The 72,089-nt window shown below is 33.1% G+C and overlaps 1 protein-coding gene and 1 long non-coding RNA gene across 4 annotated transcripts; both read left to right on the plus strand.

Annotated features, from left to right (window-relative positions):
- Positions 1–3,400: 3,400 nt before the first annotated feature.
- On the plus strand, positions 3,401–53,908 carry LOC127718007 (NEDD8 ultimate buster 1-like). Of its 3 annotated transcripts, none has more exons than XR_007989521.1 (18): positions 3,401–3,445; positions 5,418–5,551; positions 8,293–8,460; positions 10,166–10,336; positions 11,209–11,338; positions 13,604–13,680; positions 14,812–14,918; positions 16,921–17,030; positions 18,537–18,613; positions 20,429–20,536; positions 35,009–35,060; positions 42,890–42,990; positions 44,042–44,130; positions 45,408–45,513; positions 45,813–45,896; positions 47,913–48,069; positions 49,856–52,678; positions 52,826–53,908. XR_007989521.1 is itself a non-coding variant. In XM_052223902.1 (17 exons), exons 2-17 carry the CDS (start codon positions 5,426–5,428, stop codon positions 50,053–50,055), a joined length of 1,863 nt encoding a protein of 620 aa, XP_052079862.1. In that variant the 5' UTR covers positions 3,401–3,445; positions 5,418–5,425; the 3' UTR covers positions 50,056–53,908. The 3 variants fall into 3 exon arrangements, 1 of the variants encoding a protein (XP_052079862.1); XR_007989522.1 differs by having other exon boundaries at positions 49,856–52,528; XM_052223902.1 differs by having other exon boundaries at positions 49,856–53,908.
- LOC127718016 (uncharacterized) lies at positions 26,769–32,344 on the plus strand. The gene is made up of 3 exons (XR_007989529.1): positions 26,769–27,252; positions 29,641–30,304; positions 31,302–32,344. It is a non-coding gene; the product is annotated as an uncharacterized LOC127718016 (long non-coding RNA).
- Positions 53,909–72,089: the final 18,181 nt, after the last annotated feature.

The raw sequence follows: 72,089 nt of genomic DNA on the forward strand, positions 1-72,089 counted from the left end.
GATACATCTAAGCCTGCCTCATACCTTAACTAGAAATTGACAATGAGTGTCGGTTGAGAACAGATTTTTTCGACAAAGATGATTTTAGCTTCCGAATTGTGAACTTTCCGTTTATATGTAGCACATTTCAGCAGCGCCTTCTTATGGGGGTATATATCTCCCAGTTGATACGAAATTCCAGAGCTTGCACTCCTATTATGCCTTCCCTGAAAGATGTTTGCTACTCACAAGGAAGCTTTTAAACCAAGAGTTCCAAGTGATGAAGTTGAAATTATAACTTCGAAAATTATACGCACGCCATCACAAATTGGCTAATCGTTATGGAATATCTGTTTCAAATATGTTCCAATTGTCGTAATCACAATCCCGTCCTCTTTTCCTCGAATGTTACCTACCGAATTAGAGATATTACCGGGTTCGTACTTACATGAGCAACACGACGGGTGCCACGAGTGGAGCAGGATATGTTTACCTGTTCGGAGCACCTGAGATAATCATCCCAGATTTTGGTGGGGTTCGTGTTGCTCAGTCTTTAGTTTTTTGTGTTGTGTTTTGTATGATGTTGTTTCAAATTGTCTTCTGGTAGTTTATCGGTTTTTTGCCATGGCGTTGTCAGTTTGTTTTCGACTGGATAGTTTGAATGTCCATGTTGTATTTTTCGCCTATCTCTTTATGATCAATTTTTTGAAAATTGAATCATTGAAATGTTATTCCTTCAAATCGCTGTAAACAATGAATCATTTAAAAAGAAAAATATATATTTTGATCATAACTTAAGTTTCCCAAAGTAGAATCCACACTTGAAAAGTAAAATAATGTACACAAGAATAATATATTATAGTACACAAAAATGTGTCGTTAGCCTATACCAGCGTTTAGTGTAGTGTCCACAACTGGCCTTTGTACATATCAATTGAATATGCATATCGTATTTAATAGATGAGAATAATTCATGATGATTTGTTTTTTATTTCTATAGATATCAAGTTGTATAATGCAAATGTTCTTTTTATGATTATAGTAACCTCATTTTTTGACTACATTGTTAGACTTTGGTCAACATGAATTAATTTTGAAAAAGGCGAAAGGAAACTCTTTCAAAAATTCAGAGGGACAATGTTTTTCCTTGTTCTTAATTTTCCGGTTTTAGACGATGACTTCTAATTTAAAGTTGTCTATATTTCCCAACTAGTTCCCTATGTCCGTGTCTGTTGTGACGTTTTAGAATTCAATGTTGGAAAACAAGCTAATTTAGACTATAATCCATGACATTACAGGCAAAATGTCATCGTTGTGATGTGCCATGGTGTATCAAATTCGTACTTTAGCAGTCGCATTTCCTGTATTCTTGCAGCGAAACCAAATAATTGTAAGGCTCTGTTTTTGGTGTTCTAAATTATCATTTCGAAGCATGTAGACATGATCGATGTTGAATAAATTGAATAGGGCGATTAAATAAATGTAATGAGAATATTACAGATCACATTGGGCCAAATTTTGATTTTGAAGTTGTGATATGTGGAACAGGATCTGCTTACCCTGAGATCAACCCCGGTTTTTGATTTGGTTCGTTTTGCTCAGCCTCTTGTTTTTCATGTAGTGTATTGTGGTCTTGTTTGTTTTGTCGTCGTTTTATTGTTTTCTGCCATGCCATGGCGTTGTCAGTTTCTTTTTGACGTTTTGAATGTTCGCTTGGTATATTTGCCCCTTTTTTTTATCATTTGGTCAGTTTTAAAAAACTTTAAAAAAAAAAAAGAACAATAATTTTATGGATAAAACCATAAAATGTAAACGAAAGGTTTTACTGTATTTTTAACGACCACTTGTATCCAGATGTTGCATATACAAAACGTACAAGATGTTATCTTTCACGGTGAGAACCTGTCGTGAGTAACAGTTGTTTAAGTTTGTATGTTGTTAAAATAATTTCTAAGCTAATGATAAAGAAATGTGTGTTTTTTTTAAATATTGTTGATAATAGTTATAATAATATATAAATTGTTAAGTAATTAGAAAAACATAATTGGCATCAAAGCATTGTTACTAAATCAACATCTTAGCAAAAAAAAAAACATATTTCCGCCGATAAATTACTAAAACTTACAATTATGTGTTATGAAACTTGAAAAGATAGATAATTGATTTGCCGAATTTTTCGAATAGGTATTCTTTCTTTCGTCCACGAATGATTTTTTTTTATTTTCTATTCTCTGTTAAAAAATATATATTAATCAAGCACCAAAGAAAAAGGGAAAGGGAAACGTAATTATAATGTCTTCGTCGAGTCAAGCATGCCGATAAGAGCGGACGTGAAAATTTTTGCAGAGAGAATCCTTCAACATCATTACAATCTTTTTGTCAATGTGGTTTCATGGAAAAAAATTAGTATCCTTACTGCGTATATTTTATGTTTTGGATTATATTATTTTGTTGAGGAAAGTTTCTGCAGATATTTTCAGGTTTGTTTGAGACATGTGGTCAGATGGGATCATTAGTAGTTTCATGTAGGAAACTATCAGACCAATCTATCTGATGTCTGAGGATTTACGCTGTTCTCATAATGAATTGGTAGTTTCTTTCCGGGATCTTTTATGGTAGAATTTTCAGCTTTCCTCTACCGGGAATACAGCTGGACATTAAGCGGTATCGGTTTGGAATCCAAGTAACTGTTTTTACCGGTTTCCCATTCCGACGTCAGTTTGCCATGGCATTTGTGCGACATCCAGGAATGACATTTTCTTTTATTTTGTATATATTTTGCACTTTTATTTTATACTTTTGATATCTTGAGCATGAGCGAGCCGGTGATTGGGTGTTTTCGTATGTCAGTTTATTGCATTGTATTTATTCATGTTTTTGAGGAAGGTTAACTTTCCCGAAGTAAGTCCCGTCACGTCCAGGCTGGGGAACTGGGTAGGCAAATACTCATATTAACTATGTGCCCGATACAGTGTGCTAAATGTCCTCCTTTACTCCATAACTCATGTTGGGGGCTCCTAATGAAAGGAGGACCTACGAAGCATACATACGTGTTTAGACCAGATGCACACTTTGTGACAAACTAACTTTTTGTTAAATAATATTCCTTTTCAAAACAAACTTTTGTAAAACAATTAATGTATATACATGCATGTGGAAAAGTGTGGCCGAATCGACTATGACCGAAACGACTGTTCGAAACAGCACTACAAGACAAGCTTTTTAAAAAAGCTACTGATTGTTGTATAATCTTCACCACGGTAGTTTCGGATGAACAAAAATATTGCATTCTTTGAAATCTAAAAAGTCTTTTTTTGTTACTAGAAACAGAATAGAATGAATAAGTTTGACCAAAATATATTAATCGTGGATTTTTTTCCAAATAGCGAAAACCTTGTACGAAAATTCGGTTCTCCTGACCAAAACATTAGGAAACCCCGAAAAAACGTTACGAGCATAAACCAAAGTGAGATCATTTCTATAAACTAAAACAGCAATATCATTTATGTAATTCATTGGAAAAGGTAACATAATCACAAATTCATATTCAAATTGTAAATAGCCTTTGAAAATTGTAGACTTTTCAAGACGCCGTTATCAGGTATTGTACAAAATAAACTTCAAAAATTAAGAATTTAAGTGTTTGTTTCGAAATTCATGAAACATTTTCTTGAAGGGAAGAATTATTTTTCATATCTGAAACGAAATCGGGATAGGAATACATACTTGAATGGTCTAGTGTCATACTACCACGTGCACATACACATAACATTCTGGCCTTCTCTTAGTCTTACTGACACACTTCTGTTTAAGGTTCATCATAACAAACGGACAAAAACGGCTGTCTGCTCTATGGTCGGGTTGTTGTCTCTTTGACACATTCCCCATTTCCATTCTCAATTTTATGTATTTACACCTCAAAAACTACTCTGAGTACAGACTTACCTGTCCCGTTGGAAAAGTTTTAAGGCCTGGCATCCACTAGATATATAAACATGATAAAAGTTAAATGCTTTTTGTGTTTCAGAAAGATTTGGATTTTGATGGGCATTTTTTTTTTCGTTCATGCAGAAGGTGAAAAAATAAACTAAGTTGGGATACAACTTTGAGATGCTCCCTCTCAGGTAAAAACTCTATTGTATTGTATTGATTGTCCTTGATTGACAGGGACAATAGGTATCTTCACATCTATAGGTGAGTTAAACTGTTAAAGGGTTTAACTGAGTGGACAGTATCAAAGCAATTCAGGTGTTTGTTTATTTTTACACCTTCTGCAGAAAGGAAAAAAAAATGCCCATCAAAATCAAAAAAAGATTATATCTTTCTGAAACACAAAATGCATTTAACTTTTATATATCTAGTGGATGCCAGGCCTTAAAACTTTTACAGCTGGACAGGTAAGTCTGTACTCAGAGTAGTTTTTGAGGTGTACATGTAAATATAGCCATTTTTGTCCATTTGTTATGATGAACCTTCAGGTTCATATGGACCCTTTGGCTAAAATGGCTGCGTTTTCACCTCAAAATTTACTCTGAGTACAGACACACCTGTTCATCTGGAAAAGTTTTAAGGCATAGCATGCTTTAGATAAATAAAATTCAAATGCATTGTATGTTTTATAAAATTGAGGAATGAAAAAAAAGTGCATTGCAAAATCCTGTTAAGTTTTTAATTTTCTAAAACAAAAGATATATTTGAATTTTATTCATTTAGGGCATGTTTTTCCTTAAAACTTTTCCAGATACACGGGTTTGTCTGTACTCGGAGTTAATTTTGAGGTGAAAATGCAGCCATTTTAGCCAAAGGGTCTACATGAATGTTAATGAAGCTCACAATCTGATTTTGAAACAGATGATTAATAATGTAGTTCTCAATTCATTGACAACTTGACACACACATTTCTATGTCATAATAGAGTGAAAATTATTTAGTAACCTCAGTAAGTGTTAGATATTTTTTCATATACAGACAAATTTTCTGTCAGTTGCCATGATCCTTGCTTAAGTATTTTTTTCATAGACATGATAGAGGACTTTTTCATTCTAGTAGATTTTTACATTGCAAGGACTTTGAAGTGCAATATATCATGATATATAGTAATATACATATATCTAGTGGGGTCACCAATATTCATGCATTAATCCCTGTATCATGTGTATTGTTATGGTTGTATGGAAAAGCTTATAAAACTGTTTAAAATATATTTTTGTCGACATTGATTGCATCACTAATTTGAAACTTTATTTGTAATTATCATGACTATTGCAATATGATAGAATATTGCACACTATCATTTGGTTATCTTTTGCCCGCAATATGTTATTTTTATACAATAATAATAAATATACGCAATGTATAAATAGTGTTTATTTTTATTATTGCATCCTTTTTTAGCCCTATTTAAAAAAAATAGTTTCAAAAACATGTTATATTTTTAGAACATTAGATGGCAGAAAATTATACAAAAGAGCTGAACCAGAAGAATGTTAGGGAAAAGTTAAATTCTGAGAAGATAAAGCTATGGCTACCACCTTATACAACAGAAAATGGTGAAAAAGGAGATATACCAAAAGTATGTCATAAAATTGAGAATGGAAATGGGGAATGTGTCAAAGAGACAACAACCCGACCATAGAGCAGACAACAGCCGAAGGCCACCAATGGGTCTTTAATGCAGCGAGAAACTCCCGCACCCGGAGGTGTCCTTCAGCTGGCCCCTAAACAAATATGTATACTAGTTCAGTGATAATGGACGTCATACTAAACTCCAAATTATACACAAGAAACTAAAATTAAAAATGATACAAGACTAACAAAGGCCAGAGGCTCCTGACTTGGGACAGGCGAAAAAATGCGGCGGGGTTAGACATGTATTTTGAGATCTCAACCCTCCCCCTATACCTCTAGCCAATGTAGAAAAAACAAACGTACAACAGTATGCACAGTAAAACTCAGTTTAAGAGAAGTCCGAGTCCGATGTCAGAATAGGAAACAAAAGAAAATAAACAAAATGACAATAATACATAAATAACAACAGACTACTATCAGTTACTGACATGCCAGCTCCAGACCTCAATTGAACTGATTGAAAGATTATGTCTTCATCATACATATGTATGTATGAATAAAAGGAGATACAGGTTATACATCATGAGACAACAGCCCAACAACATTAAAAAATAAAAACTTCTAGAAGTCAACTTAAGGTCTTCAACAGTAGACAGGTGTCAAGCTCGAAATGGCTCGAAAAAAGTTGTGTATAAAATTAACAGAGGCTATCAAAGATCTTCCTTGATCGTCCAATTCCACAAATGACAAAAAAACATTGAATAAAGTATACATGTGCATGTATGTAACTAAAGACAACTACTGACATGGTTTCTGATTTTGGAGAGATACCAAAAAAATGTGGCAGTGTTCATGGCTTTAAGCTACAGTAGCTTTTTTTTATACGACCGCAAAATCTTTGCGGTCGTATATTGGTCTGACGTTGGCGTCATCGTTGTCCGAAGACACATTGGTTTTCGCACTCTAACTTTAGTTTAAGTGAATGGATCTCTATGAAATTTTACCATAAGGTTCAATACCACAAAAGGAAGGTTGGGATTGATTTTGGGGGTTATGGTACCAACAGTTAAGGAATTAGGGGCCAAAAAGTAGCATTTTTGTAACTTCCAGACATAACTTGTGTGTTAGAGTATGAATCTCTCTGACATTGTACCACAAGGTTCCATATCACAAAGGGAATGCTGGGATTGATTTTGGGGATAATTGCCTAAAAATTTTAGGAATTAGAGGCCAAAAAAGGGGCAAAAAAAAAGCATTTTTCTAGTTTCATGACAATAACTGGTGTGTAAGTGTATGGATCTTTCTGAAATTGTACTACAAGGTTCCATATCATAAAGGAAAAGCTGGAATTGAGTTTGGGGTAATTGTCCAAAACGTTTAGGAATAAGGGGCCAAAAATAAGCATTTTTCTAGTTTCCAGACAATAACTTGTGTTCAAGTGTATGGATCTCTCTATAATTGTACTGCAAAGTACCATACCACAAAGGGAAGGCTGGGATTGATTTTGGGGGTAATTGCCTCAAAATTTTAGGAATTAGGGGCCAAAAAGGGGCAAAAAACAAGCATTTTTCTAGTTTTGGGACAATAACTTGTGTGTAAGGGTATGGATCTTTATGAAATTGTACTACAAGGTTCCATATCACAAAGGGAAAGCTGGGTTTGAGTTTGGGGGTAATTGCCCTTAACGTTTAGGAATTTGGGGCCAAAAAGGGGCCAAAAAAAAACAAGCATTTTTCTAGTTTCCAGACAATAACTTGTGTTCAAGTGTATGGATCTCTCTGAAATTGTACTGCAAGATACCATACCACAAAGGGAAGGCTGGGATTGAGTTTAGGGTAGATGAATCATAAGGGGGTTCAAAAAATTGGGGGGGGGGGGGGAGGGATTTGTTTTTCTTTAAAATTTTTCGTTTTAAATTGGTTATTTCTGATTTATATATAAAAGCAAATAATAATGATATGGTTTGAATAGGTAAATTAAAAAATTTTAAGTTCTTAGACCACATTCATTCTGTGTCAGAAACCTATGCTTTGTCAAATATTTAATCACAATCCAAATTCAGTGCTGTATCAAGCTTGAATGTTGTGTCCATACTTGCCCCAACTGTTCAGGGTTCAACCTCTGCGGTCATATCAAGCTGCGCCCAGCAGAGCATTTTATTATAAAATCTCAACCATCCCCCTTTCAGTCTTGATCATTGGAATAACTAAAGGTATACAGGAAAATGAGGAAAAGCATTCAACTCCATGATAACAATTTGATATATAGGTAGCAAAAACACAAGTACCTGTTTGACTTATTTTATATATACATGTATGTAGATTACAGCCTACAAGGGCTGCATTTACCACATTTACTGCAATGAAATCACTTTACAATGTTTGGCAGTAAAAAAAAAGAATGAAAAGAGATTCAGGATGAACATCAAAGAGACACTAGCAACCAAACAACAAAAGCTCAACATAAATAGATATCTTCACTAGTAAGAATAAACACTGATAGTGGGTATACTTGTATATAAGTGAGACTGTAACTCAACATGAATATAGGTTTGTGCAAAAATGAAAAATTATACATACATATTTTTATTTATTTCTTTGAAAGTCAGGATTACAATTTTCATCATTTTGCCATCAAATGTTTTCTGCTACTTCACAATCCAAAATGGTCGAAGACCCCCATACTACCTTAACCTGTTTAAACCACTAAAATTGAAAACAACCATATTTTGTATTGTTATTTTAGGATTTGATTGATAGATTTAGTAAAGATTTAAAACTACCACAAGATGAAATCACAGATATTCTTGAGTCGTTGAGAATCCATGCTATTCAGAAACTACAGGAAAGAAACAAATTCCAGGAATCTGGACTAGCCACAATCAAAGTCAAAATATCTGGACAAAAGTCAAAGGTACATACAATTAATAACTCAAAATGAGGTTGATTAAGGATGTTTCTCCCTTTGCATTTTCTATAATACCAAGGTGTTACTGGTATTAATATTAAAGGTAGGAATAATGTACTGTAAATTCAGAAATTATTGGGTGCATTTATTATTGCAATTTTTGAAGAATGGACTAAAATTTGAGATTAATTATTGCGAATTCTGGAAAATCTGCATACAGATATAAGTATCAGATATCAGAATGCGAGTTCTTATTATTGCGATCTTCATCCGCTCGCATTATTAGCATTAATAAAAACCTCGCAATAATTTCTGAATTTACAGTATATACAAGTACTGTGACAAACGAATTACAAATTTTCGATAGGCTTGTAAGCAAACTTTGGCAAAACCATGAAATCAAATATCTACGAAAATGCAAGATTTCCTCAATCCATGAAAACTGGTACCCACAAGAACATGAAGAATAAATGAATCAACAGTAATTCAGTTAATATCACTCTTGGTGGTGAATTTTCACAGTACACAGTCAATCTTAATGAATTTGGGTGCTTCAGATTCAGTTAATAATCACTCTTGCTGGTAATTTAGATCTTGAGTGATTTACTACCCTGTCGTGTAATATTTATTGAATATACAGAGAGAAATTTCAGAGTAAATCATCTACAATCATCATCATGTGAATATTCACCAGCAATAGTAATTTTGAACTAAATCACCTTGTGCATATATTTCATCAGATATGACAGGCCAGAGTTTGTAAACCAGAGAATTTCTACTTCTGTTACCCTGTTTCAGAGTGATTTAAAGGAGTAGTTCCAGTAAGACCTCTTTTTGGCCCCAAAATATAGCAGTTTTACAAAATCGTTAAAATGTAAATTTTAAGCTATTTATTGGAAAGAAGAATACTTCTGTTACATAAATATGGGCTGTTTTTGACAATACAATGCACATGTATCGGGTACTAGCATCATTAAGTCATGCTAAATTACTGAAATCTTCGAAATTTTAGCATTTTGGTTAATTTTTAGACGGTTTCCGTCTGAAATGGAAGTGGCCGCATTTGTGTTCATTCTTAATATTTAAATGTAAGTTGTATTTGATGATAATACATAACATATATAAAGGTTGAGAATGAACACGGATGCGGCCACTTTCATTTTTGACAAAAACCATCTGAAAAGTGACATATTATGGCATATTTGATAGATTTTTCATATTTAAGCTTGAATTTGAGCGTCTTTAATGACTAAATCAGTTCAAATCTTTCACATAAACTAATTGAATCGACTGAAGTAGACACTTAAGTGTTTAAAAAGTGTCCAAAATCTTTCATCAGATGAACCTGAATTTTGAGGCCAAAATCAGCCCTTACCGGACCTACTCCTTTATATAAATCACCTTTATTGTACTGCATTGCATTAGAAAAAAAAATAATTGTTTTAAATCATTCTTGATGGAGGATATTTTAATTGCTTAACGAACATCTCCTTATTTTTATATAACTGTGTCACATGGAGTAACTAGGTGTTTTGCTCTCTATTTTTTAACCTTTCTAGAATATGTACTAAAAGAATATGCATTCTCTCAAAATATAAGATTCATTTGTACAAGACTAAGAAACAGGTATTATATATGTAACATAGAATGATATATTTTAAACATTTTTTTTTATAAATTTATGAGTATTATAATGGTTTTTATGTTTCAGGAAGAAAAAATACCTGGTCTTACATCTGTAGAGATTTCATTAGACAGTAAAGGACAGAACTTTAGAAAGACAATCTCAGATAGAATAGGCATCCCGCAAGATCAGCTGAAAATCATTTGTCAGGGAAAAGTCGTTGGGAATGAGACAACATTGAAGGAACAAAATGTCAAAGTATAAAGTTAAATATTTAGAAAAAGGGGAAATGAATGAGTAAAATTAGAGTGTTATTTTACTTCAGGGCTTTTTCACTCACATGAATGTGGAAGGGTAGAAAGGAAAGTTTTATAAATGGACATGATTCGTGGGCCATTTATGGGAGTATGTCCTTTTAATGTATGAAAAAATACTCATTGAAAGTATGTTGGTTACTATAGTCATTTATGTACTGTGGATTCATTTATTTTCGTGTGTAGCATTTTTTAGTGGATATTTTATTTCATGGTTTTGCAAAAGTTGGTATACAAGCCTATAGGAAATTGTTGATTACTATTTTGATTTATAATTACTGACCACTGGACATTAAGCAAGCAACAATCAATCATCAATAGATAAAGCTTTATTTACAATGTAAGTGAGAAATAAGATACTATTTAATTGTATGCAATACATATTTCCGACTTATTTTTCATAATAGTTCACAGGTTTTGGTCCTGTGCTTATCTGTGTCAGAATCAGAGGCTGCTAAACAACAAGGGGAGATTACAAAGTTGATGTGTTTTCTACTTATTTTTAGGTTCACAAGTTTTAGTCCTGTGTTTATCTGTTTCAGAATCAGAGGCTGCCAAGAAACAGGGGAGATAACAAAGTTCATGTGTTTTCTACTTATTTTTCAGAATAGTTCACAAGTTTTATTCCTGTGTTTATCTGTGTCAGAATCAGAGGCTGCCAAGAATCAGGGAGAGGTAACAAAGTTCATGTGTTTTCTACTTATTTTTCAGAATAGTTCATAAGTGTTAGTTCTGTGTTTATCTGTGTCGGAATCAGAGGCCACCAAACAACAAGGGGATATAACAAAGTTCATGTGTTTTCTATTTATTTTTCAGAATAGTTCACAAGTTTTAGTCCTGTGTTTATCTGTGTCAGAATCAGAGGCCGCCAAACAACAAGGGGAGATAACAAAGTTTATGACAACAAAGAAAGCTGCTGAACTCTTGTCAACAAAGGCAGGAAAAGGTTAAACATTTTAATTCTAACAGTTCTTTTGGTTATTTTTGTTATTGGGTTGCTGTGTCATTGGTATATACCTCATGTCTTTTATGCATACTAACACTAAAAGATTCAAAGTTTTGATTAATCGATTGTTTTGGTTTTTGTCTCGCCTTGACAGAGTCAAAAAGCGAGACATACGTATGCTGTTTCAGGTGGCGGTGATGGCAGAGGCGTTAACAATGTATTAGTTTGTGATTAGGTCTAGTTTATGGTGAACCACTAGTGGTAGGTCAATGATATTTGGTATGCAGTTGTATTAGCATTGGCACATCTCATTACCATGGAGATTATTTGGCCCTGCCCTTTCAGTCATAGTCTATTGACTTTGAAACTTTTGCTTAGTTTACATGTATTAGTTTGTGATTAGATCAGTTTAAGATGAACTGTTAATGTTAAGTTAATGATATTTGGTATGCAAATTTAATGGCATTTGCAAGTATCATTTCCATGGAGATTATATAGCCCCACCCCCTCATCATGGTTCATTGACTTGAAACTTTTACATAGTTTACAAGTTAATGTCTGTGTTTAGGTTTAAAGGGAATGACTTATAATAAGTCAATGGTATTTGGTATGCAGTTTTATTAGCACTGGCAAATCTCATTTCCTTGGAGATTGTTTAGCCATGTACCTTCAGTTTGGTTCATCGACTTTGAATATTTGCATAACTTATATATATATATATAAATATATATATATATATATATACATGTTAAAGTATTGCTATTTTAATTTCAACATTTGCATTATCAAAATTACAAAAAGGCGAGACATATTTTTTTTAAGAAATTGACATTGTCAATCTTGTACATTTTGTTTTTTTACAAGTCATTGGAGTAAAATTGTTTTAATGAGTTTTCATAAATAATGGACCATTTTACAATATAAAATCGTAGCAGTATATGGTTAGTATAGATATATATAGTTTTACTATGTGTATTGCTGTGTGTTTGTTTATTCTACATTGTCTAGAGGTATAGAGGAGGGTTGAGATCTCACAAAACATGTTTCACCCCGCCGCATTTTTGCGCCTGTCCCAATTCAGGAACCTCTGGCCTTAGCTAGTCTTGTATGTTTGTTTAAACTTTGGTTCATTTATATGTTTCGGAGTTTAAGGTGACATCCATTTTCTCTGAACTAGTAAACATTTATGTTTAGGGGCCAGCTGAAGTCTGCCTCCAGGTGCAGGATTTTCTTGCTGTGTTGAAGACCCATTGGTGTCCTTGGGCTGTTTTCTGCTCTTTGGACGGGTTGTTGTCTCTTTGACACATTCCCCATTTTCATTCTCAGGTTTATATGTACAAATTTTATTGAAAATACATACATGTACAATTTTTTATTGGAAATTAATACATGTACAATTTTTTATTGGAAATTAATACATGTACAATTTTTTATTGGAAATTAATACATGTACAATTTTTTATTGGAAATTAATACATGTACAATTTTTTATTGGAAATTAATACATGTACAATTTTTTATTGGAAATTAATACATGTACAATGCTTTTTGAAAGTAAGTACATGTGCAATGTTTATTGAAAATGATGGAAGTTCCTTAAATGTAAATCATCTAACCTTGAACAATACAGAAAAAAAAATAACAGAAGCAGTTTTGGTTGATATTATTACCGTCTATTAGATATTATCTTATATGTCCAATTTTTGCTATTTTCTCAGTAGGCATTTAACTGTAAAATTTACCCATTGCAAGCTTAAGCATATCACTGTTATTTTAAATGCATTGTACAAGGCAATGAAACATGAATAATGAACACAGCATGAAACATGAATAATGAACACAGCATGAAACATGAATAATGAACACAGCATGAAACATGAATAATGAACACAGCATGACACATGAATAATGAACACAGCATGACACATGAATAATGAACACAGCATGAAACATGAATAATGAACACAGCATGAAACATGAATAATGAACACAGCATGAAACATGAATAATGAACACAGCATGAAACATGAATAATGAACACAGCATGAAACATGAATAATGAACACATCATGAAACATGAATAATGAACACAGCAAAGATTTAACTGACCCTTCTGAGGCTCCAAACTCTAACAAAACCTGAAGAGAGAAAATAACCTCATATATGGTACTTTGATATATAGGGCATATATGATGCTTATATTTTAAATGTATTTTGAAGATTATTTAATTATGTAACAAAAGACAAATATTTGTTTTTCGACAGATGAAGATGACGATTTTGAAATACAGATAGCAGACCAATCAGGCAGACCCCTGCAGTTGCCATCAGAAGAAAAGAAGGTATTGCATATCTACTTAAGTTACTCAACCTAGATCTTAATACCTAGGATTGCCAGTATTCCTGCTAAAGTTCTATGGTTTGCTCTGGGCACACAGGCTTCCTCCACCAATACAAATTAAACTGATTGCCAAAATATAGCCAAGAGTATTGAAAATGGCATTTAAAACCAACAATCAATCAATCTATTTTAGTTTCTGTTGTTTAATTTTTCTGCAAGAAAAGTAGAGATATAAGTAACACCATTTTCACATAAAAATCAAATGGATTGAACATGAAATTAGACATTAAGGTTCTTATACTGGGTAGTGAATTTTAATGTGTCTTATTGTCATTAATTCTTTCGTAAACTGCCGAAAGTATTAACAAAAGTTACATCCCTTCAATTGTAAAATTTCTTTCTGCAAAAAACTTGTAATACACCTGCTACCAAGTTCACATTTATTGCAAGTTCATGAAAGTATTGCTATAACATTTGATGTTTTTCCACATCCATGGCTGATTGACTGACACAAACCATAAAAGGATACACATTTTGGATATACAGTTTTTTTTGTTGTTTTTGGTCCTTTTTAGTAAAGTGCCACACCCCAGGGTTTGTAGTAGGATAACAATGATAATTTTTGAATTGTTTCTGGTGACAAGAGTTATTTCCCTTTGCCTGTAATTTTTTTTTTAGTTCCTTATACCTCAAAGCTAGCTTGCTTAACATTCTATGTTGTAGTAGGATAAAGAATTGCTTTTGTTGACAAGAGTTGTTTCTCTTTGCATGTTTGATTACAAATCTAGCTGGCTTATGAGTTAGGTAAGACTTTTCTGGTTACTTCTAGATCTGGTACTGATTGTAATTGGCCCTGACATTAGCCATGACTGTACATGAGAAAGGGATCAATGAAACACTGACTTTATTTATATGGGTCCTATCTGTTCAAGGCCTGGACATTAACCATGACTTTAAATGAGACTATTTATATGGGTCATATTTGGTTTTGGATCAGACATTAGCCATAATTTTACATGGAAAATGGATGAATGAAACACTGCCTTTATTTATAGGGGCCTTATTTGTTTAAGGCCCTGCCATTAACCATGACTTTAAATTAGATTATTTATATAGGTTATATTTATTTTAGGCTCTGACACTAGCCATGACCTTACATGAGAAAGGGAGAGTTGCTCTTAAGAAGAAAGAAATAGCACAAGCCTTGTTACTGTTATTAGAAGCAGATAAAGAGTTTAGGTAAACATGGTTCATATAAGAAAGGTTCATATTGAAGAAGTAGAATCAAAACGACCTGATAAGGCCAATAATTATAGCTGTGTAACCTTCCACTTCACCAGCCCTTAATTTTCATGCATATATACCTATCCTAACACATTTAATGGCCATTTTAGGTTAATGTAAAAATAAGAAGATGTGGTATGATTGCCAATGAGACAACTCTCTACCAGAGACTAAATGACATAGAAGTTAACAACTATAGGTCACTGTACAGCCTTCAACAATGAGCAAAACCCATACTGCATAGTTAGCTATAAAAGGCCCCGAAATGACAAATGTAAAACAATTCAAACCAAAAAAAACTTACAGCCTGATTTATGTACAAAACAATGAATGAAAAACAAATATGATATACAGCAACAAACAACAACCACTGAATTACAGGCTCCTGACTTGGGACAGGCAATTACAGAATGTGGAGGGGTTAAACATGTTTGCTGGCGCCCAACCCTCCCCTAAACTGGGACAGTGGTGTAACAGCACAACATATGAACAAACTATAAAGATTAGTTGAAAAGGGCTAAACTCATCAGGTAAGCACAGTAAAAGTCAAGAGTTGATTTTTTTTTATTAAGCATCGTTAAAGTCCAGAACATTTTCCTATATTGTCTATGGGAAAAAAATCCTTTTACCTACCTTTCTATCCTATTATATAAAAATAAGGAGATGTGGTATGAATGCCAATGAGACAACTATCCACCAAAGTTCAAATGAAGTGGATGTAAGCAATTAACAATGAGAAAAACCCATACAGTATAGTGGGCTATAAAAGGCCCCAACATGAAAAATAAGAAACAATTCAATTGAGAAAATAAACTTATTTATAAAAGAACAATTTACGAAAAACAAATATGACAGACATAAAAGAACGAAAATCACAGAACTACAGGCTCCTGACTTGGCTATCCTATTGTTTATTTTGCCATGAGACAGGAAACAGTATATATATTTTTTGGCTAACACTTCATGTTAAAGCTACATGTAACTAGGAAGAAAAAACTGTAGCCTTGTTAGGGTTTGATATTTTGTGTGTTAGTTTATTTCTGCATAGTGTCTATGTTTAAGTGGATATGAATACTGTAAATTCAGAAATTTTTGCGATGTTTTTATTATTGGGAAAATTGATATGGAATAGGTGTCACAAAATTAAATTTTATTTTTTTTAATTTTGATAGTATAATTGGTAATGCAGCATTTCCTGAATTCATCTTTCCTTTTTCAAGATTTTTCAACAATTGCAGAGATAAATGCATGCAAAAATTTCTGAATTAAAGTTCATCAATATCCAAGAAATATACAGTTTGTGCAACTATATATTGACTCATTGTTAGTGCACACCCTGCAAATGTGATACATGTTATGTATACTTGGCCAGGGTATTACAGGATATAAAACCCTTTTGATAATGCTACCTTTAAATTGTTTACATACTCAGGAAATAAAAATTGCATTGTTATATTTTTAAGTTTTGTAACATCTGAAGGATCTTTGAAAACCACATTAGAACAAGGCAAGACATTTTAAAATGCATTACAAAAATGATGATAGTTAATGTGTTTTCTGTCTTTTGATCAATAAGAGAAGACAGAAAATATAGAAAAATATGTCTGTGATTGTAGATCCAACACTTCCTTCTAATTAAGTCACTACTGTTTTAACAAATAGAGTGTTAAATTGAAAGGGCATTTAAATATAGACTTGGCACACACAGCAGTTACATACTGTGGATTTATTTATTTTCATGGGTAGCAATTTTCGTGGATTGAGGAAAACTTGCGCTTTCGTGGATATTTGATTTCGTGGTTTTTCCAAAAGTCTGCATATATTCATAAAGCAAATTTGTAATTCGTTGAATATTTCAATACGTGGTTTCCCTGTACCCATGAAATCCACAAAAATTGGTATCCAACGAACAATAATGAAATCCACAGTTTTTATATAATGATATTTTATTTTACAGTAAATGCAGAGCTGATATTTTGAATGCTGTAGACAATTATGCTGTTTTATGCTTGGATATTGTGTGGTGTTATTTATGTCTGAAGAATGTCGAAGATTTACCAGATGCAGGTTAGAATAGACCTTCCCTATGTTGTGCTGTTACACCTCAGTGTCCCAGGTGAGGGAAGGGTTGGAACAACCCATACCGTATAGTCGGCTATAAAAGGCCCCAACATGAAAAATATGAAACAATTCAATTGAGAAAATAAACTTATTTATAAAAGAACAATTTACGAAAAACAAATATGACAGACATGAACCAACAAAAACCACTGAACTACAGGCTCCTGACTTGGCTATCCTATTGTTTATTTTGCCATGAGACAGGAAACAGTATATATATTTTTTGGCAAACATGTTTAACCCTACCACATCTTTTATGTGACTGTCCCAAGTCAGGAGCCTGTAATTCAGTAGTTGTCATTAGTTGCTGTCAGCTACTTTATTTGTCATGCCAGGCCATTTTAAAGCTTACTATACAATATTGAGTTTGCTCATTGTTAAAGGCTTCCAATGCCCCATAGTTGTTTACATTCTCTACCTTTGGTCTCTGATTGATAGTTGTCCAGTAGCCCATCATACCACATATCTTTTTTTTCTTTCAACCATCAACTCAATCCTTTTGTAAGCTACTCTGATTCCCGTGTTATCCCAAGGTCATTTGGAATAGACTACTAGGTTCAAGTGATAATGAACAATGTTAAAGTTTGAACAATTGGGAACTACTGAACTAGGTTTCTCTTGTTTTAAAAAAAAAAGCATTAATTTTATGTTGTGGTTATCGGTAAAAGTATTTGTATAAAATTTACTGTTTGAGGAAGATTACATTATGTCATGAATTTGCTCAGATCAATAATTTTTTAAGATTAAGAATTCAGTGTTAATGGGATGAGGGTTGAGGAATCATGTAAGTACATTCCCTTAAGTAAAAAAAAGCCTGGATGACAAATCATAGCCTGGACTTCATTTTCACAATTGCAATCTGACTTCAGCTATCATGTTCAGTTAGGGCTGATCCTTAGTAAGTATCTGTATCAGGTCAACAATTTTTGGTATGTAGATACTGGTATGTTTTTATATATTATTGATGGTTTTTCAAACAAGAGGGTGTTTCTCGCCTACAATCTCATCGAAGAGCGACAGCCCTGAGATGAGAGGTGGCTGAGAAACATCCTCGAGTTTAAAAGACCAGTAATATCACCAAAAAAGATCAAAGGAAAAATGCACAAAATAGCAATAATAAGAATTGTCTATCTGACAAATGCCACAAATAGTTTCAAACTTATATGTAAGCTCTAATTATATTATACATCCAACCAAATACAATGCCAAGGAAAAATTATTTTGGCAATAAAGTTTAACGTCATCTAAAAAGGTTAATTTGTGGATCTTGAATTTTATGGCCACTCATTTCTTGTTATAAAGAAAATATGTGAGAATTTTCATTTTATGTGATAAGTGTAAATGTATATGAAATATTGGAATATTTGTCCCCTTCAAATCCAAAAAAATTTTGATTATCAATTTGTTTTAAAATAGCTTGAATTTTCATAGAAATGATTAATTTTTCTTTAGAAAAAAGACTGAACATGAGTGAAGATTGTTTTATCAGAAGTTATGGATCAAACTTTGAAAGACTAAATGCTGTAAAAGTAAGTTTTTAAGGGACACAAAATCAGAATCTGAAGGATTGTGGTTAATTTCATTGTTTGTACCCCCAAAGTGAAAAGAAATTCAGGTCATTGGTTGAATTCCCATTGTTAAGGATGTTGTTATCCAATCTCAATGTTTTGAAAATATTTCACATAATTCATTTGCTTCTGACATGACAATTATGTTTCTTCAGTCAAAGCACAGTGCATGGACAAAATTATTTGTCAGTTGCTATATTTTGACGAAATTGAAAAAAGTTTTCAGCAGCAGCCTAAGCTTCAACACTAATGTATTATTTTGTGATTAGGTCACTTTATCAGGAACTAATAGTGGAAGGTCAATTATTTTGGTGTGCAGTTGTATAAGCATTGCCACATCTCATTTCCATAGCGATTATTTGATCCTGCTGCTCTAAGTCATGGTCTATTGACTTTGAAACTTTTGCATAGTTTATAAGTTGTGATTAGGTCAGTTAAGGGAACCAATAGTTGGAGATCAATGATATTTGGTATGCAGTTGTATTAGCATTTACATGCCTCATTCCCATGGATATTATATGGCCCACCCCCTCATCATAGCTCATTGAATTTGAATGGTTTGCATACATGTACATGTTAAAATATTGCCATTTTAATTTCATCAAAATCACTTAAATGCTAGACATTATATTTTCTATTTCATATTAAACCATATTAGAAGCTTTTTCCTTTTCTGGTGATGAAAAAGCAAGTTTTATTTTTGGGAAAATTTGCACATTTTTCAGCTAAATTAAAATATTAAAAAATTATTATGTGAGTTTTCATCAGGAGAAAAGATACTTAAAGATGAAATTGATAAAAAAAAAACTATATCATTTAACATCTGGGCTGTTAAAATCACACAATAAACACCTGCAAAATATTTAGTTTTTTAATGTGTTATTTTAATAAAAAATATGGCAAAAAATTAGAGGTGACAAATGCAATATAGATCATTGTTTATCAGAAACCAGTGGTAACTTTTTTCAATACATTTATCGTCATATATATTAATTTGCTGAATGTCGCTTAATAATTTTTTTAGGAAGAAAAACATCAATTGGCAAATTTACATTTTTCCTTGATTAGCTCAGTTGACTCAAAGTACTTGTGTGAGTTGTTACCATTTCCTTTGAAGTAATCTTTGTCAGCCATACACATTTAGAAAATATGCTAATCTTTTGTTTTAGAGTTGGCAGGATTAAACATGGTGTGAAAGATTCTTAAAGCTTAAAAAATATCTCATTATTATATAAATGAAGAAAATTATATGGCTTCTCAATATCCCACCTGTATCAACCATTAACCAATATAGTCCCTCAAATAGAGATTGTATAGGTGTCTCCTGTTGATACGATGTGAGATATTGAAAAAGCCATATATCATATATACTTTATTATAAACATAAAACAGGTTTTTCTGTTGGTGTTTGATAAAGCTTTTTGCACAGTGACTGATCGATATAGATATCATCTCAGATGGCTGATACAGCAGAATTGCCATCGATTGTATTACACATACAATTCACTTATATTTACTATTAATTGTATAATAAATAGATTAATATGTTGTCATCCTGAATATGCATGTAATATTTGCCGCTAAATGTTAAGCAGTCATCCATTTTGCCTTTGCAGTCGTGACTGATATCGATATGATCAAAGATGTCAGATCCAGCAAGATTTTTATTGTTTATATTACACATTTATAAATTTTACTTATATTTATTGCTAAGTATATATAATAAATGAATTTTCATGTTATCATCCTGAATATGCATGTAAATATTTTTTATAGGGTGGATCTGGAACAGAACTAGCATTGTTTATGAGGCTACATTTACTTCAAGGAATTGTAGCCTTTCATCAGCACAGACTCCAAGATGCTAGAAGACTTTTATCAAAGGTCAGTGATAATATGTCTGTGTAAAAATAAGAAGATGTGGTATGATTGCAAATGTGACAACTATCCCTTAAAGTTCAATAGCAATTATATGTCACTGTATGGCCTTTAACAATGAGAAAAAACAAAACTGTAAAATGCATAGCAAGCTGTAAAAGGCCCTGACATGAAAAAAGTAAAAAAATTCAACTGAGAAAACTAACAGCCTAATTTATACAATACAATGGTGCTTATTGATCTTTTCGCATAGTAATTTAGAAAAAAAAAAAAATTGCTATAGAGCTGAGATCTCAAAAAGATTTGATTTTGTCAGCTAACTTCAGAACTAAAGTAAAAAATTTGGAAATTTAATGTTAATGTTTATAAGTTTTCAGTATTGGACATCACACGTCTGATAATTTAAGAGACATGAACATTTTTAACTTAAAAAATAGGACAGAAATGACTTAATAGATTAGCACTGATGCACGTGCATTATGATTGATTGGTTGTTGTTTTCTTAGTGTCCAATGACAAACATTTCCTATATCCCCACTCTGAAAGCAAGGAGATATATTGTCTTGCGTCTATCTGTATTCTCATCCCTCCTTCCCTTCAATTTTATATGCACTTATCTTAGGAACTACTAATTATGGCTTTCTGAAATTTGGAATCTAGCTTCATGTGAGTATGCAATACCATGTGATGTGTGTTAACCTTCATTTCCTATCAAATTCCTGTATGCCAAAAAATTATAGTAGGGTATCAATTGTGAGCAATAGATAGCTCACAGTTCAACTTTTTATGCCCCCGCCATAATGGACGGGGCATTAAGTTTTACCCTTGTCCGTCTGTACGTCCGTACGTATGTCGGTCTGTCCATACGTCCCAAAATTGGTTTCCGTTCTCTTACTTTAGTTTGCCTCAACCAAATGTTATGAAACTTATGCACAATGCTTATTAACACAAAACACAGATCGAGTTTGAATTTTGGTGGCATCACTTTTACTGTTCAAGAGTTATACCCCTTTACAAATGGAAAAATTGCCCTTTATAACGTTATATGCAAGCGGGGGCATCATCTGTGTAACATGGACACATTTCCCATTTATTTATCATTGACTCAGTTGACTGAAATACCCAGGCAAGTGTGTTCTATTACCCTCAACTTTTTCAATGTCTTAAACATTTGCACAAGTTGGAATCAAACTTGACCACCATTACCATCAAGACATGAACTTCAAAGGTAAATTTAACCCTTTCCTCCATAATGACGCCTTTTGACGCCACCCCCTTTACTCCATAATGACGCCTTTTGACGCCTCTGTGTAGTACCTCAGTTGAAACACTTTGACTACGAAATATCTGTATCAGACTTAATAAAATTTGTATTCAATATAAAAAGGATATTCATAAGAATATCTGACTTGAATTTCCTTGATGAAATATTTGTTTTCGCAATGCATTAATACTTTAAACGTGCTGATTTGTTTTATAAATAGCCGTCGCCATTTTTTCGAAGTTCTTGTTAACAACCAAGTTTCAGAACACTGACATTGTCATGCTAACTACATTTTTTGTTGGTTATTAATACCAACTGGTTATAAAATACCTAATAATCAATGTTTACGATACAGTTTGCGTAAACAATTATTTTCCGTAAGAAAAACTTTATTTTGAAACTCCGAGTGTTCACTGCCACTTATCTCGCTTTCGAGTCGTACAATATTGCAACAAAAGCATTTTTTTTTTAAACTTACGTTGACATATCAGAAATTTAATGAACAACGCGGAAATATGCAGTCGAGTCCATACAATTCTTTTCTGACCCATTGAGTGAACAAATATAGCAACTTGCAAAATGTAAACATGTGTTTGGGGAATCCCATTATACGACTTCCGGCGAGTCATTAAGAGGGCGGGAACATGCAAATTTTAATGACTACAAAAAAACATTCAACGTACAATCTTTCAATGTTTTTGCTTAATGAAAGTGACATTTAAGTTTCAATCATAATTATTTTAATTTCTTCATTTTAATTAACGAGAATAGCGAATTATGCAACAATATTCAGCATCCGTAAGTTGTGATTCTAAGCCCCACCCACCAATAGAATTTACCGTTTTTACAGTGATGTTTACACAAACAAAAGATGATGAATATTTTTTCCGAGATGTTTATTTCAACAATTATAAAAGCACATGGTTCCGTGAACAACTTTGTTTTAGTAGTAACAATTTGACTAACAAATTACCGAGCCTTAACTTTGCGGTTCACTTCCCATTTACAAAATATGTCAGACTAAAAAAACAGACATACGTGCATTTTTCTCTTCACGATTTTCACCGTATTTCGGGTTTCACAGAATCAAAATGCGAGATAGAAGTAAAAATGTAGTTACTCATTTGATTAAAAGCTACCTTAAATTTAAGCAACCAATTGATCAGCACATCTTATTATTAATGTTTAGTAGAGGAACAAGAGGGATATTAAATAATATTAGTATCCTAAACTTTGATGAAAGAACATGTCATGTTCATACATTGTATGTTGCAAATTTTTTTCAAGTTGATTTTTGAGGAACTTGTTTTCTACATCCACTGGCTGTTACTGACTAATATTTTGTTAGTCTGGGAGAAAAAAAACCAATACCTATTAATAGGTATAATTAATTGGCTTTAAACTAGCTTTCAGTAACTGTGTACTCTTAGATCAGTACTCACTCACTCACTCACTCACTCACTCACATGTTTTGTCTTTTTTATTTTCTTTATAAGTACTTCTTGCCAATCTAATGAGTCAAGTCAACCATTAAAGAGCATTAATTTCCTGTTTGGATGGATGCTTAGCACTCCTATCTACATCTATTCAAGCCATTCAAAGCAGACTTTTACATTTATTCCTCTTTTTGTCTATTTAATTCACTGCCCAAGTTTGTGTTGCTCAGTCTTAAGTTTTCTATATTGTGTTTTGTATACTGCTGTTTGTCTTTTTTCTATTTTGGTGTTTACCATTGCTTTGTCAGTTATTTCGACTTATGCATTTCAATGTCCCTTTTGCCTCTCTTTGGGGAGTAATGTGCGCTCATAATCATAATTAACACAACCACATTATGTATGTTTCTGTCCAAAGTCAGAAGCCTATTATTCCGTGGTTGTTGTTGGTTGTTGTCTATCATCTTTTTGTTTACCCTTTTAGCATAAATCAGGACGTTGGTTTTCTAGTGTGGATTGCTTCACATTTTGTCATAACATGCATAACAAGATGACCTTTTAATATTTACTGTTGGGGAGGGGGGAGCATATTTATTTATACATGTAGGAACAAAATAATTCTTTTGGACTTAATTGTAGGCAAACAATTTTTTTCATCAACAAAAATACAGGAACATTTTAATTATTTTGGTAACTCAATGGATTTTTTCCCTCTAATTTTCATTGGAAGCAACTTTTATTTTCACTTCTGAAACCAGACTATTCAAGACATTATGGGCAACACTCTTATATGAAAAAATAAACTCATGTGATCCCTTTATTACACACATAAACTATGAATGGTCATTGTCTTACATCCACATCATTTCGACTGTTGAAAAGTTGTCACATTGGCAGTCTTACCACATTTCCTTATTTCATTTTTGTATGCAAAACAGTCTACAGAAAGATCTTTAGAAGACTAGCATTGAGAAGAGGTAAACAAATAAGGATTTATAAGGGCCTCCTTCTTAATAAAATGAATATGCATGAAATATTTGCCACTGGACATGAAACAAACAACCAATCAATGTTATGGCTATCTATTGTAGATTTTGAAAGATATGAATATATGTATGATTCATATTTTACAAATGAATGGAACCTTTCCTTCATCTTTTTTCTTTCAAATCTTCTGTGTATCTAGAAGAAGGAATGATGCAAAGAAAATACCTAACCCTGTGGAAGGGGTTAGCTGAATTCTTTCAAGAGTAATGTATTGTTATTTCTGGAGGGGAAGGGGTTTGCCTTTATAGGAAAAAACCTAACTTGAAATAATGTTTTTATTTTTTATAAATTCAAATTGTGATGAAACGCACAGCAGGATATCAACATAGGAAAAAGTTTAATACCCTTCTAGATTTCAGGATTGATGTTACATTTTCAAGGGACTTTACAAAGAGAAACAGGCATATACATAATCAGAATGTTAACAATAACAATGTCAGTGTTCCATTGAACACAACTAAAACCAGATGCAAAATGGTGTACAAAAATGTAATAAAAAGAAACTATACCACATGCTATTATTTTCATATTGCCTTTTCAAACTGTGATATTTATCACTACTAGTATACAAAAAGGTCTTTGTTAACCAACTTCACAAACATCATAGATTTTCTTTTAGAAACAAGATATCTGATAACTAATAATTTGTTGGCCTAAGCACCTACTTTTTAGTCTGATTCTTGGGCCTTACTTGGATGCTAGGAGCACACATATGTTAAATCTTTTTCAAGAGCAATGTTGTGATAAAAAGTTTCCATTTGTTATCATCCAAAATTTCTAACTGTCAACTGTTCATTTTTTACTTATTATACAGGATTTCAGTTGGTTGCTATGAACAGAAACTGTTGCTAGGGAAAAATAAGGTATAATATAATTTTCCATAATATATTCCAATATATGAGTCATCTTGATTAAACTGTAAAAACCTTATTTTTAAATATTTTCACCAATTTTTTTTTTTAAATTCAAAATTTAATCACAATTTTCTTTGGTTGCTACCGAAATACTTCTGTTGCTATGAGGAAAAAAATTAGACAATTTTTAAAGAAAATAAAGTTTCCATTCAGATTATTTATGTACATTCAATTCTCTCATTATTTTCTTAGAAAAAAATTGATATTACAAGATTAAACCCAAAATTTAACCATTTTCATTATGTTTGGATAAATCTGTTACCATGGCAACAATATTAAAAATTTTTTTTTAGTAAATTTTGAAGATCTGACTTAAATGTATAACTGACAAAAAATTTCAAATGTATAACTGGTCTATTAGAGGTACAGGTAATATTTCATTAAAGTAAGCATATTTTCAGCATTTTAATGAAAAATCCTATGCAAATCAAGTATGTAAAAAAAAAAATTCCATGGAGGAAAGGGTTAAGTTTACATTGTCCTGTTACCAATACTGCTTTGGTGAAAACCGCTCTTAAAAATATCCTGACGCCAAAAATTACCCGATTTACAATATTAGATTGACAAGGAAGAAAGGTGATATGTTATTTACATTTTAATTATTTTCTTTTGAAGTAATGGTTATTTCATGCCGTGATAGCCCAGAAAAAAATTAATGGCTTTGCATAATTATTTTAGATCAAGGTTACTTCATCTAGTTTAATCCTGTTTAAGCTGAGGACAAGTGAAAGGCTATTATTCATCTAATAATATTATTGTCAATTCATTTCAAGGTTATTTTATTAACAGTCAAGAAATTTTTAGTTGGAGCAGGTGTTTTTAGGCTGTTTTGTGAACAGTTTGAGAACAAGATACTTATTTTCGTTGTTTTTATTAAACATGTCAATTACTCGAGTCAGAGTGATAATTTTAATAACCATTGTGTAAACTTTTAGCCTGTTATTGCATTGTATTGATAGTTTTAGAAAAGAAAAAAACGGCATTGTTATGTAAATCCACACGTTTCAGTGTCAGATATCACCTTAATTAACAGGATAAAAGTAGAAGGCCAAAAATAGAGTAACCTTAAAATGACTTTCATTTTCTTGGTTAATTATAGATGAAATTCCTTCCTTTGTATTGTGTTGATTAGAATCATCAAAAACAATACATCTTTATGATACATACAGTCATACTTTGGTTTCGTAAATAATTTGTGTTATTTTGTCTCCCAAGGGAATTCCTTTTGGGTCAATGCAATTCTATTTTTGATGTGTCTCAAAATTTGTGGGTTAGATAGCTTGAGATAATTTGAAGTCCCTGTGAAGAAAAAGATTAACATAATTTAACCTCAATGTGTTTAAAGTGAAGGCAACTTTTGAGGGAAAAATTGAGGAGTGATTAAAAAAGATTAAAATAATAAATTGAACTTTGCAAGAAGGTCTCATCTTCAATAGGCATGAAATATTTGCCACTGGAATGTATTCAAACAAAAATTAATCAATCAAAAGAAGCCAGCTAAAATAAAATGTTAAATTCCTATATGTCCCCATAATAAGTTTGTTTTGTTAGCACTTCCATAATATGTATTGACTCACCTTTTTAGCTCACCTGGCCCAAAGGGCCAAGTGAGCTTTTCTCATCACTTGGCGTCCGTCGTCCGTCGTCGGCGTTAACTTTTTACATTTTGAACTTCTTCTAGAGAACCACTGAATGGAATGAAACCAAACATGGCATGAATGTTCCTTATGAGGTGCTGACCAAGTGTTGTTACTTTGTAGCAGACCCATAATCCAAGATGGCCGCCAGCAGGGGACTTAGTTTAACATAGGACCCTATGGGAAATACATACAAATGTCTTCTTTTAGAGAACCACTGAATGGAATGAAACCAAACATGGCATGAATGTTTCTTATGAGGTGCTGACAGAGTGTTGTTACTTTGAAGCCGATCCATAATCCAAGATGGCAGCCAGCGGGGGACTTAGTTTAACATAGGACCCTATTGGAAATACATACAAATGTCTTCTTTTAGAGAACCACTGAATGGAATGAAACCAAACATGGTATGAATGTTCCTTATGAGGTGCTGACCGAGTGTTGTTACTTTGAAGCCGATCCATAATCCAAGATGGCCGCCAGCAGGGGACTTAGTTTAACATGGGACCCTATGGGAAATACATACAAATGTCTTCTTTTAGAGAACCACTGAATGGAATGAAACCAAGCATGGCATGAATGTTCCTTATGAGGTGCTGACCGAGTGTTGTTACTATGAAGCCGATCCATAATCCAAGATGGCCGCCAGCGGGGGACTTAGTTTAACATTGGACCCTATGGGAAATACATACAAATGTCTTCTTTTAGAGAACCACTGAATGGAATGAAACCAAACATGGCATGATATTTCTTATGAGGTGCTGACCGAGTGTTCTTTCTTTGAAGCCGATCCATAATCCAAGATGGCCGCCTGCAGGGGACTTAGTTTAACATGGGACCCTATGAGAAATACATACAAATGTCTTCTTTTAGAGAACCACTGAATGGAATGAAACCAAACATGGCATGAATGTTCCTTATGAGGTGCTGACCGAGTGTTGTAACTTTGAAGCCGATCCATAATCCAAGATGGCCGCCAGCGGGGGACTTAGTTTAACATTGGACCCTATGGGAAATACATACAAACGTCTTCTTTTAGAGAACCACTGAATGGAATGAAACCAAACATGGCAAGAATGTTCCTTATGAGGTGCTGACCAAGTGTTGTTACTTTGAAGCTGATCCATCATCCAAGATGGCAGCCAGCGGGGGACTTAGTTTAACATAGGACCCTATGGGAAATACATACAAATGTCTTCTTTTAGAGAACCACTGAATGGAATGAAACCAAACATGGTATGAATGTCCCTTATGAGGTGCTGACCAAGGCTTCCAAAACGGTCATATATTCCGGACATTTGTATAATGTCCGGTAAAAGTCCGGCTGGGCAAAGCACGAAACGGTCATCTACTTTTTAGATTTCAAGGCTTTCTTAAGAGACGGTCATTTTAACATAATTCACGATCTTTTTGACCCAACCTTTTGCCTTTATCAGCCACACATTTCCGGTCATAGAAGTGCCATGATCATTAAGCACTATCAAAACAAACCCTACTTTAATACTTTCTCATTTTAATCAAGGCTAATTAGTTGTCGAACAGCTGAAATTTACCTGTTCAGGTGACACTGAGGTAAACTATTCTGAACCGGACATTGATCGGTCTATTCAAAGTTATTTTCTTACATTTCACCGGTTTGCATCTAATTAATTTAGTCAAAAAGATTTAAATTATCAGAAATACATTTACAAATAAGATTTGATGAAAAAATAAAGGAGGTGAAAATGAAAAATCGTCATAACCACGTTGCTCTGTTTGAACTATTACACGTGTGCGCATGTGCATGTGCGCAGGTGTGAAATTTAATTATGCATAAATAACATTATCAAAACAACCCCTACTTTAATACTTTCTCATTTTAATCAAGGCTAATTAGTTGTCGAACAGCTGAAATTTACCTGTTCAGGTGACACTGAGGTAAACTATTCTGAACCGGACATTGATCGGTCTATTCAAAGTTATTTTCTTACATTTCACCGGTTTGCATCTAATTAATTTAGTCAAAAAGATTTAAATTATCAGAAATACATTTACAAATAAGATTTGATGAAAAAATTAAAGAGGTGAAAATGAAAAATCGTCATAACCACGTTGCTCTGTTTGAACTGTTACACGTGTGCGCATGTGCATGTGCGCAGGTGTGAAATTTAATTATGCATCCTAATTTCTTAAAAAAATGCTTAAATTGTCATTGATACCTTTATCTCACGTTTATTTCGAATATTTTCTTGAAGAAATAACGTAGAATGAGCTACTTACACTCATTCATGCTTTGCAAACGTACATGGAATTTACGTATCCGTCTCTGGTCCATGTTTTACCATTGTCAAGATAACATCCGGTTTCAGATTTAAAAACGAAAGTAAAGTTTTTGACAACGTTATTTTGCACAAATAAAGAGTCTAAGGCGGATATAAGTACGCTGATGTTGCACACTTCTGATGGTGCACTGCCAATTTAACAGTTTACGTCAGAACTTCTAATTTGAATCAAAGAAAGTTTAATATCGTTTTTTTAAATATCAATCTTTGGGATTGCCAACTCGGCAACTGATTACCATAATTGCCTTTTGCTTATTTAGTCTTAAGGGATTAAAATCGGGATAATATATAAAATGTCCGGCTGGCTAAAAATAATTTTGGAAGCCCTGGTGCTGACCGAGTGTTGTTACTTTGAAGCCGATCCATAATCCAAGATGGCCGCCAGCGGGGGACTTAGTTTAACATGGGACCCTATGGGAAATACATACAAATGTCTTCTTTTAGAGAACCACTGAATGGAATGAAACCAAACATGGCATGATATTTCTTATGAGGTGCTGACAGAGTGTTGTTACTTTGAAGCCGATCCATAATCCAAGATGGCTGCCAGCGGGGGACTTAGTTTAACATAGGACCCTATGGGAAATACATACAAATGTCTTCTTTTAGAGAACCACTGAATGGAATGAAACCAAACATGGTATGAATGTTCCTTATGAGGTGCTGACCGAGTGTTGTTACTTTGAAGCCGATCCATAATCCAAGATGGCCGCCAGCAGGGGACTTAGTTTAACATGGGACCCTATGGGAAATACATACAAATGTCTTCTTTTAGAGAACCACTGAATGGAATGAAACCAAGCATGGCATGAATGTTCCTTATGAGGTGCTGACCGAGTGTTGTTACTATGAAGCTGATCCATAATCCAAGATGGCCGCCAGCGGGGGACTTAGTTTAACATTGGACCCTATGGGAAATACATACAAATGTCTTCTTTTAGAGAACCACTGAATGGAATGAAACCAAACATGGCATGAATGTTCCTTATGAGGTGCTGACCAATTGTTGTTACTATGAAGCTGATCCATAATCCAAGATGGCCACCAGCAGGGGACTTAGTTTAACATTGGACCCTATGGGAAATACATACAAATGTCTTCTTTTAGAGAACCACTGAATGCAATGAAACCAAACATGGCATGAATGTTTCTTATGAGGTGCTGACTGAGTGTTGTTACTTTGAAGCCGATCCATAATCCAAGATGGCCGCCAGCAGGGGACTTAGTTTATCATGGGACCCTATGAGAAATACATACAAATGTCTTCTTTTAGAGAACCACTGAATGGAATGAATCCAAACACGGCATGAATGTTCCTTATGATGTGCTGACCGAGTGTTGTTACTTTGAAGCCGATCCATAATCCAAGATGGCCGCCAGCGGGGGGACTTAGTTTAACATAGGACCCTAAGGGAAATACATACAAATGTCTTCTTTTAGAGAACCACTGAATGGAATGAAACCAAACATGGTATTAATGTTCCTTATGATGTGCTGACCGAATGTTGTTACTTTGAAGCCAATCCATAATCCAAGATGGCCGCCAGCGGGGGACTTAGTTTAACATGGGACCCTAAGGGAAATACATACAAATGTCTTCTTTTAGAGAACCACTGAATGGAATGAAACCAAACATGGCATGAATGTTCCTTATGAGGTGCTGACCAAGTGTTGTTACTATGAAGCTGATCCATCATTCAAGATGGCACCCAGCGGGGGACTTAGTTTAACATAGGCCCCTATGGGAAATACATACAAATGTCTTCTTTTAGAGAACCACTGAATGGAATGAAACCAAACATGGCATGAATGTTCCTTATGAGGTGCTGACCAAGTGTTGTTACTATGAAGCTGATCCATAATCCAAGATGGCCGCCAGCAGGGGACTTAGTTTAACATTGGACCCTATGGGAAATACATACAAATGTCTTCTTTTAGAGAACCACTGAATGGAATGAAACCAAACATGGCATGAATGTTTCTTATGAAGTGCTGACCGAGTGTTGTTACTTTGAAGCCGATCCATAATCCAAGATGGCCGCCTGCATGGGACTTAGTTTAACATGGGACCCTATGAGAAATACATACAAATGTCTTCTTTTAGAGAACCACTGAATGGAATGAATCCAAACATGGCATGAATGTTCCTTATGAGGTGCTGACCGAGTGTTGTTACTTTGAAGCTGATCCATAATCCAAGATGGCCGCCAGTGGGGGACTTAGTTTAACATGGGACCCTATTGGAAATACATACAAACGTCTTCTTTTAGAGAACCACTGAATGGGATGAAACCAAACATGGCAAGAATGTTCCTTATGAGGTGCTGACCAAGTGTTGTTTCTTTGAAGCTGATCCATCATCCAAGATGGCAGCCAGTGGGGGACTTAGTTTAACATAGGACCCTATGGGAAATACATACAAATGTTTTCTTTTAGAGAACCATTGAATGGAATGAAACCAAACATGGCATGCATGTTCCTTTTGAGGTGCTGACCAAGTGTTGTTACTTTGAAGCTGATCCATCATCCAAGATGGCAGCCAGCGGGGGACTTAGTTTAACATAGGACTCTTTGGGAAATACATACAAATGTTTTCTTTTAGAGAACCATTGAATGGAATGAAACCAAACATGGCATGCATGTTCTTTTTGAGGTGCTGACCAAGTGTTGTTACTTTGAAGCTGATCCTTCATCCATGATGACTGCCAGATGTGGACAATGTTTAACAAAGGACCCTATGAACAATACATACAAATGTCTTCTTTTAGAGAACCACATACTGAATGGATTGAAACCAAACATGGCATGAATGTTCCTTATGAGGTGCTGACTAAGTTTTGTTACTTTGAAGCTGATCCTTCATACATGATGGCCGCCAATGGGGGGACTTCCTTTAACATAAGACCATATGGGAAATACATACAAATGCTTCTTCTAGAGGTGCACTGAATGGAATGAAACCAAAACATGGCATAAATGTTTCTTATGAGGTGCTGATTAAGTGTTGCTACTTTGTTGCCGATTTACTGTTCAAGATGGCCACCAGGATTTTTTATTAAATTACAGGACCAATATTAAACCAAATTTGGCCTCACTCATTATTAGGGTATCTGTTATGATTTTAATCTATTTTTACATAATTTCCAAAACCAAAGTAGAATCAGGTGAGCGACACAGGCTCTTGAGAGCCTCTAGTTTTTTTTATGCCCCGCCGTAGCAGAGGGGGCATTAAGTTTTACCCTTGAACGTCTGTATGTACGTCTGAAGGGCCGTCTGTCCATACATCCCGAAGTTGGTTTCCGTTCTCTAACTTTAGTTTGCCTCAACCAAATGTTATGAAACTTTTACACAATAATTACCACAAAACACAGATCAAGTTTGAATTTTGGTGGCGTCACTTAAACTGTTGTAGAGTTTATGCCCCTTTACATATATGAAAAAATTGCTGAATTTTTCGTTTCTATTCTCTAATTTTAGTTTGTCTCAACCAAATGTTATGAAACTTATACACAATACTTTTATTACTACAAAACTCAGATCAATAACAAATTTGGGTAGCGTCACTTTTACCGTTCTTCAGTTATGTCCCTTTATAACTTTATATGATATGCAAGTGGGGGCATGGGACACATTCCCCATTTATTTAAATATAATTGTACTGTACAGTTAGATTTTATGTAAAATATTTTTGATTTTCATTAATATCATTTTATAGGTGAACTTGATATCAGTTTTACAGTACATGGTACATTTAAAGGTCAAGGTCCAGTCAGTACTTTCTTATCATTTTACATACTTTAAACAGAAATTTATTTATTAACAACATATCTATGGATTTGTAACTGGAGATTTGATGATTTAAAGACAAATTTAAGAAATCAATCTTTTTCAACAATTCTATATGTGCATTCTATACAAATGTTCACTTACTATGAGATTTATTGTTATTCCTGTGATATTAGTTGTCCTTGATTTCGTGGGTATAGGTGAACCACAAGTTAAAATGTTCACCAAAGTACAAATTTCCCATAGGCTTGTATGCTCAGACCTCACCAATACCACAAATCTTAATATCAAAGAAAATGTAATTTTTGCTCAATCCACAAAGATTGGTACTCACGAACAAAAAAAATAAATCCACAGTATTTTTATGCCCCATTTTTGGGCATTATGTTTTTCAGTCTGTCCGTTCATTCGTTCGTTCATTTTGTTCGTTCATTCGTTCGTTCGTTCGTTAGTTCGTCTGTCCTGCGTCAGGTTAAAGTTTTTGGTCAATGTAGTTTTTGATGAAGTCGAAGTCCAGTCAACTTGAAACTTAGTACACATGTTCCCTATGATATGATCTTTCTAATTTTAATGCCAAATTAAGAGTTTTGACCCCAATTTCACAGTCCACTGAACATAGAAAATGATAGTGCGAGTGGAGCATCTGTGTACTATGGACACATTCTTATTTAAGAATTCATTCAGTAATTATTCAGAAAATAAAAGAGATAAATGCATTATTTTTTCAATATTGTGTTATAGTTCAAGGAGCCAAAGTTCATGAAGTTATATGCAAAATTTTACTAAAATCTGTGACATTTTTCTGTACCTTGACGTAAAAATGTATTTCACTCATTAATACCTCCCTTATAGAGCAAACATGATGTTCTGTGGATCAAACAATAATCATGCTGTACTAATTTTTTCTGTTTTCATATGTATTGGTAAATCGTAAATCTAAGTGTTAAAAATACAAATGATTTAATCTTAAATACAGTGTACTGTGGATTCATTATTATTCATTGGATACCAATTTTCGTGGATTTCGTGGGTACTGGTAAACCACAAATTCAAATGTTCAACTATCTACAAATTTTCCATTGGTCTGTATGCAGACTTTGGCAAAACCAAGAAAATAAATATCCACGAAAATGCAAGATTTCTCAATCCACGAAAATTGATACCCACGAAAATAAATGAATCCACAGTATTTTAAAACCACCAAATCAAATATGTACAAACATACCATTTTTTTTCTCAATCCACTAAAACTTGAACCCATGAAAAGAAATAAATCTAATGTAACAAACATGGAGAAGATACCAAAGTGACAATCACAGATCATAAAAAACCAACAAAGTTACAGTAAAAAGTTACAGTGAATAACGAAAAACAACAAAGTTACAGTGAATAAAAAACAACAAAGTTACAGTGAATAACGAAAAACAACAAAGTTACAGTGAATAAAAAAACAACAAAGTTACAGTGAATAACGAAAAACAACAAAGTTACAGTGAATAAAAAAACAACAAAGTTACAGTGAATAATGAAAAACGACAAAGTTACAGTGAATAAAAAACAACAAAGTTACAGTGAATAACGAAAAACAACAAAGTTACAGAGAATAACGAAAAACAACAAAGTTACAGTGAATAAAAAAACAACAAAGTTACAGTGAACAACGAAAAACAACAAAGTTACAGTGAATAACGAAAAACAACAAAGTTACAGTGAATAACGAAAAACAACAAAGTTACAGTGAATAACGAAAAACAACAAAGTTACAGTGAATAAAAAAACAACAAAGTTACAGTGAATAATGAAAAACAACAAAGTTACAGTGAATAACGAAAACCAACAAAGTTACAGTGAATAACGAAAACCAACAAAGTTACAGTAAATAATGAAAACCAACAAAGTTACAGTAAATAATGAAAAACAACAAAGTTACAGTAAATAATGAAAAACAACAAAAAGACAACCACATCTGCAAAGCATTATACATGTAGCTGTTTAAAAGGTACATAAAAATTCAGCTGACATTTGAATGATAATTTCATGTTGTATATAACAATATATTAACATTTTCTCTTTCAGGCTGAATTTGAATTACAACATTTAGTGGTTGATTCAGAGAAATTGACTCAAGGTACAGTATTGAGTTTTAGCAAATTTGACCTGTGACCTTTTGGGAGGTTGATGAACATACCTTGCGACCTGACATCTCATTTAAAATAGTCCCAAGTTTCTGACTGACATGTTTGTTGACCTTGACCATGGTTCAGTGACTGTATAAAAACTTTAAAAGTGTTTTTATCTCTTGATTTTTCCAGTTAGATTGAGAAAAAGGACAACCAGATGTGTTCAAGCTACACCTTTTTCAAGGGGTTTTTCATAGGGTGTAGCACCAACACTTTATATCTGACAGCCTGTGTCCTTTTTTTGGCAATTTTATTGAACTGCCCTGCCGTTTTATACGACCGCAAAAAAAATTTTGTCGTCCGAAGACACATTGGTTTTCGCACTCTAACTTTAGTTTAAGTGAATGGATCTCTATGAAATATTACCATAAGGTTCAATACCACAAAAGGAAGGTTGGGATTGATTTTGGGGGTTATGGTACCAACAGTTAAGGAATTAGGGGCCAAAAATAAGCATTTTTGTAACTTCCAGCCATAACTTGTGTGTTAGTGTATGGATCTCTCTGACATTGTACCACAAGGTTCCATATCACAAAGGGAATGCTGGGATTGATTTTAGGGGTAATTGCCTCAAAATTTTAGGAATTAGGGGCCATAAAAGGGGCAAAAAACAAGCATTTTTCTAGTTTCATGATAATAACTTGGATCTTTCTGAAATTGTACTACAAGGTTCCTTATCACAAAGGGAAAGCTGGAATTGAGTTTGTGGGTAATTGCCCAAAACGTTTAGGAATAAGGGGCCATAAATAAGCATTTTTCTAGTTTCCAGACAATAACTTGTGTTCAAGTGTATGGATCTCTCTGAAATTGTACTGCAAGGTACCATACCACAAAGGGAAGGCTGGGATTAATTTTGGGGTAATTGCCTCAAAATTTTAGGAATTAGGGGCCAAAAAGGGGCAAAAACAAGCATTTTTCTAGTTTCATGATAATAACTTGTGTGTAAGTGTATGGATCTTTATGAAATTTGGGGGAGGGATTTTTTTTTTTTTTTAAATTTTCCATTTTAAATTGGTTATTTCTGACTTATATATAAAAGCAAATAATAATGATATGGTTTAAATAGGTAAATTAAAAAAATTTAAGTTCTTAGACCACATTCATTCTGTGTCAGAAACCTATGCTGTGTCAAATATTTAATCACAATCCAAATTCAGTGCTGTATCAAGCTTGAATGTTGTGTCCATACTTGCCCCAACTGTTCAGGGTTCGACCTCTGCGGTCGTATCAAGCTGCGCCCAGCGGAGCATTTTATTTAATGAGTTACCCTTATCTTTTCAAAACAGCAAAATCTTTGATTATTGACTGCTGATTCACTTGGTCGTAGTCGTCGTCGTCATCCGGCGTCGTCCGAAGACACATTGGTTTTCGCACTCTAACTTTAGTTTAAGTGAATGGATCTCCATGAAATTTTACCATAAGGTTCAATACCACGAAAGGAAGGTTGGGATTGATTTTGGGGGTTATGGTACCAACAGTTAAGGAATTAGGGGCCAAAAGGGGCCAAAAATAAGCATTTTTGTAACTTCCAGATAATAACTTGTGTGTAAGTGTATGGATCTCTCTGACATTGTACCACAAGGTTCCATATCACAAAGGGAAGGCTGTAATTGATTTTGGGGGTAATTGCCTCAAAATTTTAGGAATTAGGGGCAAAAAAAGGGGCAAAAAACAAGCATTTTTCTAGTTTCATGACAATAACTTGTAAGTGTTTAGATGTTTCTGAAATTGTACTACAAGGTTCCATATCACAAAGGGAAAGCTGGAATTGAGTTTGGGGGTAATTGCCCGAAACGTTTAGGAATTGGGGGCCAAAAAGGGGCCAAAAATAAGCATTTTTCTAGTTTCCAGACAATAACTTGTGTTCAAGTGTATGGATCTCTCTGAAATTGTACTGCAAGGTACCATACCACAAAGGGAAGGCTGGGATTGAGTTTGGGGGTGATGAATCATAAGGGGGTTAAAAAAATTTGGGGGGGGGGGGGATTTTTTTTCTTTCTTTTTTTTTCTTTTTTCTTCCTTTTTTTTTTCTTTTAAAATTTTCCATTTTAAGTTGGTTATTTCTGATTTATATTTAAAAGCAAGTAATAATGATATGGTAGGAGATACACACCAAACAGGATGTGTAAATTATTATATAATAAGTATTGTGCAATAGCAAGAAATTTTCAATTGCACAGTATTGCACAATAGCAAGAAATCTTCAATTGCACAGTATTGGGCAATAGCAAGAAATATCCAATAGCACAATATTGCGCAATAGGAAGAAATTGTCAATTGTACAGTATTGCGCAATAGCAAGAAATATTCAATTGCACAGTATTGTGCAAAAGAAGATACTTCCTATAAATTGCTTATTTCTTGATCAATTTCAATGGGGTTTTATTGTTGAATTCTTGGGGTTCTTTAATATGCTGAATCTAACCGTGTATTAAGTTTTTGGATTTTGGGCCCCATTTTTAAATTGGTCCACATTGAGGTACAAAGGGTCCAAAATTTAACTTTGTTTGATTTCATCAAAAATTGAATTATTGGAGTTCTTTGATATGCCGAATCTAACCATGTATTTAGATTCTTAATTTTTGGTTCCGTTTTCAAATTGGTCTACATTAAGGTCCAAAGGGTCCAAAATTAAACTTAGTTTGATTTTAACAAAAATTGAATTTTTAGGGTTCTTTGATATGCTGAATCTAAACATGTATTTAGATTTTTTATTATGGGCCCAGTTTTCAAGTTGGTCCAAATCAGGGTCCAAAATTAAACTTTGTTTGATTTCAACAAAAATTGAATATATGGGGTTCTTTGATATGCTGAATCTAACCATGTATTTAGATTTTTTTATTTTTGGGCCCCGTTATCAACTTTGTCCACATTGAGGTCAAAAGGGTCCAAAATTAAACTTTGTTTGATTTCATCAAAAATTGAATTCTTGGGGTTCTTTGATATGCTGAATCTAACCATGTATTTACATTTTGGATATTGGACCATAATAGGTGAATGTCCAATTTAAAATTTTTAAGTTCTTAGACCACATTCATTCTGTGTCAGAAACCTATGCTGTGTCAAATATTTAATCACAATCCAAATTCAGAGCTGTATCAAGCTTGAATGTTGTGTCCATACTTGCCCCAACTGTTCATGGTTCGACCTCTGCGGTCGTATCAAGCTGCGCCCTGCGGAGCATTTTATTATTACAGTGTAGTGTATTACTTTTAGGACAAATAATAACAAAATTATAGATAAGTCTACATGCTCTAACTCAAAATATTAATAATTCTATGTTAAGGGGGCTGGATTTATAATTCAGTTTGACACCTTCAGACATAATAATTTTTGACCTTTTTTAACTGGACCAAATCCCTACTTTACATAAAAATTCATCACCCAAATTTTTTTTAATATGTAATTTCACCCGGCCCCCTACTTAATATTTCATGCATAAAATGTAAATAGATAAATTTGGAAAGTGACTGAAACAAATTTCCAAGTTATACACTGTCCACACTAGGGACTATATTATTAGACGACGAAAATCAAAGGAGGATAACTGTGTCCTTGGGCCTAATAGGATAGAAAGACTTCACCAATTCTAATAAAACTTTGCATGACCTAAGCTTAGTGAATTATAAGGTAGTTGGCCAAGATTCATGGCCATATGATATATATTATAATTTATAGAACAAGATTTGGGCCTAAAAAATTTAAATATTGCAAAAATTTGCTTTTTAAATGCCCTTTTATATAATGTTTTATATATTAAAAGCTGAACACTCATTTGATTCATCAGATTTATTACAATGATTCAAAAGTAAAATTTATGCCTGTGCCTGAAAACGGAGATTTTCAAATTAAGGGGGCCTTACATAAAAATACATTTTTTTCAACCAATTTGAATTTTTTGAAGTTTTTTTACCATAAATTTTTCTGTGATATATATTAAATGAACTTTAAATGGAAAGAAAAGTTACAAATAGCATACCACATGAGTATAAAATAGTCTTAGGCCTTGTAAGACTGAAAATTATTTTGGGTCAATTTAGGCCATACCACATATTTACATATAAAAAAGCATACGGAAGCTATAAGAAATAGAAATTTGTTACTTTTTTCTCATTTCTATGTTAATATGGTTAAGATGTCATGAATCAAAAAGTCTGAATGCAAAAGGACTCTTGCATTCAACTTATTTGCAGACAGTATGGTCTAGTGTAGTTTTAGTCTCAACAGGCATATATTTGAACCACTTACTCTCCTAATGAAGAAACTAAAGGTAGTATATGATATGAATAAGGTGCACTTGTCATTGTTAAGTGCTTTTATTACAGATTTAGTGAAATATCAAAGGAAGATAACTGTGTCCTCGGACCAGCTACAAAAATGGATATTCAAACTCATAAATTGAAGAAAAAAACAATGCCATGGCAAAAATCAACCAAAAGACAAGTAACAGTATACAAAACACAACATAAAAAAAACAAGACTAAGCAACAGGAACCCCACCAAAAACCTTGTGATATCAGGTGCTCTGGAATGGTGAGCAAATCCTGCTCCACATGCAACACCAGTTGTGTTATAAAATACATTGTCTTTAAACATCTTTCATTGATAGCTTGAGGAAATGAATAGGTAGCTTTTATCACTTCAAATTGCTCACTTTTTCAAATTTATTTACACAATGAGGTACTCTTTTATAAATCTCGTTAAAGCTCTTTAGTGCCCTTATACAGTCCTGTTTACATGCATGCTAAAATGTCCATTTTGCGATTAACATCCTGCCCTTTTCAAATTCTAACTGGAACAGGCTTCCAAAACAGTCGTATTGTCCAGACTTGATTGGTTAATTATATATTTGACTTGATGTGCTGAGCCTGAACTGTACATCTAACATAGGTTTGCCATTTAAAAATAACTCAGAAAAAAAAATTGAAGTTTATGTGGTCTTTTTTACCTGACATTGATACCTGTATTTGCTATATATATAGATGTCATTCAGTCAAGGTAAACCTGACCTTCACCTCATTTCATGTTTCAGGAGTCAAAGTTTTTGTGATGAGGCCTTGTTATTAGATATATGTACCATAGCTTATAGGGTACCAGTAATTATATTGGGCGTATAGAATGATTTTAAAAGGTACATAGTTTAATTATCTGACAGGGTTCATCTGACCTTGACATTATTTTCTTGGTTTATTTGTCATAGTCAACTTTTTGTGATCAGGTTTTGTTTCTCAGATACTATAAGTAATAGGTCAATGATATTCAGTTTATAAATGATTGTTATGTGTATGGGTCTGTCTGATAGGGTTCAACTGACCTTGACCTCATTTTCATGGTTCATTGGTCAATGTTAACCTTTTGTGATAGTGTTTGTATCTCAAATCTAGATACTACAAGCATAATAAGCAATAGGTTAACAATATTAGGTATGAATGATTGTTAGGTGTACATGTCAGTCTGACAGGATTCATCTGACCATCACCTCATTTTCAGAGTTCATTGGTCGATGTTAAGCTTTCTTAATTATGTCTGTTTCTCAGGTAATATAAATGATGGATCCTCTATATTTGTTGCATAGAATAATTGTAAGGTGTAAATGTTCAACTTACAAAGTTTTTCTGACCTTGACCTCATTTTCATGGAACATTGATTATGTTATGTTTATGTTGTACCAGTAGTTAGAAAAAAAATTCAGTCCTACTCAATAAAGCAGGCAAGACATTTAAACATGTGCACTCTTGTAGTATCTGTATATTTTTATTAAGATAATTCAACAGATTTCACATGGTTAGATATATACAGTCATAAATGAACAGAACTTTGGAACCACTAAGAGGATATCACTGTAAATTTACCTCATGGATGCAATACCAAATGCCAGGATAGGGTTTTTTCCTATAGGCTTCTAAAACCAGAAATTCACAAAATGGTTCTTTATCAATGACCATTTTATAGGCTTATACAGGAGCTTCAGAAATGTCTCCTTGTATTTACTTGCATAAAATGCTGTAATCTGAAGTAATTTTATTTGTAAAAAAAACAGAAATAGAAAAAAAAATAAGAGGTAAATACAATTATTTAGCCCTAGACAATTTTTTTAACAATACTATATAGTATGTCAGAGGTTGGATGAGATGAGTGAAAGTAAAATCAACCGGGTGAGATAAGAGGTTGGATGAGATGAGTGATAATAAAAATCAACCGGTTCAGAAAAGAGGTTGGATGAGATGATTGATAATAAAATCAACCGGGTGAGAAAAGAGGTTGGATGAGATGAGTGATAATAAAAATCAACTGGGTGAGAAAAGAGGTTGAATGAGATGAGTGATAATAAAATCAACCGGGTGAGAAAAGAGGTTGGATGAGATGAGTGATAATAAAATCACCAGGGTGAGAAAAGAGGTTGGATGAGATGAGTGATAATTAAATCAAATGGGTGAGAAAAGAGGTTGGATGAGATGAGTGATAATAAAATTCAACCTAGTGAGAAAAGAGGTTGGATGAGATGAGTGATAATAAAATCAACCGGGTGAGAAAAGATGTTGGATGAGATAAATCAACCAGGTGAGAAAAGAGGTTGGATGAGATAAATCGACCAGGTGAGAAAAGAGGTTGGATGAGATGAGTGATAATAAAATCAACTGGTGTCATATGGTATTTTGAACCCCCTTTAAAAGTGAAAATTTTACTTTGCCATGGTATTTTGACCCCCCTGCCATGGTATATTGAACCCCCTACTATAGATCTTTAATTTCAAAACTTCTAGCAATTCTAACTCTTGTATATAGTTATAATACTCCAATAAGTAGTTTGTATGTATTTAACTTGCTGGAAAAGATGTTTTGAAAATTATATTTAGGCATGGTATTTTGACCCCCCTGCCATTGTATATTGACCCCCCCCCCCCCCCCCCCCCCCCCTTCACACCTCCAATTTCAAAAATTCTAGCTATTCTAACTCTGTTACATAGTTATAATACTCCAATAAGTAGTTTGTATGTATTTAACTTGCTGGAAAAGATAGTTTGAAAATTTTACTTTGCCATGGTATTATGACCCCCTGCCATGGTATATTGAACCCCCTACCATAGACCTTTAATTTCTAAAATTCTAGCAATTCTAACTCTTGTATATAGTAATAATACCCCAATAAGTAGTTTGTATGTATTTAACATGCTGAAAAAGATGTTTTGAAAGTTTTACTTTTTGAATTTAACTGAGCCATGGTAATTTGACCCCCTCACCCTTTTTTACCATGGAAAATTAAAACTACCAGTATATATATATATATAAACAAGTCTAAATTGAAAAGAACGTTCAAACCGATATATATATATATATATATGTTATAATTTCAAATAATTAAAGCCTTCAAGCTACATGGTCTAGTTATAATGCTTCAATAAGTATTTTGAATGAAATTTTGTTAGTAAAGACTTCAGAGGACTTATACCAAGCAAAGATATTTCTTTTAACCAATCATGGAAAATTGACCTCCCCTTCTTGTAGGAATAATTTTTAATCTATGATAAGCTTTAGAACAATGTATAATGTTCTAATAATCATCTAGAATGAAAAAAACAGGGGGGTTCAATTTACCATGGGGGGTCAATTTTCCATACAGGGGGGGGGGGGGGGGGGGGGGGGGTCAATTTACCATGGGGTTCAAAATACTAATGACAGGGGGTGAGAAAAATGAAATCATAATAAAATAATATTTACAGAACATGCAGAACAAGATGTTATGGTTATAACTGTATTGAAATTTTGGATCATTTCAGTGATGACAATGGGATTTAATGAAAGAGAGGCTCGTCTTGGACTGCGAGCATCAGCTGGACATATAGAACAAGCTGTGCAACATATAATGCAGAGAAAGGAGGTATTACAAATTATCACCATTTTCTGAAATTTTGCTTTTATCTTTTTGTGTGATAATTCTACAACTCGAGCTACTTAACTGAGATTTTTTTTGTATCAGTCGATTAGAATGAGAACATGATGATGTCGTAAGCCAATGGCATTGACATTGCCTAGGGAAACAGTAATAAACCTATTATCTACGGTCTTTCAGCTCCAGCAGTTTTCTCTGCTATAGCTCATCTCAGGGCTTTTGGATTTCAATGAGATAGAAGATGAGAAATTCCCTCCAGTTTTCAAAACTGTAGATAATCTATAATTATATTCCCTGGTTTGTTTATCACATTGTTCAACACTCCATAGAGTACTTTAGGTGTTCTGTGTCTGTTTATCACATTGTCCACACTCCACAGAGTAATTTGGTGTGCTCAACGTAATATACTGACCGCTTGTGTAGATCATGGGTTCAACATATAAAGCAGAAAAAAGAGGGTATTAACAATTATTATCAAGGTGGAGCAAAACCCTTCACTTCACTGAAAACCCCCTAGCACCAGTTTTTGCGAAGTTCTTTGTTCGAAGACAGTCGTGCTAAATCTATGCGTTGAAGAAGATAGCTGCACAGGTGATTATAAATCATGCCCGGCAAAAAACTAAGAAATACTGTCATAAATTGCCATGCTGTAAAATACAGAAACAATGCAAACAATTAGAAAACTATAGAGCACATCAAGATATATGATAGATAGCTTGGCAGGGGGAAAATGTAATGACAAAAATACCAAACTCCAAGGTAAATTAAAAAAAGGGAAGTCCATAAAACTGGCAAAACTAAATGCTTGACTAGATTAACCAACAGAATGACTTGAAAACAACTGTTACATTCCTGACTTGGTTCAGGCATTTTTGAAAGACAAAAATAGGCCAAAAAAAATAAAGAATAGAGAATATTGGGGTGCTCAACTATACACATGATAAAGCATAGAGAAAAATTACCTAAAAAAGTTAAAGAATACAGAAATGAAAGACCCCACATCCAGACCATCATACAACAGCTTCTTTCATTTAAACAGGAGAAAAAAGGAATATCAAAGAAAATTAAAGAAGAAAGAAGAAAGAAAAGAATCCAGAAAAGTTTGGGATTAACAGCTAATAAAGACAAGTATAAATCTATTTATATCGAAGAAAGTACCACAAAAATTCTGTTTGAATGTCATTGTAACTTAAACAGGAGAGATGTAAGATGTTGATGGCAATTTTAAGTAAAAAAAATTCTGTAGTTTCTTGAGAAGGAGAACTTTATATCTTATATAGATAGTATTAACCTCTTGCATTTATTATGTCAGTATTTTTTTTTTATGAATTAAGTCAGACATTTAGACATTATTCTCAAAAGATTATGGGGACATCGGTGGCAGAGTGGTCTAAGTAGTGGAATTAATGTATCACTAGCCCGTCAACACTGAGGTTGTGAGTTCGCATGTGGCAGGTGCGCTTGACTCCAATCTCAATTGACTAGGATTGTCTTTTCCTACCTAAGGTTGGTGGCTCTCTCCGGCACTGCAGCTTCCTCTACCAATTAAAATTGACTGCCACAAAATAGCAAAATAGTGCTGAAAGTGGCGTTAAAAATCAATCATTCAATCAATCAAAAGATTATGAAATAGTCCAAATAGCTGTTGACTTAATTATCCGAAAAAAATCTGAGGAAAAATATATGAATATGCAAACCTGAAGGGACTTTAATGAATTCCACATGCATGCTCCTCTCGTTTACTTTGGATTTCTTTATATTCTTCGATACAAGTTTTCGTGGATTGCAGAATGCTTGTATTTTCTTGGATATTTCCTTTCCTGGATTTGCCAAAGTCTGTATACAAGCCTTCAGAGAATATGTACTTAGTTGAACATTTGTATTTATAGTGGTGACCTATACTAAAGAAATCCACGAAAATTGGTATCCAAAGAATAATAATAAATCCACAATAGTTTGAGGTTGGTCTGGGTTTTTTTTCAGGTCTGATCTCATTTTAAACACACAAGTCATGTGATTATGTCAGAAATATATGTAGTGTTGGGATAAACAATTTAAACATTGTCTGCATGACATATCAACTTATAGTTAATGCCACCTTTTCATATGTTTTCGCCTGGGTAAGGAAGTCAAAATAGAAGTGTGGTCAAATATTTTAGACGAAACCGGTTAAAATCATTCAATTTGCTTAATTTGCATGTGTGAAAGACTATGCAGATTCATGGAATAATATCACATGATACAAATTTTTCAACACCTACTCTGAAACAGAAACTATCTTGGAACTCTGGAAAGAACTGCCATTATTTATTTTTAAGAGTATTACTTGATTTTATTTCACAAAGTTGTTCTCTTTTTTCTAGTAGAATCTAATATTGAATAACTGTAGGAAAAATATATTATAGAGTGAACGTTGACAGTTATGAAATGTTGACTAATATGGGATTTGGAGGAGGAGCAGCAGCAGAGGCCTTAAGACAGGCTAACAATGATGTTAGCCAAGCTTTAGAGGTAAGATTTAGAAGCATAGTAGTTTGCTTGTAAAAAGTCAGTTTCATGTGATGGTAACAAGCCTGTTGACTTATTTGATTTTGTTGTTAATTCGATGATATTTTTTTGTGACTAGTAAAACTTTAGAAAACTCATAGACAGGTCTTGAGGATTTTTCCTTGAATATGTAGAAAGCATCATTTTATTTTTAAAAATACCCAAAACCCAATTATTTAGATGTTACAATCTTTAGCTGAACTGTAAAGGTCTTGACAGTAATCATTGCTTTAAATGCTTTAAATACTTTGATATCTTTATAGGTACTAGAAAAGCATCCAGAGTTTCTTTCCCTACCTGATCCAGAGCACAAGAATATTACAATTACAGATGAAATGTTAGCTCAGGTAAAACAGAGATTTGCAACAAGCTTATAATTTACCTTTTTAGAATATAAAGGACTGTGAGGGGCCTGATGGGGGGTCTCATCACGATTCACGAGTTGATTTTTTTGTCAATCACGATTCACAGAAAATAAATTTCCATGATCACGGATCACGAAAATATAAAAAAAAAATAAATCTGTAAAAAAACGGATCACGATAGCGAAAATGCGCTGATCACGAAGAACGAAAATAACCCATCAGGCCCCTCGACTATGGGTAATTTAATTGTTTATACAAGATAGAAGAAAATAGGATTACACCTCTGGTTGATAATCCATCTTTTTAATAGAAAAAATAAGAGACGGAAGATACCAACGTCACATTCAAAACTCATAACTCAAGAGAATCTGAAAATGCCAGACATATATATACGAGCAAACACCACAGCAGACCTAATTTTAGAATAAAAACATTCCTCTTCCAAATATAGAAAGTGAAACTTCCTAGACAAAATGAACAACAATTCCATGAAACAAACAACTTAGCAACAAAAAACTGGAGGTCATATTCGGTGCTAGCTATAGGGAAGGATAAACAGATCCTGCTCCACTAGTGGCCCCTTTTGAGTGTTGTTAACCATTATAAATGCTTTTATGGCTGCTTTTGAAGATATTACCCATAATGCTTTCATTCATGTTGGTCATCATCCATCAAAGAGAATTTAGGTAATAATGGTTTACTTCTGTCAGCCCTTGTATCCTTTGCATGACCTTTTGTCTGTCCCATAGTACTTTGGTAGCATTTTTCCTGAAACTACAAAACAAAGCTTCTGAAATTTGGTAACACTTCACGTGAGCATGCTATTTTGTGTTACTGATTTTCTGATTCATCACTCATCAAATTCCTGATTACCGATTTTTTTGTTTTATTTTTCAAATTGCCATGTATAAAATTTTTTCACATTTTCCAAAGAAACTGCAAGTCAAGGCTTTCTGAAAATAATCTTCATGTGAGCATGCTATAACACATCATACAGTGAAACATGCTCAAATGAAACTTGAAATCAAAGTTCGGGGAAGTTCTAATAATTTTTAGTCCCTGAATGAGAAATGAGAAAAAAGAAGAGAAGGACAGACGTAAACCAGTATTACCCCCCGTCTTTGGAGCGGAACTTATAAAAACTTATAAAAACCAAAAGACATCTGGATTAACAGTGGTTCTTCGACAATATAGGATATATCTATTCAATATGTCAAGTTCTAAATTGCCCTATAATGTGGATTCCTTATTATTCGTGAGATACCATTTTTATGGATTTTGTGGGTATAGGTCTTTCACAAATTAAATGTTCAATGAAGTACACATCTCACAAGGAATTGTATGCAGAGGTTGGCTTACCCACAAAAATAAATATCCACGAAAACTTTGTCCTCAATCTATGAAATTGGTATGGGAAAATAAATTAATCCACATTATTAAAAAAGTTGTCAGAAATCTTGGAAGCAAACTATCGAAAAACTGCCATCAATACCTAATGGCCTGAACTATAAATACATAACCATATAAATAATGACAACGACTGATTGAGAAGGCTCCTGAGTTGGGACAGGAAATAAAACATGTGCCAGGATAAAACTAGCTTTAAGAGATTAAAAAGGGGGGAGGGTCGAGATCTCTTATAGTAAACATTCTACGCACAAACCTATCAGAAATTTGTTTTTCGTTGAATATTGTTAACCAACTTATCACAATGAGTTTATTTTTGCGATATTTGTTTGTACAAAAAAAGTGTGAATATAAATCGTCACAATTATGTCAAGCTTGAATTATTTCTTGTTTAAATACATGTACATCACAAAAATTTAAAAAATGCCAAAATAAATTGCGCTATAAAGTTGGCTTAAAAGAGCTGAACAGCAAAAAGTATCAGTAAAAATAAGCTGATTTACAGTACTTGAAAATCCCTGCAATCCAGGAAAATTAGTACCCAGACGAATAATAATGAATCTGCTGTACTTAGAATGTTTATCTTAAAAGGTGTACAGTTTAGGGTTTGATCCAGAAATGGCCAGAGAAGCATTAAAATTACATGCAGGGAGTATCCAGAAGGCAATAGATGAGTTAATACGCAGTGGTGGTATTATAGCTACAAGCTCTAGAAGTAGTTCGGAAGGCTCTGATAGTTCAAGTGCTGGTAAGGTTAAAGATTCAGTTTGATAATGTATTTTGTTTGAGAGTCATGTAAATGTGTAGATATTGATTATATATTGGGGTTAAGATACATGGCTGACTTGATAGGTATCCATTTTCCAGGCTTAAGGATGTTCGCTCCTCTTGTTTTTGGATTTTTGACACATATTCGGAATCCTCTGGTTTTATCCATGTAGTGTCATTAAAAAAATTTCCCCGCTAACCCCTACTTTTCTTTTTATAATTTTATTACTTATAGTTTAAAAAGCCAAATTTGAAAATCCTATAAAATCCTTGTTATTTTTTTCATAATTTTTTAAAGTAAAAGGGTACCAATGTTAAATGTAAGAAAAGTCTAGAGAGAATTATTTCCCGCCAAATTTTCAATGGGTTATATCTCTCAAACAAGCACACGGACCCTACATTTTTTTCTGCTTTTTCAGTTCCTTCAATTATATACTATCAATTTATAATAGTCTTTTAAAAAGCTTGTTATTTTGAAACAGAGTAGCGAACATCCTTAATCTCTACTTTTGAGATAAAGAATAGTACATTGAGCACAACATTCTATCCACCTTATTCATCAACTTTTCAAGAAATTTATGAATGAAATTTACCCTCAGATATTCAAGTTACAAAATGATGTATACTAAGTTTTGTCAGGAAATTATATCAATGATGTCATAGTTAAAGTAAAATTTAGAATTGGAGTTATCTTCCTTTGTCCAAAAGTTGTACAAACTACAATCATTGACAAATAAAAGTATTGCCTTCCAATACTTATACAATGCATTTGTTATTTTAAGCTCCCACTGCAAAGTGAATGCAGTCTTTACCCTTTGGTTCTCACAAGCACTTTGATATGATTGGTTCTGTTAAATATCATAAGGCCGGGATTTTATTTTGTTAATAAAAATAACCAAATTTAGTTTGTTAAGATAAAATTTCACAGATTGATCGATTGATTGATTGATGTTTGCTTAGTGTCTGTTGGCAAATATTTCATGAAGAGAACAAATTAACAATAATTACAATGGGTAGCTCCTGTAGTAGAGGCCTTCCAAGATGAAATTTGGTCTGGTTCTGGAAAGTGAGGGTATATTGGATGGGGATAGAAGTTTTGCCTTATAACAGGCCACCTATAGACCTCTCAAAGAGTTGTTGCAAGGGATCTTACAGTGCAGAGAGCGTTCACAGATTGAATTGCATCTAACTATTCCATTAAAATAAGTTCATTCTGCTCTTTTTTTATTATTCTGTAAGATTTTAATTCCAAGCTTTTTAGATCAGCTTTTTCAAACATACACAAATTATAAATAACAATTAACCACATCGTGTGATTTTTGGTTTTCTCCCCTGTTGAAGTTCAAGAAATCACTAGGTTTTGTGATGAAGATGAAATACACAATTAAGTAAATCACACATTTATGTTTTATAAGATCTTTTTATTTTACTTTTTTTTTTCGAACAACTGACTTAAAGTTTAGAGATTAAACATCTGTAAACCAAATTAATAAACCTTGAGCTTAAATACACATCACAGACAGATTTTTAAACATTTTATTTTTCTTAAATTGTTTTGATAAACACCTAGTACTTTATAATCCAACTTTTTAATTTGAAATGAATCCAATGTTTATAAAATTACTGGTTACAGTAAGGCTTCAACAATGAGCAGAGATTTTTCTGAAAAGAGCTGTTGATTTGGTTATGAATAGTAACATTTGATTGGACCCATATCTATTTTAAAATGCCATAAAACGTTCTAAAAACTTTTTATTCTCTTGCAGACAGTTCACCAGAAGCTGGGCCATCTAATATCAATAAAAGCGAGGAGAAAAAGAGAAAGAAAGAAGAAAAGGAAGTTTTACAAGATTTTATGTCTGACCTTCCTGAAGATGAGGAAGATTACTTAGATTTAACACTGACTGAAGAGGAACAGTTTCTTAAGGAATATAAATCATTGGTTGATAGTCTTGGAGATAGATAAATTGATGGTCACAGTCAGAAAAATATATGGATGATCACTGCTTTATAACAGAAGAAACACTTTTGAAAGTGTTATTTCCCTTTGTATCAGGATAAATTTTATGAGGGTCTTGATGGGGTCCTTCATTTCTGTAATCTTTAATTTTTTAGGACATTTTTCTATATTCTTTATATTTTTTGCCAATTATTGTCTATTCTCTATATTTTAGCACACCATTATTCTCTATATTTTAGCACACCATTATTCTCTATATTTTATTTTTTTGGCCCATTTTTCTCTCTTCTTTATTCTTTTTGACCATTATTCTGTAATATTGGCCTATTATTTGCTGTTCTGTAAACCCCATCCAGACCCTCTTTTATTCATGATTAAACAATCTTTGAATTATATTGATTAGCAGTCTTTTACAAAGGCAACATTATGTACTTTTGTGGGTTTACATATATATGTGCATGAGGTCTATATGACCAGTTCAGGCTTCTGGAAGCCTCTGGTTCAATTTTGTGAGTTTACATAGCTATATTTATACAGGATCTATATGGATCTATATGAGCAATTCAAGCTTCTGTCATCTGAAAGCCTCTAGTTTAATAATGATCTAAAGTTAGAATACTTTTCATCCTGAATATGATATAATATAATACATGCCTTATACATGTAGCTGCCAAATCAAAATGAAGTGATTGTCAAATTACTCCTTTTGTGATATATGGATGTTGATCCTAGCTGCCATCAGACATGACTGAAATTATTAATAAATTTGGACATTTGACAAATGATTGAACAGAAAGATCTAGTAAATGGCCAATTGCTACAAAATTATTGGGAAATTAGAATAATGGTTGATATTTCTAACCACAACCATATATGGAAGCCACCATTTAAAATCATTGAACAAAAATAGATAAAATAGAAAAGTCTGAACTATGGAAAAATTACATACTTGTGAATCTTTAGTATCTAGGTAGAAAAAGTCCCTAACAATCATGTATAGCCTCTACCATTTCTGAAAAAAAGGCAAGATATTAGTGAACATTTAAAAACTGAAGCAAAAGATATGTAGAAAATAAAACCAAAATTCATATATGACCATGTCAACAAAACCATTGTATAGTTTGTAAAATTTCTTGAATTTCCTCGTTTTACATCTAGCAAGTATACTTTGCTTGGAAAACTATGTGTGCACCCAAAAAACAACTTAATATTTGGTGAGATTATTGAATAGCTATAATCATGATAATCAACCTTCCTCAAAATTATTTTGTTGTTTCTTGAATTGGTTGCGCACAATGTTTCTAAAAAGAAAATATGGGTTGAAAACTGCATTAATTCAGCCTTTTTCTTCATTTTCATTTAAAAAAAAGGCTTGTTTTGTGATGTGATAACAAAAAATCTTGTGTAATTTATTTATATTTCTTGATCTTATGCATTTCCATACATTATGTGCAAAGTTGAAATAGATTTAAAAAACTTTCATTTTCTTGGGCTAAAAATGGGCCTTAATCCCCCTAAACCTCTAATAATGAAGTATTCTGTAAACAACTGGCTGTAACCAACTTTAGAAAATAATGCATTTACAAAACCCCGTTAGAGCTTGAATGCATATGATAACCAAAAGTATCATTACACTTTGACATCATGGTTCACCTTTTGTTACATCCTTAAACAGCTCACTGCAACAATCCAGAAAATGTATATGTTTTATGATTTATTTTGACATAAGACATTGATGTTCAGTGTAGGATGCATGTTGGCTGTGGCCTACTTTAATGTCCTGTGAATTCATTTATTTTTGTGGGTACCAATTTCTTAGATTTAAGGAACATTTTGTTTTCGTGGATATTTGATTTCATGATTTTGTTGTCAAGCCTGCAACTTTTGTTGCAGAAAGCTTGACATAGGGATAGTGATCCGGCCGTCGGCGGCGTTGGCGTTAGCTAACTTCTATAAATCTTAATATTTCAGAGGGTAGAAGACCTGGATGCTTCATACTTTGTATATAGATGCCTTATGATGTGAAGTTTACGTCTGTCATATGTCCATTGTCCTTGACCTCATTTTCATGGTTCAGTGACTACTTGAAACAAAAGTTAAGATTTTTTGTAATGTTTATTTCTCTCTTATTATGAGTAATTGGATAACTATATTTAGTGTGTGCGTACCTTGCAAGGTCCTCATGCCTGTCAGACAGTTTTCACTTGACCTCGACCTCATTTCATGGATCAGTGAAAAAGGTTAAGTTTTCTTGGTCAAGTCCATATCTCAGATACTATAAGCAATAGGTCTACTATATTTGGTGTATGTAATGATTATGTCCAAGTGGCAGGTGTCATCTGACCTTGACCTCATTTTCATGGTTCAGTGGTAATAGTTTAGTTTTTGTGTTTTGGTCTGTTTTTCTAATACTGTATGCAATAGATTAACTATATTTGGTGTATGGAAATATTTTACGATGTACATGTCCATCTGGCAGGTTTTATTTCACCTTGACCTCATTTTCACTGTTCATTGCTCAATGTTAAGTTTTTGTGTTTTGGTCTGTTTTTCTATTAATACTATATGCAGTTGGTCAACTATATTTGGTGTATGGAAATATTTTACGATGTACATGTCAGTCTGACAGGTTTTATTTGACCTTGACCTCATTTTCACGGTTCATTGATCAATGTTAAGTTTTTGTGTTTTGGTCTGTTTTTCTAATACTGTATGCGGTAGGTCAACTATATTTGGTGTATGGAAATATTTTGTGATGTACATGTCAGTTTGGCAGGTTTTATTTGACCTTGACCTCATTTTCACGGTTCATTGCTCAATGTTAAGTTTTTGTGTTTTGGTCTGTTTTTCTATTAATACTGTATGCAAAAGGTCAACTATATTTGGTGTGTGGAAATATTTTACGGTGTACATGTCAGTCTGGCAGGTTTTATTTGACCTTGACCTCATTTTCAAGGTTAATTGCTTATGTTAAGTTTTTGTGTTTTGGTCTGTTTTTCTTAAACTTTAAGCATTAGGTAACTATATTTGGTGTATGGAATGATTGTAAAGTGTATATGTCTATAGGTATCATCTGACCTTCACCTCATTTTCATGGTTCATTGGTCAATGTTCAGTTTTCCTGGTTAACTTTGTTACTTAGATACTATAAGCAATAGGTCAACTATATTTGATGCATGGAATGATGTCTGTCTTGCCAGGTTCATCTGACCTTGACTTCATTTTCATGGTTCATTGGTCAATATAGAATTTCCATGGTTTGGTCTGTTTCTTTTATACTATAGACAATAGGTCATCTATATTCTGTGTATGGAATGATTGTATTAAAGGTGTACATGTATTTTTGGCTTGGTTTATCTGACCTTGACCTCATTTTCTTGGATCATAAATGTTAATGTGATACTTGTAGTAAAACTTTATATGTAGGACTATCAACATAAAATCAATTGTCAGTATAGTAGGCGAGACATTTCAGCGTGTGCACTCTTGTTTCTGAATACAAGCTTATAGAAAATGTGTATCGTTTAAAAATTTAAACTTCTTGTTCACTTTTAACCAAGAAATCAACAAAAATTGTATCCTACGAATAATAATAAATTCACATTATTTTTGCAGCTGTATTTCTTCAAACTAATATTACAACATCTTACTGTATTGTAGAAGATTGGTTAGCTAAGTATTCCTTTTACTCATTTGGAAATTTATTTATTTGAGTAATTAAGGTCTCTTGTTATAGGTAATGGTTTTTGGGAGAAAAATTAATTCTTAATTCTTAATTGTTATTTTTTGTTTTTGTTTAACTTTACTATTAATTTGTGATTAATTTTAATTTGTTGACAATAAAAAAAAAATATTGATACTCATTTCGTTTTTGTCCAACGCATAACACGTTGCGGGGACATGGAAATACCGGGCGTCTGGCCATCCGTGTGTCTGTCAGTGTGGTCTTGTTAGCGCTCTCACAGGGACAATTCTTGCCAGATTTTTATAAAACTTATACTATAGGTTAATATAAGCAAGATCTTGGACAAGTTCTATAATGGTGGCCGATCGACTTTTTTAAAAAGAGATATGTCCCTTGGGAATATTAAATTTATGGAAAATGGCCTAGTTAGTGCTCTCAAGAGTACAATTCTTGCCAGATTTTTATATAACTTATACTATAGGTTAATATCAGCAATATCTTGGACAAATTTCTATAATGGTGGACAATCGACTTTTTTTTAAAAGAGTTATTCCCCTTGGAAATATTAAATTTATAGAAAATGGCCTTGTTAGTGCTCTCACTGGTACAATTCTTGCCAGATTTTTATAAAACTTATACTATAGGTTAATATCAGCAATATTTTTGACAAGTTCTATAATGGTGGCCGATCGACTTTTTTAAAAAGAGATATGTCCCTTGGGAAAATTAAATTTATGGAAAATGGCCTCGTAAGTGCTCTCAAGAGTACAATTCTTGCCAGATTTTTATATAACTTATACTATATGGTTTTATCAGCAATATCTTGGACAAATTTCTATAATGGTGGCTGATCGACTTTTTTTAAAAGAGTTATTCCCCTTGGAAATATTAAATTTATGGAAAATGGCCTTGTTAGCGCTCTCACTGGTACAATTCTTGCCAGATTTTTATAAAACTTATACTATACTGTAGGTTAATATCAGTAATATCTTTGACAAGTTCTATAATGGTGGCCAATTGACTTTTTTATGCCCATCCTACAATAGTAGAGGGGCATTGTGTTTTTCGGTCTGTACGTCTGTTCGTTCGTTTGTCCGTTCGTTTGTCTCGCTTCAGGTTAAAGTTTTTGGTCAAGGTAGTTTTTGATGAAGTTGAAGTCCAATCAACTTGAAACTTAGTACACGTTCCCTATAACATGATCTTTCTAATTTTAATGCCAAATAAAGAGTTTTGACCTCAATTTCACGGTCCACTGAACACAGAAAATGATAGTGTGAGTGGGGCATCCGTGTACTATGGACACATTCTTGTTTAAAAGAGTTGTACCCCTTTGAAATATTAGATTTATGGAAAATGGCCTCGTTGGCGCTCTCACGGGTACAATTTTTTATAAAACTTATACTATAAGTAATGCCTTTGATTTGATTTGATTTGATTTTTGGTGTTTTAATGCCACTTTTAAGCACCGCTTTTGGGTTTTTTCGTGCGGGCCAGTTTTTATTGGTGGAGGAAGCCGGAGTGCCTGGAGAAAACCACCGACCTTCACTAGGAAAACTGACAATCCTAGTCAATTAAGTAGAGTCGAGTGAACCCGCACCAGTGGGGTTCTAACTCACAACCTCAGTGTTGATTGGCTAGTGACTACAGTAGTAACTACTTAGACCACTCGGCCGTAATGCCTTTGAAGGTCTCTGAAATATTAAGTTTACAATAAAAAAAAAATGTTTGTCCCCTGCGCACACTTTTTATTCATAAATTGTTTTAAAGAACAATATAAAAAAGTTTTTTTTTTTAGTTATTGCCCCTGGATAGATGAAATATGTGCAACGTGGAGGACATTGGAACTCTGTTCTTTTATTATTTATTTCTTCATTAATAAAATCACTGATAAATTTATATGATTTTATGCCCTCTTAATTTCATTTGTAGAAAGCACAAACATGTAACTTATATTAAATTACAAGCATCTCAAGATGGAATTGATGGATACTAATTTTTCTTTATGTGTCTGTTGTGGAAAATTTATCGATAGTTTTATTGTTTTCTTGTGGTTAAAATATAATTATATGCCTGCTACAATGGAGGGGGTATTCTGTTTTACCTCTGTCTGTCAGTCAGTTTGCCTTCCCCTGAAAATCTGATGTATTTTTCTCGGGAACTACAAATCGCAGCTTCCTAAAATTTGTTACAAGTCTTCCGGTGAACATGCCATACTCTGTAATGCGTTTCAGATTCATCGATCTTCAACTTCCTGATTACCAAATGCTCATCTATTCCAAGGTATTGTATATTCAAAAGGAATGGAAATGCGGCCGACTTCAAAGAAAACATTATGATGCATCTCTGTCTCGGGCGGTGCATTAATAACAAACACCCTGTCGCTCTAACTAGCTCATTACTTGGAAGCAGTTATCGAACTTGGTCATTTAATCATGAGATGAAACAAAGAATTGTATGTATAAATAGTGACAATTCATTGAATAAACAGGGTTACACTAATGTCCTGACCAATGTCCTGACTAGTGTCCTGACCAATATGCAAAATGCTAATAACTTTTTTGTTCTTTGCAGGATCGAGTTCAAATTTGATGTCAAGGAAGATTATAACATTAAATATATAAATTTTGAATGCTTGTATAAACATTATTTGAAATCAAATGAAGGCCATTTCCTGTCCTTATTTATGTTATTTGACATGTATATATAATCCCTCATTAACTAAAAAAAACAAAAAATGAGTGAAATAAAAAGAAAATATAGGTAAGTAACCACTCCAATGTGTGTTAACTGTAATTAATATAGGTGTGATTAAATTTTAATTGTTCATGTCACTGTCTTTTGACTTTATTGAATCCTGTACATCTATATCATTCTAATTATTGAAAGTAGGAAAAGTGCATTTACGAATTATCTAAATCATCATACATAAAGTTTATCTAATCACATATTACTTTTATAATTATTTAATATGGTTTAATAAATCAGTAATTAGTTTAATAATTTACACTTAACCAAGTTTATAGAATTACGAAAGTATACCATATCATTTCAAATTAACAAAACAAAAATGCTTTGAATGTTGTGTTCTTGAGGGGATTGATAAATATGTTTTCATGATTATACAAGGCAAGAATTAAAACAGTTTTTGTGAAATTTTGATAGGGGTTAATTGTGGTCATTTCAAGTTCCATGTTGCTTAAAATTAAAAAGTGCAACTTCTTTCTTAACTATATTTAAAAAAATGGAATATTGCTAAAATTCAAAGAAGTTTATTCTGTTTTTTCTTTTTTATCGGTCAGGACATTGGCAAGGACAAAGTATAGAATTGGTCAGGTCGAGTTTTTTTTACCTTTAAAATTTTTTTTTTTTTTTTACAATTTTTTTTCAAAGCCTTATACTAAATGTTGTCATCTTCCCTGATACTAAACTTGATAATATCCCTTTCAAAAACAAAAAAAGTTATAATTGGCATTTATATATCGGTCAGGACATTCATCATGGCAAAGATCAAGTTGGTCAGGTCAAGTTTTCTAACATTTCAAAAATTAACAAACATTTTTTTTTCATAAATTCTTATATTTTATATTATAATCTTCCTTGGTAACGAACTTTAAGTCAATTCTTTCAATAATAAAAAAGTGATTAACATTTTTACATGGGGCAAGATATTAGTCCGGGCAGAGTCGACGTTGGTCAGGTCAAGTTTTCTAACTCTTAAAATTTTTTTTTATATTTTTTCTTTTATTCATATATTTAATATTATAATCTTCCTTGACATCAAATTTAAAGTCGATATTTCGAAGAACAAAAAAGAAATTAGCAATTTTACATCGGTCAGGACATTAGTCAGGGCAGAGTCGACTTTGGTCAGGTCAAGTTTTACAACGTTAACTCTTTAAATTTTTTTTTTTTATTTTTTCTTATATTTATATATTTTATGTTATAATCTTCCTTGACATCAAATTTGAACTCGATCCTTCAAAGAACAAAAAAGTTATTAGCATTTTTCATATTGGTCAGGACATTAGTCAGGATATTGGTCAGGACATTAGTGTAACCCGAATTAACAAACAAAAATAAAAAAATACAACAATAATACCTTTTATAGTTACTTATGAAAAAGTTTTTATTCTTGTTCCCCATCTTGATATTTCATGGAGGTATGCAACAATGAGAAGAAATCCGACATTAAACGAGTTTTTAAAAAGAAAGGTAACGCAAAAATTGAAAAAAATAACTTTTTCAATTTTTTAATATGACTGGTGTAGAAAAGTATAAAGGAACGTGAATAGGTGTAGTGTTTTATCTAGATAAAAAGAACTTGTATTAAAGGTGTTATGATAAACTCCAGTATGGGAAATTCCAATTTACAGGTATAATCTATCATGTATATCATTGATAAGCTAGTTTTTATACGACCGCAAAAAATTTTTGCGGTCGTATATTGGTATATCGCTCTAGGTTGTTCCGAATGGACGTTGTATAGCAGCACGAAGATTTTGCACAGATCACAGATCCAAATACGGAGAGTTTCTAAGTCTTGATTTGCACTTGCATCCTCACAATTTAATATTATAGGTCACTATACCTTGTTTTAACTAATAACTTCAGGCATTTTTGTAAATTGCACGGTGTTTCCAGCTAACTTTTCTTGCAGGCCTTGCCGGACGGCCATTTAATTTCCAGCGCCATATTTGAATTTTGACAAATAAAATTTTATTTTTTCAGACAGTAAGTCTAAGTCTTTTTGTGAATTATAAATAATTAAAATAAATAATTCAGACATCTTTATAATCATTTCGAACAGTTAAATAATTTTTTCCATTCTAGTTAAGTTTAAATTTTTGACCACATAGTCTGTAGTCTAGACCTCCCCCCCCCCCCCCCCCCCCCCTCTCTCTTATTTTATTTTCTTGCTAAATCTATTTATCTATATATAGTTTAATCAAACCTTTAAACACACTGTACTTGTGTTTCAACCAATATCCTGTGTTTGAAAGATAAAAGAAAATTTAGTCCTCTGTTTCCACAAAGATTGATATATGTCTGAGACTAAAGTTGTAAAGTCAAGCAGATACTTCAGAGTAAATAAGAGAGATATTCAGGATAAAACAGCCCAAAGCCAACCCATAATTGTATCTGATAGTAAAGGCAAATACATAAAGAGAGCCATTACAACTGAAGACTTCCTAAATATAAAATTTATCACAAAAAAGGACAAAAAGTACAGCAAACTATTGATTGGGCCGAAAAAGAATTACCATATATCTGTCATCAACACAAAAACATCACATTTTATATTTGGCTAGGAACCCGTAATTTAATTGATAGGGCCGAAAAAGAATAACCATCTATCTGTCATCAACACAAAAACATCACATTTTATATTTGGCTAGGAACCCGTAATTTAACCGAACTTAACAAAACTACCAGATACATCTCTCTTGTGAACCAAAACGATTCAAACGTCCGATATCTAAGAAGAAAATTTATTGAACTTAAGGCTGTCATCACCAAAATAAAACCAAAATCAGAAATCATCTTCTTAGAAGTACCACCATACTCCATTCAGTGCTGGAACAGATCACAAGGCCACAAAAACCCGGACATTTTCAGTGAAGACGATCAAACACTTCAAAACCAGTTATATCAATTAAACACCTTCATCCAAGAAATAAACCAATCTGCAGAAAAATCACCAAAATTTGTTCTAGACATTCGAAAAACATCTAAAAGAAAAGGCGGTACTGACGAATACTACAACTTTAATCTATACAAAACTGACGGTGTACATCCAAACTCTTTATTAGCAAAGCTCTGGATGAGAAGAATAGCGACCAAAATTCTCCACCAATGTTATAGATAGATATCCTCAATACAGTAGAATAGAATACTATATACATATATATATATAAACTTTATAACAACCATATTTAATTGCATTCATATATAGAAATATAATAGCTTTTATATAACCCTAGTCTATAGTGTATAACTAACAAATATAGAGATATATATCTACATACTCATTAAACCCTGACATCAGAAGATATAATAGTTAACTGGAAAATTCTTATTTGAGCAAGCTTTTAGTGGGGACGCCCCGCTGAATGCACATTAATCTACATAGAACTTCCTCGTTAAAAAATAAAAAAAATATCTAAAGTGAAAAATGAGTATCCAGACTAGAACATCAGCAAGAACCAAGAGCAAACCTCAGCCCTATACACCAGCTAAATATGAAAACTTTAGTATCAATAAAACCAGGGCCTTGGACAAAAAGCTAGAAGCATGTAATAGAACAATGGACATACAAATTGAGCAGAAACATCAAAACTACATCCTAGAGCTATCAGCAGCTGCTTATGAAATTATAAAGGGGGAAATAGACATATACTTTGAACAACACTCTACATACAAGCTCTTGCCAAAACACCAGCATGATAATCCAGGGCTATGCATCAGAACATCACATTCGGTCAGAAATAGAAGTAGTAACAGACAACTCTATCGTATCAATTTATTCCATACTACATCAAAGGTAGAGGTTAATGGCCAAGTAATGGAACACTTCCTGACACACATTGAAGATTTAAAAGAAAGAATGAAATCAAGAGGGAACTATAAGATATATAACAAACAGATAGAGGAACAGATAAACATAATCAAGAGAAATGAAGCCGATATAGAAATAAGAGCAAAACAGAATGAGTCACTTGTAAAAACAACAGCTCATCAGCCTAAAACCAACCACAGTGATAGAATACTAGTATCCAAAGGGGCAGAATGTATACAAAATACTGACGAAGAACTTCTAAGTAACTGGAATAGAGCAATTGAATGGTCAGAAGAAGAACCAACACCAAGTCCGGACACAAGTGCAGTCAGCATGTCTACTATACATAACTACTGTGCCATATGCAATCAGACAGCACAACCAGAAATATCCATAGACTGTATTGCATGCGGCCAACTGTTTCGTTATACATGTGAAAACATTGATCCTGTAAGGATAAGCCAAACTGAAGAAGAACAGTATTCATGTAGGAGCTGCTCTATTATGGACATGGACATGGTTAATATATCAATGAGAAGCAATAACTCAATTATAGATACAGAAGAAACAATACCAAAAGTAAGTCTAGAAGAACAAGGCTCGACAAAGGAATATAGTGAAATGGCCCATATAGTTAAAAACGTGCCAGACAATGCATCTAAGACTGTCCAACTAAAAATGCCGTTACAAAGGAAGAAGCAGGAAATGCAAACACAGAAGAATTAGAAATGAACAAAATGGCTACATACAAACAGCCTCACCAAATATTACAGAATGGCAGAAATGAACAAATAGAAAATGTAGATGAGCCAAAAAACATGAAAGCAAAACCGAAAAGGCAATATAAGTGCAAAAATATAAATGAAACTACTCAACAGCTGGAAGATCAATTAGCACAATGCAGAGCAAGACTAGTCATAATGGAAGATACCAATAGAGACTATAGAAATACAATCAATCTACTTAGGATGCAAACAGAAGAAAGCACCATTGACAAAGGTAATTTAAAATCCTATCAACCAAATTGTAACTGTAGCAACAACTCGCAGGAGCAGACTATAAACAAAGTAGATATGATGCTGAACAACTTCAGGCTAGAAATAGAAAATAGAGACCTAAGAATTAAACATCAAATGGAAATGAATGAATTAAGAAATAAACTGCAAATAATGGAACTACAGAAAGAACTAAGAATGTGGCAAAGACCAGGAAGTCATGAATATTATCCTTATAACCAGAATATGGATAATACTAGGAACACAAACCAACACCAAATGAGTGATCAGCATACTGGCGTACAGCTAACAAATCAGCAATCCAGGATTCCTAATCAAGCCAATCCACTATTCATGAATCATTTGGCACCTCCACACTATAGCCAGATACCAACAGAACAGAGCAGAATAAATCATGGCCATATACAAGCGCCAATGTACCACAATAGCAGAATACAGGCTATACCTGCAAATGGCCAAAGCAGCCACTATTACACTGGCTATAGAGGTATACCAACTGGCAGTATCAACACTAACATGATACAAAATGCACATTTATACAAACAGCAATATAGGATAGCTCCACAACCTATACCACAAAATATAAATTACCACCAAGGATATAGTCAACAACAGACAAACAGAAAGGAACAAAGTCAAAGAAACATCAATAAAAGATTCTATGACCAAAGAACAAACATGCCAGTAATAGCTAAACAAAGTCAGGCAGAAGAAATTGAAAGACAAAATCAACTACAACAACAAACAAATCAGGCTGATAATATCAACCAAGTAGATAAAGAACCAACAGAAGAAGCTAGAATGAACATCAATCTAACAAATTCAGCTACTTTGACTACCGCGAAAAATGATGAAGATAAAACCCATACAGAAGTAAACCATCAAGTAGAAGTCACTTCCAGAACTGGTCTTATAACAACAGCTTCTAGTGGGGACGCCCCGCTGAAAGCGGACTACCATCAGAAGTTTCCCTCTCAAAGGGGGGCTAATGTTGGTGGTCCTAAGCATCTAAAGGGACTAGTTCAGGCTGACAATCTAGAAACAAAAGAAGATGGGAATAGAAAGAAACCAAATCATTTTTTAGGCAGCGGCCGATCAAACAAGATAAAAGGGAGGATATCATTATAGGTACACTCAATGTACAAAATGTGAAGTCAAACGCTCTCTATATCAAAAACTTGTTAAGGGATGTACAGTAGTTATGATTCAAGAACACTGGCTCTTCAATGCGGAAAAGAAAATCATAGCTGAAGTTGCTGAAAATAGCGGATACATAGCTAAAAGCGTTGATGATAATGACGACCCTGATTTCAACGTATCAATGAAAAGAGGATATGGTGGAGTAGCCATAATCTGGAAAAAAGAAATTAATGAAAATATAAAGGAACTGATAGACGGTGGAAATAGAATACAAGCCATACATATTCAACAAGGAGACAAACCAATATGTCTTATAAATGTACATATGCCATCAGATAACAAAAATGCAGATATCGAATACAAAGACACTTTGGCTCAAATTGATGAAATGATAGAGAAATATAAAGATACACACGAAATTATAGTATGTGGAGACATGAACGGGTCACTCCATAGAAGCTCTACACCTCATGATAAAATTCTACAAACTTTCTGCAAGGAAAAATGGATAGGAAATACTGAGAAATGCCCATTAAAAGAAACATTTTATCACCAGAATGGTAAATCGAAAGGACAAATTGATTACTTCCTCTTCAAAAGTAACTCGGAAATAATAAATAAAATCAGACAAATTGATGTCCTTGACACTGACCCAGAGAATACATCGGACCATGTACTTGTTATTCTGACACTGAATAGCCAACTGAAAAAAGTAAGGGAAAAAGCAACAACTATCATAGCAAAACCTAAATGGACTGACTGTGACCATCAAATTTATAAGGAAATCATCAATAAAGATCTACCAAACCTCATGCAAAAATCAAAAGGAATCATTGAGCAAGATATAAGAAATCTAGAAAAATTGTTACATAAAGCCGGAGAAGCGGCAATCCCAAAGTATAGAAGAAAAATCAAAATCAAATCAAAGGGAAAGGCGATATGGAATGAACAAATAGAAAAGGCATCAAAGCAATCAAAAAATGCATATAAAGTATGGAGGCAACATGGAGCACCCCAAGAAAGAAGTAACGAGCTCAAAATCAAAATGACAGCTGCAAAAAGAATACTTCGAAAAGCACAAAGACAAGCTTATGCCTCTCAGAGAGAATCAACAGCGGGAAAAATTATGAAAGCTTCAAGTGCAGACACAAAACTTTTTTACAAGCTTATTAACATGCAAAGAAAAACACCACTTACTAACACCAAGATACTGAAACTGAATGAAAAGACTGCAGAAGATGAAACAAGCATAATGAACATTTGGCAAGAACATTTCCAACAACTAGCTACGCCAACATTAGAAAAAAATTCTGACACTGAAAAGCTAGAGCTTGTAGAAATACAAAACAATATAATAGAATCCATAGAAAGGGAAAAAGGTCAAGGCATTGATCATGTCAATGTAAAGGAGGTTAATAAAGCTATAGAAAAACTTAAAGCAGGAAAAGCACCAGATGAGGATGGAATTTCGGCAGAACACTACAAATATGGGATGGATGAGTTAACTCCCTTTATAGTACATTTGCTAAATTTAATTTTAACATATCTGGATGTACCAATCTTCCTAAAGACAGGGATTCTTACACTAATCCTAAAGAAAGATAGCATTTTAAAAAGTGGACTTGGAGCATGTATTGGTAATATACAAGTCCCTGCACCGACATGTGCGGATGACATTGCTGTCCTGGCAAATAGTACTGCAGACGCACAAGGAATATTAGACATAGTACAGCACAATACAAGCAGAGATCTAGTTAAAATCAATCCAACTAAATCTGAAGCGGTTTTATATAATGCAAAAGGCTCAAACATAACAACACTGCAATTCGAAGACGATGACATCAATATAACCAATGAAACCAAACATCTAGGTATCAAAAGAAACGAGCAAAACCGGGCAAATATCTCTGAAAGAATAAGAACCGGCAGGGCAACAATATACAGCCTTCTCGGAGCCTGTTTACATGTCAGAAGGGGATTCTCACCCATGGTCGCATACAAGCTATGGAGAACATATGCAGTACCAAGAAGCATCTACGGACTTGAGGTGATGAACTTACTTGCAAAAGAAAAGGATATGCTAGAACTGGCAGAGAGCAAATATGGCTGTCTATACCCTGGTAGGAGCAGAACCTATTGCCATCACATTAGACAAAAATCTACTTATACCTTCTTCATGAATATTGTTCGAAATTCAGGAACCATAGAATGTGAAATTCTGCGTCGACAAATAGCATTCTCAGACCAAAGAGGAAAAGACTTTATCAACAGAGTGGAAAAAACTCTATCAAAATACAATTTGAAATCTAGTAGTTACTATATAGAAAACCACTTAAGAAAATCGAATGGAAAAGACTAGTAGGAATAAAGATCAAGGAATACTGGAAAAATGAATGTCATTATGAAAAAATGGAAAAAACATCACTTAAATACATAGAGATACAGAACAATCCATTAAATGAAGCACACAATATATGGAAAAGCGTAAAAAACAATAGTAAAGATGTAAAGGCAGGAGAAATAAAAGCAAGAATAAGTACCCAAACGTACAAATTACAAGCCAAAAGAGAGTTAACCCGATATGTACAATCTGTGAACAGGAAAACGAAGATCTAGAACATGTTATTCTACGCTGCAAAGAATTGGAGCAAATAAGATCTAAAAATTGCTCAAAAATAGAACAGACAATGGATGAAATTGATACCTCAACATACAAGAAGATCATACAAGAAGGGAATTTACTGCAGCTCATAATGGACTGTACTAGCAAGGACATAAACTGTTACTCAACTGTGTATGAAAACATTGAAACTCTGGCTAGAAATATGTGCTACGCGATGCACATGCTGCGCACAAAAAGGATTAAAAACTTGAACACAAGTACAGTATAAGTAAACTTTTAAAATAAAATAGTTCCCTACTTTACCATCTCACTATTTTATGACGTATTAGGACCTAAATTAAATAAAAATGTTTGCAAAGTTTTAAGATATCCAGTTACCTTTAAAGAATAATGATAAGATCCGAAATAACTTTAAACTGTGAAGGAAAACTTATGTATATATGATGAATTGTTCTAAACCCCAACCCTTTTACATAAGTCTTATAAAATAACCTTCTCATTATAAATTCTGATATACGTATAGCACCTTTAACTAACAATTACAAGTTGCTTTCTTTAAAAAAAAGAAATGCAATCGTAAACCCAAATTCTTGTTTGGCATTAAATATTAGATAATTGTTTTTTTTAGATAAGAGTTAGTTTCTAGGCTTATGTTCAAATACAAATGTGAAGAAATTTAATCAATTAATGATTAATTGTGCTTAAAAAAAGAAATGCAATACGTGAAACTTAATAGCTGTTTTTATTGGAATTTGAGATATGTTCATGGTTATTTGAACAATGGCTTGATATTGTTAATTATTAAGATCCTTACACCTGCTCTGCAAGGTTTTTGTGATGCTTAGGGTAGTAAGCATTGGCAATTTTAAGTTTTGTGCTTTGTGCTCTTAAAAGTTTTAGATGACAAACCTCTTTTGTTAAAAACAAAAAAATTTTAAAACCTTTATCTCGATTTGAAGATATTTTTTGAATGTCCCTTTTTATTTTGATGTTTTCTTATATTTTAAATTGTGGGTCATGAAAAAAGGCCTGCAAGTTTAATTGTAAATATATATAATTTGAATTGCGCTCTCTTCACCTTGATGACCAAAACCAATTCATTAAGAAAGCTATTTACAGCCTAGACAAAACAGCTTACACCTTGTACTTATAAATAAACAAACTAAATTGAAAACAACAAAACAACTAACATAAGCAAACCTGAATACCCATTTCTAAACATTATTTTGTTTAAAGGCCACATTTATGAACTGTTTTAAGGTGTTCCTTTTTTATTTGAACACGTTTTTTCATTAACTTTTAAAGGGTGTCTTTTACATGGTAAAGTTACACTACTGTCTCATGGTATGTATGTAAATTCTTTTAAAACAGGTGTATTCATAAGCACATGTCCCAAGTCAGAAGCATGTTGTTTAGTGGGTTTTTTTTTGGTGCAGTTCATATTTGCTTTTTGTTTCTGGTTTGAAGTTAAATTATATTTGATTTTTCCTGTTTGAATTGTTTTATAACAGTGTCTTGGGGCACCTAGTAGGATGCAGTTCAATGTGAGCCAAGCCTTTGTGTTGAAGGCTGTATTATAACCTATAATTGCTTACTTTGACTACACTGTGTCTTGATGGAGAGTTGTCTCATTGGTATTCCTACCACATTTAAAACAGATATTCCCTCTGACATTTGACAAATCCATTAGAATAATCTAAATATTGAAATGGAACTGAAGTTGCCTTGTAGGTTTCTTATATTGACCTATCCTTTTTCTCTCGTGCTGGATAGTTTTATACTAGTCATTTGGGGGCACTGTATAGCCTACTGATCACTGAGATGGCTTGTATTGAAAGAAAAAATGTAACTCAAATTAGTCGATACTAAAGAAACTATAATTCCTCAATTATATATGTCATACAATGTCATGTTTCTTGCTGCTTCTATGTTTAAGTGAAAGAAATCGTATATGCAAACAACAAAGCAATTTAATATCAATGTCTCATTCGTAAAGTCTACATCTCACTCCACCTGAATGGACTTTCAATGTATGATCCATTATGTCAACATATGGTAACAACAGGCGTCGCTCTATATAATTAAGATTCTCTCAGTATCAATTATAAATAATTTTATACTCACTTACTGTCTTGTAATCTAATTAATTAGTACAACAACCGATTTGATTTTGCAACGCAACTTTAACACCACAAAGAAACACTTACAACCCATACACCGTAGCTGTTATATAAGACATCAGAGAAAGTTTAGTTTACACAGTTATGAGAACAGTTGACCAGGAGCTTTTAAATAATTAGATAACGCGTTTACATCAGTACATTATCACAATGGTCACACAAAGCTCTGCTACTTGTGGTCAAAATTATAAAAATATAACATAAATAAAACAAACTTCAAAATTTCCTAAAAACTATTTTACATGCATAAAACCTAAGTATCAATTATCCTGTCGTCTTTCAAAATCTCCTTGCACTATTTTACATTTTCGTATTTAATATATTAAAAACGAAAATTCACCATCTGATCGTTTTCAAGAAATAATAATTATTTTTTTTTATTTTGACGAACATTTTGAAGAGCCTTATAAATTAATTACTACAGGTTAGATAATCTGTTCCCTGGCCCAGATAACTATAAATAGAAATTATTTTTTCTTATCTCTGCCTGCATCTGTCATCACTCGGTGTCTATAAATAGACATTTGATATCTTATCGCTGACACTGTTAAGTCTGCTGAAATTGCATGCATGATTAATTTTAAGGTTATCGATCGTAATTAAAGCGATTATTATTTCTTTGCTTGAAGTATTATTTCTTTCATCTGCATGGTCAAATGTATTTTGTTTTTAATATATTTTAGATTTAGATTTCAGTTTTAGTTTTTTTTCATATTCAATATCTGACCCCCCCCCCCCCCCCCCCCCCCCCCCATATCTATTTATTCACATTCTAATAACGAAAAAGGATCGAGATATACCTATAACAATCTGTGTTATTTTAATCAAGGAGGATATATGACCTCCTTGTTTTTTAAAAAGGAAATAATGTTGCAATATTTAAACAAAGAAAATAACTGTATTTCAATTTGCAATGTACTTTCATAATTAATTTAAACGTTATTTTTAGTAAACGCGATATTTTTTTCGAAAAATCCTCGTTTTTTACATCCATTCAAGGACGTATAATAGATTAGATACGTCCTTGGTCTATTCTAGACGTAAAACTTTAATAAAGTGCAAGAAAGACTTCTTTTTAATTTCAGTATAAAAAAATGAATTAGCCTGCTTTTTACATCAAGTACATCTTCCCTAGACTCAAAATCTTAAATGAAATGCTAGTAATACTTCTTTTATAGATTTTAGTTTTAACGATTCTCGTTCCGAATATAAATCGCATTGTTTACATGAAATCTTATCTCATATCTAAACACAGCTGGTTTCAACGTTCGACTCTAATTAAAATGCTTATTAAAGTAGCTTGAATCATAATAAATTTCGCATCATATGTAACATATCTCTATAGCAACTTTAAGATGCTAATGCTTATTCAACAGGTCAATTAAAAAGCTATTGCGCATGTATATGAAAGGTGGTCATAGAAAGAACAGATGTATTCCGAATAACATCCGGTGTTCCGAAAGACTACGGACATCGTCCAATATATACTGCGTAAACCCTCAGGGGTTTACGCAATAAGAAAGTTTAATTTAAGACCACTTAAATTCTAAATTCTTATTTGTAAATATATCCAGTTCTTACTTAACTTATTCTTACACTTCAGCACATTATGAATATTATTTTTAAAACCTTTATGATGACAATCCTATGAATTAGTTATAATATTAATTATTTAGTAATTACTATTGCCTAAATTCAGTCATCTGTACATAATTAAATGTTTCCTTATGTTCTAAGGTGTATATAGTTGCTACAATTATACCCTATGGGTAGTGCTCCACAATTAATGGAGGAATATACAAGAAACTGAACTGAACTATGACGTTGGCGTCGTCGTCGTCGTCGTCGTCCGAAGACACATTGGTTTTCGCACTCTAACTTTAGTTTAAGTGAATGGATCTCTATGAAATTTTACCATAAGGTTCAATACCACAAAAGAAATTAAGGTTGGGATTGATTTTGGGGGTTATGGTACCAACAGTTAAGGAATTAGGGGTAAAAAATAAGCATTTTTGTAACTTCCAGACATAACTTGTGTGTTAGTGTATGGATCTCTCTGACATTGTACCACAAGGTTTCATATCACACAGGGAATACTGGGATTGATTTTGGGGGTAATTGCCTCAAAATATTAGGAATTAGGGGCAAAAAAAGGGAAAAAACAAGCATTTTTCTAGTTTCATGACAATAACTTGTGTGTAAGTACATGGATCTTTCTGAAATTGTACTACAATGTTCCATATCACAAAGGGAAAGCTGGAATTGAGTTTGGGGGTAATTGCCCGAAACGTTTAGGAATAAGGGGCCAAAAATAAGCATTTTTCTAGTTTCCAGACAATTACTTGTGTTCAAGTGTATGGATCTCTCTAAAATTGTACCACAAGGTTCCATATCACACAGGGAATGCTGGGATTGATTTTAGGGGTAAATGCCTCAAAATTTTAGGAATTAGGGGCCAAAAAAGGGGCAAAAACAAGCATTTTTCTAGTTTCATGATAATAACTTGTGTGTAAGTGTATGGATCTCTCTGAAATTGTACTGCAAGGTACCATACCACAAAGGGAAGGCTGGGATTGAGTTTGGGAGTGATGAATCATAAGGGGGTTCCAAAAATTTTTTGGGGGGGGGAGATTTTTTTTTTTCCTTTTTTTTTTTCTTTTTCCTTTTTTTTTCTTTTAAAATTTTCCATTTTAAGTTGGTTATTTCTGTTTTATATTTAAAAACAAATAATAATGATATGATAGGAGATACACACCAAACAGGATGTGAAAATTATTATATAATAAGTATTGTGCAATAGCAAGAAATTTTCAATTGCACAGTATTGCACAATATCAAGAAATCTTCAATTGCACAGTATTGCGCAATAGCAAGAAATCTTCAATTGCACAGTATTGTGCAATAGCAAGAAATATCCAATAGCACAATATTGCGCAATAGCAAGAAATTGTCAATTGTACAGTATTGCGCAATAGCAAGAAATATTCAATTGCACAGTATTGTGCAAAAGAAGATACTTCGTATAAATTGCTTATTTCTTGACCAATTTTGGTTCCGTTTTCAAATTGGTCTACATTAAGGTCCAAAGGTCCAAAATTAAACTTAGTTTGATTTCAACAAAAATTGAATATATGGGGTTCTTTGATATGCTGAATCTAACCATGTATTTAGATTTTTGATTTTTGGGCCCCATTATCAACTTTGTCCACATTGAGGTCAAAAGGGTCCAAAATTAAACTTTGTTTGATTTCACCAAAAATTGAATTCTTGGGGTTCTTTGATATGCTGAATCTAACCATGTATTTAGACTTTGGATATTGGACCATAATAGGTGAATGTCCAATTTAAAATTTTTAAGTTCTTAGACCACATTCATTCTGTGTCAGAAAGCTATGCTGTGTCAAATATTTAATCACAATCAAAATTCAGAGCTGTATCAAGCTTGAATGTTGTGTCCATACTTGCCCCAACTGTTCAGGGTTCGACCTCTGCGGTCGTATCAAGCTGCGCCCTGCGGAGCATTTTATTGTCGTATATATTTACGATGTCAAAAACGAATCACGCCGACAACACCTGTTAATTAATGCAAAATTATGCCGTGGTGCAATAACATTTTTGATTAGAAACAGTTCAAACTTTCCCACATCCACGTATTTGTTGGTATATTCAAAGATTTGTTTAGTCTTACTATACAAATCCTTGGTATATTATTTAACACTTAGACGTATTTTGCGACCTCTAGACTATGCTGCTCTGCGAGAAAAAAGGAAGGAACTGTTTTGCTGTCTTATGATAATTTGCGGCAACGCTTAGTTATGGCAAACTGCAATATCAAATAACGATTTAGTCTTAAATGTAGAATTTGAAAAAAAAATGAATTAAATCGTGTATAAAACGACACAGTCAATTTCAAAGATGAAGTCTATACATTTTCTCGTATTTTCAGACTTCGTTCGGTGTGGAACTTGACTGAACAAAATGGCGTCACTGTAAACTATAAACAAGGGATTTTGAAATATCATAGAAAATTCGTTTCTATCACCATTTTCTTAAAACCAACACCATGTCATAGAAAAAAGATTAGGTTTTTGAATGGTATTTCATTGCCATGTCTATTTTTTAGGAGTTATATAACCCTTACCAGAATATAGTGTGGTGGTGGTTTTTTTTGACACACTGCTAAAAATTTTCTGTATGTTTCGAAATAAAATCATTTACAATATACCAGTAACATTTATCATTCGTATTTTAGACCAAATTGTAGGAAAATGTTCATTGTTTAAAATGATATATCATGATGTCACTTTGTTTCTTCTACTTTTCAACATTTAAAAAATAATCGTATTTCACTGCCAGATTGAATGACACGCTTTAAAACAATTATGAAATTCCAAACTGAAATTTTGGAAAATCGTAGAAAATACAGAAATTTTACCAGTTACATAAAAAATAGCCAAAGTTCTAGAATAAAGTTTCAGCTTCATAATGATATTAACTATTATCTTTTGCCTTTCGTGGTTGTTGAGCCTTTAGAAAAAATCAAAGCACTGTATTTTTTGTTTTATAATCCAGATGAAACTCTCGAAAATTTCAAGACCGAGGTCTATTTTAATGAGACTTTTCATAAAAATTTATTGCAAACGTATATCCGTAAAGTAATTAAAATGATACCTAAGACCTCAGTTTTAACATGGAATAGAAGTTTATACTTGACTTGGTTTTTTTCTCTCCTTTATATCTTCTCAAGCAAGATGACCCAGTGAATTTAGATGACCTTCATATATGACAGGGAATGGACCTCCGTCATGATTCTTTATATTATTCATCATACTTCCGACCA

This window comes from Mytilus californianus, unplaced genomic scaffold (assembly GCF_021869535.1).
Source record: "Mytilus californianus isolate M0D057914Y unplaced genomic scaffold, xbMytCali1.0.p SCAF_10, whole genome shotgun sequence".
NCBI lineage: Eukaryota > Metazoa > Mollusca > Bivalvia > Mytilida > Mytilidae > Mytilus > Mytilus californianus.

What these genes read in the sequence shown, in the direction of transcription:
- LOC127718007 (XM_052223902.1), top strand. Translation starts at nt 5,426, where the DNA reads ATGGCAGAAAATTATACAAAAGAGCTGAACCAGAAGAATGTTAGGGAA. An exon ending in CGAAGATTTACCAGATGCAG is followed by an intron (nt 17,031 to 18,536) that starts GTTAGAATAGAC and finishes ATTTTTCTTTAG; the next exon opens with AAAAAAGACTGAACATGAGT. An exon ending in CTAGAAGACTTTTATCAAAG is followed by an intron (nt 20,537 to 35,008) that starts GTCAGTGATAAT and finishes TTTCTCTTTCAG; the next exon opens with GCTGAATTTGAATTACAACA.